General features: G+C 44.6%; 2 protein-coding genes and 1 pseudogene across 3 annotated transcripts; 2 read left to right on the top strand and 1 right to left on the bottom strand.

The window, feature by feature from the left end:
* The first annotated feature begins 12,565 nt into the window (after positions 1 to 12,565).
* CLSPN (claspin) lies at positions 12,566 to 41,131 on the top strand. Its single transcript, XM_079928811.1, has 25 exons — positions 12,566 to 12,679; positions 15,977 to 16,085; positions 16,610 to 17,058; positions 17,681 to 17,842; positions 18,690 to 18,767; positions 19,100 to 19,172; positions 19,740 to 19,848; positions 20,036 to 20,616; positions 24,790 to 24,981; positions 27,065 to 27,306; positions 28,252 to 28,430; positions 28,526 to 28,590; positions 29,498 to 29,697; positions 30,343 to 30,497; positions 31,856 to 32,082; positions 32,655 to 32,766; positions 34,076 to 34,151; positions 34,371 to 34,474; positions 36,975 to 37,139; positions 37,251 to 37,372; positions 37,622 to 37,749; positions 38,280 to 38,385; positions 38,960 to 39,042; positions 39,313 to 39,474; positions 39,784 to 41,131. The coding sequence occupies exons 1-25, from the start codon at positions 12,656 to 12,658 to the stop codon at positions 39,892 to 39,894; spliced, it is 4,014 nt and encodes a 1,337-aa protein (XP_079784937.1). The 5' UTR covers positions 12,566 to 12,655; the 3' UTR covers positions 39,895 to 41,131.
* Positions 41,132 to 53,396: 12,265 nt separating this feature from the next.
* Positions 53,397 to 54,152, top strand: LOC307175605 (UPF0500 protein C1orf216; the record flags this gene model as incomplete). The annotated part of the gene is made up of 1 exon (XM_079900875.1): positions 53,397 to 54,152. The coding sequence occupies exon 1, from the start codon at positions 53,463 to 53,465 to the stop codon at positions 54,150 to 54,152; it is 690 nt and encodes a 229-aa protein (XP_079757001.1). The 5' UTR covers positions 53,397 to 53,462.
* A 7,056-nt stretch (positions 54,153 to 61,208) lies between these two features.
* LOC307191956 (solute carrier family 28 member 3-like) lies at positions 61,209 to 63,702 on the bottom strand (annotated as a pseudogene). The gene is made up of 2 exons: positions 62,321 to 63,702; positions 61,209 to 62,193 (listed from the first exon to the last, which is right to left on the bottom strand). The product of its transcript is annotated as a solute carrier family 28 member 3-like (transcript).
* Positions 63,703 to 71,227: the final 7,525 nt, after the last annotated feature.

Here is a 71,227-nt window from a genome sequence, read left to right as displayed (position 1 = left end):
TAAGAAATGCTAAAAGAAGTTCTAGAAGCTGATAAAAATTCGAATCTGCAGGGAAAAATGAAGAGTACCAGAAATGGTAAATATATGGATAAATATAGAAGACCTTTTCAAAAATAATATCTAATTTTATTTATATATAATGTATATATATAAAATTTATATATATATATAATGTGTGTATAATATATTGTGGGATGTATAAATATACAACAGGGACTCAAAGGGCAGAGGTGGGTAAATGAAATTATACTATTGTAAGTTTTCTTACATTATTCATAAAAGAGTACAATATCATTTGAAGGTTAGATTGTGCTAAGTAAAAAATGCATGTTAAAAGAATTATAGCTAACAGTAGAGGAAATAAATGGGATAATAAATTAACCCAAGAGAAAGCAGGAAATGAGGAACAAGTGAGACCAAGAGAAAACAAATATCAAGATGAAAAACTCAAACCCAAGCACACTGACAATTATATTAAATGTAAACGGATCAACCACTCCAATTAAAAGATTTTCCATATTGGAAAAAGAAATAACAAGCAGGGAATTCCCTGGCGGTCCAGTGGTTAGGACTCTGTGCTCTCACTGCAGAGGGCCTGGATTCAATCCCTGGTTGGAACTAAGGTCCCATAAACCGCGTGGCAAGGCCAAACAAACAAAAAACCAAGCAAGGATTTTTAAATAAAGGAGCTTTAAGAAGGGTATTTGTATTTGTTCATCTTTTTTCTCTTAATTCAAACATGCAGCTGTCTTGTAAGGAATGGCAGAGGGGTTGTGATAGCCATACCTTGATCAATGGTCATAATGTACATCTCATTTCTTCCATGAGAAGAAAAAATTATAGCATTGCTGTGCCAGACATTTCATTTGGTGATTTAGTCAATTGTTACTAGTAGTATCTGGCCTTATTGATCAAACACATATCCTTATATTGAGAACTTATATCTAACAGCCTCCTAAAAACTTGGCATTTCTAACAGAGTTGATATCTGACTTTTAATAAGATATCGAGGTCATGCTTCTGTAAATACAGAAAAGAAACATCCTGGAGCCATGGAAAGAGCATTGGACTTGGAGTTAGAGGGACTAGATTCAAATCCTAGCTAGATTAAAATCCTAATCTACATGTTAATGAACTATGTGACCCTGGATAATAAACCCTCTTTCCTTCTCTGGATCTTAGTTTCTATCTATAAAAATAGGGATAATAGGGCTTCCCTGGTGGCGCAGTGGTTGAGAGTCCGCCTGCCGATGCAGGGGACACGGGTTCGTGCTCCAGTCCGGGAAGATCCCACATGCCGCGGAGCGGCTGAGCCTGTGAGCCATGGCCGCTGAGCCTGCGCATCCGGAGCCTGTGCTCCACAACGGGAGAGGCCACAACAGTAAGAGGCCCGCGTACTGCAAAAAAAAAAAAAAAAAAAAAAAAAAAAAAATAGGGATAATAATAATAATACAGGCCTTATAGGTTTGTTGTGTTGATTAAACAATATATAGGAAGGGTCTAGTCTAGTGCCTGGCACATCAGTTCCTTCTAAAAAATAATAGTTGAATCTAATGTCACAGAATTTGGAAAGCTAGTGGTAGCTCAAATGGGAGAAATTAAAGCATTAATAGAAAGAGAATATTAAGACTAGAAGTTCTTTCAAAGCAGATGTCTTTAGTTCTTTATCTTCTCTGTACTTTGAATAAGACTAAGTGCTCTGCTTATTTGAAAGGTTTGCTTGCTTGAAATGATCCTGTCAAGCAAGAAGAGCAAGAGAATTCTAGCAGGTTATAGCCGCCATTTTTTTTTTTTTTTTTGGCCACGCCATGCGCCGTGTGAATCTTAGTTCCCCAACCGGGGACTAAGTGCGCTACCCTCTGCAGTGAATGCCCGGAGTCCTAATCACTGGACCTCCAGGGAATTCCCAGCCCCAATTTTGCTTCTAATGTTTGGTGACAGGTAAGAGGTTAAGCCCTTGCTTCAGGCTTAGACTAGTCTTTCTGCAGCTGTTCCATCATTCCACTTTATGATTTAACGGTGGTGAAAGGAATTAGCATTTATTTAATGCCTGCCACGTACCAATCAGTGAGTTAGGGGTCTTAACATATACCATCCCATTTTAATGGATTTTGTTTGGGGAAAACTGAACCTGGGAAAAAAGTGACTTCCCCACAGTTACATGGCTGATAAGTGGCAGAGCCAGCCTGTGAACAAAGAAAGATCTCTCTGATGCCAGTGTCCGGGCTTTTTCCATGGCACCATGCTGCACCTCTGGCCCTTGCCTCACCTGGGCTATACAGCAACAATCTCTTCACTGGTGTTCCTGTATCCAGTGTTTCTCTTCCCAACCCATTCTCCGGATGGCAGCAAGCTGAACTTCCTAAAACACTGCATCGTCTTGACTCAACACTGGTTGGCTTCTCTTTGGTACTGTGGGTCCATATTGTTTGTTTGGCATTTAATGGTGTCAAGAATCAATTTGCTACGTGACCTTAGGCAAATCATCTTCTGTCACAAACTGACCCAAGCCAACTTGCTATATTATATTAATAAACATTTATTTACTAATTATTGAGTGGTGTTTTGTTGTTATTGCAGGGGTGAGAGGAAGATATCAGTAGCCTTCAACAGTGAGAGATGGGCTACACGTTCTTTCTGGAAACCTTACTACCAAGTGGTGTGTTACAATGAAAGCAAGTCTCAGACTGAAATCTACTACATGCTCAACATATTTATTAACAAGCAGGCAAAACCAGTCATACAACTTGTAAGCTCAGTGAAGTCCCAGATCTTGATCCTTTTAGACACTTTGCCAACTCCCTTGCCTGAAAAGTTAACTTTAAGTAAATAAGACAATATTCTATTTAGCAGGATTCATCTAGCCTGCTAGTCAGAATCAGGTGACAGGATCTTCCACTAATGGGGAGAAAAATACTGAATAGGTCCCAGCCCATAACATCATTCTAAAGAATCTCGTTGCTGGGCTCACTAGATTCTTATATGTTGGTCAAGCAAGGGTGGAGGTACCTATATAATACAATGCTTCTAGCTAAATCACATATCTTGACACCATTTATTTCACCCATGAAAAAACATATCTAACATCTAACCCTATTTAATAGTCTTCTAATGCTGATTGACAGTAAAGATAATTGAAGTTCTTGATGTAAACTGCTACTGGAATGTGAGATATTGATTAGAATTTCTCAGGTACTAACCACTCCTAGAGTGTTTATTTCTTATTAGGGTACTTCAGATGTTAACTAATAGCCTCCAAGCTTTACAGTAAAACTAGGTAACACGTATATAAAACTTTCTAGTCTGAAATATTTAAACATATATTAACATTATATATCATATATTTTATATGATATAATATTTAATATAAGTAAATTACAGACAACGTAACACCTTCACTGGGGTTCAGTTTGTTTATGTGAGGAAATAAGATGAGCTAACTTCTAAAGTTTCTTCCATGATTCTGTAAGTGGATTTTAGTGCAGTTAGAAGGATCTGGGTTAGAATCATGGAAAAACTTACTGACAGTTATCATCAAGCATGAAAACCTCTTTTCTAGAACACTTTCATATTTTCTTCAAAGGATTTATTTTTCTAAATAAATATCCTTAGCCCCAACCACACCTGTCATCCTCTAACCCTCTTTTTTATTTTTTAAAATTTTTTAAAAATATTTATTTATTTATTTACTTACTTACTTACTTAGGCTGCACAGGGTCTTAGTTGTGGCACGTGGGATCTTAGACGCAGTGAGAACTTTAGTTGCGGCATGCATGTGGGATCTAGTTCCCAGACCAGGGATCGAACCTGGGCCCCCTGCATTGGGGCACAGAGTCTCACCCACTGGGCCACTGGGGAAGTCCCTAACTCCCTTTTAAAAATAAACATTTTTTTAAATTATTGAGGTATAATTGACATATAACTTTATATTAGTATCAGGTGTACAACATAATGATTTGATATTTGTAAATATTGCAAAATGATCATCACAATGACTCTAGTTAACATTCATCACCACACAGTTACAATTTTTTTTCTTGTGATGAGAACTTTTAAGATCTACTCTCTTAGAAACTTTTGGATATGCAATACAATATTACTACCTATAGTTCCCATGCTGAACATTACATTCTCATGACTTATTTATTTTATAACTGGAATTTTGTACCTTTTGACCCCTTTCACCCATTTCGCCTGTCCCCCACTCCCTGCCTCTGGCAACCATCAATCTGTTCTCTGTATCTATGAATTCGGTTTATTTTTTAGATTCCACATATTGGTGAGATCATGTGGTATTTGTTTTTCTCTGTCTGACTTATTTCACTGGAATAATGCCCTCAAGGTCCATCTGTGTTGTCACAAATGCCAATACTTCATTCTTTTATATATATATATATATATATATATATATATATATATATATATATATATAACATTTTCTTTATCCATTCACCCTTCGATGGATTTTTAGATTGTTTCCATATTTTGGCTATTGTAAATAATGCTGCAATAAACATGGGGGTGCATATATCTTTTTAAGTTAGTGTTTTCATTTTCCTTGGTTAAATACCCAGAGGTGGAATTGATGGATCATATGGTAGTTCTATTTTTAATTTTTTGAGGAATCACCATATTGTTTTCCATAGTGGCTGCACCAATTTCCATTCCCACCAACAGTGTACAAGTGTTCCCTTTTCTCCACATCCTCGACAGCACTTGTTACCTCTTGTGGTTTTGTGTTTTTTGGTTGCTTTGGTTCTTCATTACTGCAGGCGGGCTTTCTCTAGTTGCGGTGAGTGGGACTACTCTTCATTGTGGTGTGCGGACTTCTCATTGCTGTGGCTTCTCTTGTTGTGGAGCACGGGCTGTAGGTATGCAGGCTTCAGTAGTTGCAGCACTAGGGCTCAGTAGTTGTGGTGCACAGGCTTAGTTGCTCTCGGCATGTGGGATCTTCCCAGATTAGAGATTGAACCGTGTTCCCTGCATTGGCAGGCAGACTCTCAACCACTGCGCCACCAGGGAAGTCCACGTCTTGTCTTTTTGATAACAGGTGTGAGGTGTTATCTCATTGTGGTTTGATTTGCATTTCCCTGATGATTAGGAATATTGAGCACCTTTTCATGTACTTGTGGGCCATCTGTATGTCTTCTTTGGAAAAATATTCAGATCCTCTGCTCATTATTTAAAAATCAAATTGTTTTTGTTTTTGCTGTTGAGTTATATGAGTTCTTTATATTTTGGATATTAACCTTTTCTCAGATATATGATCTGCAAATATTTTTTCTCATTCAGTAGATTGTCTTTTCATTTTGTTGGTAGTTTTCTTTGCTGTGCTGAAGCTTTTAGTTTGATGTAGTCTCACCTGTCTATTTTTACTTTTGTTGCCTTTGCTTTTGGTGTCAAACCCCCAAAAATTATCACCAAAATTGCTGTCAAGGAGCTTACCACCTTCGTTTTCTTCTAGGAGGTTTAAGGTTTCAGGTCTTATGCTCAAGTTGTTGATTCATTTTGAGTCAATTTTTATGTATGGTGTAAGATAGTGGGCCAGTTTTGTTCTTTTGCATGTGGCTGTCCAGTTTTCCCAACACCATTATTGAAGAGATGTCCTTTCCCCATTGTGTATTCATGACTCCTTTGTTGTAGATTAATTGACCATATATACATGGGTCTATTTCTGGGCTCTCTATTCTGTTCCATTGATCTATGTGTCTGCTTTTATGACAATATCATACTGTTTTGATTGTCATAGCTTTGTAATATAGTTTGAAATCAGAACGTGTGATGCCTTAAGCTTTTTCTTCTTTTTCAAGAGTGCTTTGGCTATTTGGGGTCCACCCTGTAATGTGTACGGCCCCGGGCGTCCCCGGGAGTCCCGACCAGCAGGACAAATCCTTGTGAGTCCGAGGAGGAACCTGTGGGGGTTGAAAAAAGGGGGAAGGGCAGGAGACGCGAAAGAATGGAGGCAAGACAGAATCCTGATCAAGCCTCAAACTTTTATTGCTGCGGTAGCTGTATTTATACACTGCAGAGAAAGGGGGGGCGGGATTCAGAATGAGGGAAGTACTTGGCTAATCATCATTGGTGCTGCGTGCGCGGGCTTTCATTTTAGGCGCGAACTTCTATCTCATAAATCAGGAAGAGAAGCAGGGTGTCGGCCATCTTCTAATGGCGAAAACTTCTTGGCTCCCAACACTGTAACTCCGTATTATTCTTTGTTTTTTCCAAAACCTTTATCACTATCTGATATTATATATTTATTTACTTATTTGTTATTGTCTATCTTCTGCTACAAGACTATAATCTCCCTAAGAGTAGAAACTTTGTTTCAAACTGTACTTTCTATGCTTGACCTGCATAGAAGTCAGGCACAGAGGATAGAAGTTTGTTTTGTCTTTTGCTGCATAGCAAACCATACTAAAATGTAGTGGCTTGTTTATTTAAAGCCCATGATTCTGTAATTTGGCTAGATTTAGTTGGTCAGTTCTTCTTTTCATCTGACCTTTGGTAACTCACGTGGTTGCATTCATCTGGAGGTTCAATGGGACTGGATGGTCCAAGATGGTAAAATCTAGTAGTTAACTGTTGGCTGAAGTGCCTTGATTCTCCTCTATGTGGCACATCCAACAATATACCTTGTGTTTCTTAAATGGTGGCAGTAGTGTTCTAAGATAATAGAAGTGAAAACTGCAAAGCTCTTTAAGGTTACCTATACAATGTTACTTTCACCAGATTCTGTTGATCAATGCAAGTAACAAGGACAGCCCAGATTCAAGAGATCAAAAATTAGATGAGGGCTTCCCTGGTGGCGCAGTGGTTGAGAGTCCGCCTGCCGAGGCAGGGGACACGGGTTCGTGCCCCGGTCCGGGAAGATCCCACATGCCGCGGAGCGGCTGCGCCCGTGAGCCATGGCCGCTGAGCCTGTGCATCCGGAGCCTGTGCTCCACAGCGGGAGAGGCCACAACAGTGAGAGGCCCGTGTCCCGTAAAAAAAAAAAAAAAATTAGATGAGAGGTGCAGCAAAATCACACTGAAATCACAAAGAGCTGTGATTATTCTAACAATCTATTACAAAGCTCAATAAAGGTTTGTGAAGTGAATGAATGTATTATTATATCATGTCTCAAGTTCCATGCTTCATATTCAAGGTCTGCTGTGATCCTGCTTCCAGAGCACAAATATCTTCCCCAAGCACTCATCAAATCTGCTCTATAACTTATTTATTTGTGTGTGTGTTTTATCCTCACAGAAAGGACATTATCTTGTTCTCTTGGTATATCCCATGTGTCTATCAGATATCCAGGCTCCAAAGAGACACTCTGTTGGTCTTTAATGAGTTTAATTTAACTTAACAACACTGACGTCTTATCCCCTACCTTCCATTCCATCATCATGAAGTCACTAGTTGAACAATTCCCTGAAAATCTTATCATTATTCCAGTCTCCATGTCTTTACTCATTCCATTTTCGCCACCTAAAATATTCTCCTTCTTCCTCTTTGCTTATTTCGGTGTTTCTCACTGACATTTAGCAACTTTGGCCCTACCCACTAAATTCCAGTAGAGGCAGGGTCATTATGACAACCATGATAAATCCCCTGGTTAAATATCACTAGTAGACTATCCTTTGGGCCTACAGTGGGAGCAATATTGTTTTGTCTGTCCAGTACCACCTCCTGTCTTAGGAAGTGTTCCTTCCCCACTCCAACTACATCGTTCTTGAAGAAGTTACTCTATTCCTGTAAGTCTGTGCCCTCCTAGGTACAGCTGAATTATCTGGCATGTCTGAAGAAGGTCAGGCACTAGCCTATCCAATTTGCTGAAATTTAATAGAAATTAGGAGTGGAGCAGACCCCTTTTTTCCTTCTGTAATGGAATCCCCTTCCTCCAAACATACATATATGGGTTGACCCCAAGCGCCGAGGATGCTAATATCTAAATAAACACTACTCACACCAAAAGCCATTAAGTTTCTATAAAGCTTAGGGTAGGGTTGGGTTGTGAAAAACACTTGGGTTTTTACAAAAACTGAAGCAAAAAGCCTGGGCAGAAAATTGAATAAAGCGGGGCAGAGGAATTTCACTTATGCATTTTTCCTGGGTAGGTAGCTAGAAAGGAAAAGGGAATTGAAGAGAAAATATATGCATGGAGTACTAAAAGCTGCTGAGTTAAGGTTTTGGATGCTGCACAGATGGAAGTTTGGAACTAGAAAGGAGATAAGGACCTGTGCCTGGGGAATACCTCTTCAGTCACCAGAAAAGCTAAGAGAGAGAGCTCCAACGTGGACAAGGGGCAGACAGGGGTGACCTGGGAAGGGGAAACCTTTTATTCTACATATTAACTTGTGCCAAGCTGAAGTGAGTCTGTACTTGAAATTAGTGACCTATATTCTCAATTTTGGTGACTGGCACCCTAATCTGTCACTCAAGCAATCTAGAAACCTAAGAGTCACTAGTTTTACATTGACTCTATTGTCCCTTGCCCCTCAAGGTTAATCATCAACAAGCCCTGTCAATTTTGCCTCTTTTTTTCCAATCCATCTCCTCCTCTCTATTGTTACTACCATTGACCTAGTTCAGGTCCCTATAATCTCCCACCTAGACAACTGGTCTTCCTGCCTGCAGTTTAATCCCCTTCCAATCCATCCTTCATACGCTGCCAGAATAATCTTTCTCAAGCACATATCTGACCATGTTGCCCTCCTTCTTAACAACACCCCCATCCACCAGCTGCCCAGTTCATACCGTCTAAAAACTAAACTCTAAGCGTAGCACTCCAGAATTCTTGTGGCCTGTTTAACTTTCAGCCTTCATTCTGGCCATCCGTCCCCCTCCCCCAAACACACACTTCTGTGCTCTAGACGCACTGACCTACTTTCAGTTCCCCAACACGACATGCTTTATCAAGCCCCTACGCATACCTGGAATACCTTCACCTCCTCATGCCAGCCTGGAGAATTCCAATCCATCTTTGAAATTCAGTTCAGGTGTCATGTCCCCCTGAATTGCCCCAGGCAAAATCAGTTTCCCCTCCTTCAGGGCCCCCACAGCTGCTTGTATACACTTCTTCCGTTACACATGCCTAGTTACTTGCCTGTCTTCAACCAGCAACGGGAAACTCTCTGAGAACAAGACTATATTTTATTTATCTTCATATTCTCTGTGTCTAGCGTAGGCTTAAATAGGGGCTCAAGGTTGTTGAAGGAATAGATGGATATTTGATACTTTTTGGTACTTTAGTTTACCAAAAGTTGCAGTAAAGGAGGTTCTGTGTACAAAATAGCTGATGGTGTGTGTGCTGTCATGCCTTGGAAAGAGGCCCTGGTATTTTTCGGTTTTGTTTTTTAGGTGTATTTTAATAATTCATTAGACAATGATTTATTAATCATCCACTATGTGTCAGGTCCTGTGCCATTTTTAAAGGTCAGTGGATACTGGACATCAAGCAAGTCAAACAGCCTTGGCCTTCAAGCAGGTACTCTCCAAGAGAAGCTTTACAGTTATATGGAATTACAGTACAAAATTATTTTTGAAAGCAGATTCTGGGAGATGTAGTTATTTCACCATTCTAAAGGAAAGTTTAAACAACTTGTTGAATAATTTTAAAATGAAGGAACAAAAAAAGGATAGAGTGACTACAGGCTACAGGTAATAGATGGAATGACATGACCAATCCTTGCCACATGGTGGCAGTGCTTCTCCAGGGATGAGGATTTAGTGGCCTAGGACTTCAGAAAAGCATGTTCTCACACTGTAACTCCAGAGGAGGAAGAGTACTAAAAGTTTAACATGGTAGACTCTCTCAATTTGCAGAAAAGATGAAGTAAAACATATAATTTAATCAACTTTCTCCCTCCAAACTTTCGTGGGCCTTTGGAATCTGCTTTTATTTGTTGGCCGGCAAGGAAATATAAATAGAACTTTGGACTGGGCTGAGCGTGTTAAATTACAAGGCTTAGTTTTTCATAATTGCTTTCTTATATTGATTTTTTGTGATATAATGATAGATTCTACTAGTGAAACAATTTCTCAAATTCTATGACCAAAATAAGTGTGTCAGTATTGTAAAGTATTTTCTGTAGAGTACCTAACTTCCAGGTGCTCTGCCAATCAAACCCATTTGAGAATCATGATCTAATCCAATGTTTTCTAATTACAAATAAAGAAAACAAGGCTCTGAGAAGCTAAATGACTTACTTAAGATCACAAAGCCATTTATGCGATAGGTTCAGGCTCATCCTTGCAAAGTGAACACTCCAGATCTTTCCCTCACTGCCATCTATCAACTTCATAAACAGAGTTTGTTGGATGATTAATCTTGAGAATCAAGAGACAGAGAGGAATCAACGTGACTTCCAGATTTCTGAATTGGTAACTTGAATTACGGTGCTATATTCTCACCAAAACTGAGAATATCGATTGCTAATTTCAAATACAGACTTGCTTCAGCTTGGCACAAGTTAATATATAGAATAAAAAGTTTCCCCTTCCTAGCTCACTCCTTCCACCCATTGTCCAAATCAGAGCTCTCTTAGTTTCTCAGGTGACTGAAGAAGTGCTCTCCAGAGAAAGGAAAATGCTAATCGTTCTGAAAATGTTAGTGTCAGGAGTGTCACCTCATTTGTTCACTTCCCAGAGGGAATTCAAGAAGAATAATATAGTTGTCAAGTGACTGAGTTAATTAGATTAACAAATATTGATTGATTTCTCTACCATGATCCAGGTATGTTCTAAGCCCTTGGTTCTCAAAGTGTGATCGCCATACCAGCTGCTTTAGGATCACCTGGGAACTTGTTAGAAATGCAAATTCTTGGCCCTCACATCAGACATACTGAATCAGGAATTCTGGCAATGGGGTCCAAAAATCTGTTCTTACAAACCCTTCAGGTTATTCTGATGCATCCTCAAGTTTGAGAATGACTATTCTAGATCAGGAGCATATGGTGTTAAAGAAAAAAAAAGTGCTTGTCATCTTGAAGCAACAATATACAAACATACAAAAATAAAACTTCAGGCAGAGGTAAGTGCTATCAGGGAAACCAGTACAGGGGATGGAGGGAGAATGTAGAGGGTGTGCAGGCAAGGTCCCGCTGAGGAGTATGAGCACTGGAGTCAGACTGAGCAGGGTGTGAATATCGGCTCCACCAGTTACTAGCCTTTGAAAGGTTTAGTTTCCTCATCTGCTAAAATGGAGATAGTAGTATTACCTTACAAAGTTACTCTAAAGATTAAATAAGATAATGCTTGCAAAATTCTTGTAACTGTTTCCTGTCTCAAGGTAAGCCCCCAATAAATGTTAGCCCTCCAAATACGAGGGAAGAGTGTGTAGATGTATATTTAGGAATCATCAATGTAAAAATTAATAGTAAAGTGCGTGAAAAGGTGGATAGATTGAGATGTGAGAGAAGAGGATGGAAGATGGGATCTTGCTGGTGGGAGCAGACATGGGTTGAAAGGAGGTGAAGAAATGAAGATGAGGAGAGAGAACTTTTATCTGAACTCAGCTAAACCTGGAAACTTGGAAGAGGAGGCCAGTGGATAGGGTGAATAACCATCCTGGTTTGCCTGGGACTGAGGACATTCCTGGGAGGTGGGACTTTCAATGCTAAAACTGGGCAAGTCCTGGGAAAACTGGAATGAGTTGGTCACCCTGTCAGTGGATAGGATCACGGCCGGTGAAGTGGGGGAGGTAAACATGACCTTTCTTTCTTGGTGCACTCATCTCTTCCTTATAGTAATCTTGTAAATATCTTCCAGTAGCTAGACTCAACAAGAATCTGGAGGGCAAGGGAGCTCGAATAATGCACTGGGGAGAAGTCAGCCTTGCCTGGACAGAGCAGGATAAGTAAGGAAAGAGAGAGAATGGACCTGAAGGGCCAAAAAGATAGTAACAAGGACAATGACAAGGGATTAGAACTGTCTGGGATTAGTCTGACTCCAGACCTTTTAATTTTTTTCCTGCCTTGTCCAAAGAGTATGGAAGTGGGATGAGTGTGTGTTTTCTGCATACTCGAATTAACCTTAAATAAAATAATAAAGGTTATCCAAGGATATTCTTTGGTACCTGAGCAGCCCACAAAACTTTTCTTTTTTGATGTCCAGTGGCGTGAGTGCCATGTACAAAAAGGAGCAGGTGGGACCCAGCTGCTCCAGGAAAGGAGGTCCTGGAGAAAATCCCCACGGGGATGACTTCAGGTGCCCAGGGATCTTCTCCTGGCTCACTTCCCGCCTGGAGGGCTTACTCCTCAAAAAGCGTTTGATGGGAGCTGCCGCGCTACGGTAAAGGTCAAAGGTCAAAGGTCACCGCTCGCACGTTAAAGTCTTGCAAGGCCAGAGGGTCTGGCCGCCAGGCAGCCAGGACACCTCCAGCCTCCCCCTGCCTCAGTTGACAAGAGGAACCGCGACCCGCCAACCTAACCCAGATTATATTCAACGGGCCGGCCGAAGGAGCTTCGATTGGTAGGACAGGATGGGGGCGCGGCCTCATGTAGAAAGCCTCCTCTGGATTGGTGCAAATCGTTGAGGGCGGAGCATCCACTCCGGCTGGGCGCGAAAGCTCGAACGCCGCTGCCTGGCCGGAGACTGCGGGAGCAGCTGCGTCCCGGGTGCGGGAAGCGGAGACCTGCTTCTTCCTGAGCGGCGCGCTGCGGAGGCCGGAGTCATGACGGGAGAAGTGGTTTCCGAGGTGAGTTTATGCACTTGCCTCTATCTGAAGCTGCGGAGGCCCGGCGCGGAGGGGTGGGGTGGGGCAGGGGTCGAGCTGGCCGAGTGGGTCGTGGAGGCTGGGAGGACTACAGCTCCCGGCGTGCACTGCGGCGGCTCGGCTTCGCGGCCCTGCGGAGATAAAACTACAGGCCCCGAGTGCTCGGGACCCCGCGGTCGATCCCGGCGCAGGGGTCCCCGCGCCTCGGTCCCCTCGGGGAGGTTGCTCCTGGTCTTTGCGGCGCGCGCAGTCCGCCGCCAGCCTCTGCTCAGCCCGCCCCTTTGGCGCGTTTCCTGCGGCGGGAGCTCTTCCTCCAACTGCGCCCCAACAAGGAGGAAGGACCAGGCCGAACCGGACCGCTAGGGTGAGGGGCAGCATTAACTGTAAATGGACGGCAGGAGTCTTAGAGACTTCGAAATTGGGTCTGGAAGAGGCCTCTGAGGTCATCACACAGGGTCCCAAGAGGTGAAGGTACCAGTCTCGGAGCCTTCCGGGAGGTGACTGGCTGGTCGCTGTCGGAATTGGCGTAGAAACGACATCTGTTTCCAGATCTGTGTTCTTTTCTGGGGCTGAGACTGGAGTGAGACACTCGTCTTGGGAGCAAAATTTAACGGGGCGCTTTAAGATAATTTTTAAAATTAATTTTTACTGAAGTATAGTTGAATTATAATGTGTTAATTACTGCTGTACGGCAAAGTGACTCAGTTACACATATATGTACATTCTTTTTCTTATTCTTTTCCGTTGTGTTTATCACAGGATATTGAATAGAGTTCCCTGTGCTATACAGTAGGACCTTGTGGTTCAAGATAATACTTAAATGCAGTATTTTTAAAAGTAAAAATTAATGCAAAAAATTCCATTATTTGATTTTGAACAAAATATCAAACTTTGAAACGAAGACAAGATCCGACCCTGTGTTTGCACTACTCTGTCTCACTCACCTCACACTCATCCTGGCCCTGGTTCAAAATAAACTTTATTTACAAAAGCAAGCAGCTGACCTCATGAGTCATAATTTGTCCGTTTGATTTTTTATTTTAATATTGCACTAAAATATCTTGATTACTGAGTGTTTTGAGACCTTCTAGCCTCACCCTGTTCCTGGCTCTACTGTCGCTGGTTCTGCCGCAGATTGCCTAGAATACAGTGATTAAGAGTATCACCATGGGGCTTCCCTGGTGGCGCAGTGGTTGGGAATCTGCCTGCCAATGCAGGGGATACGGGTTCGAGCCCTGGTCCGGGAGGATCCCACATGCTGCGGAGCAACTAAGCCCGTGTGCCACAACTACTTAGCCTGCGCTCTAGACACCACGAGCCACAACTACTGAGCCCATGCACCACAACTATTGAAGCCCGTGCGCCTGGAGCCTGTGCTTCTCAACAGGAGAGACCGCCGCAGTGAGAAGCCCGCACACCGCAACAAAGAGCAGCCCCTGCTCGCTGCAACTAGAGAAAGACCACGGGCAGCAACGAAGACCCAATGCAGCCAAAAATAAATAAATAAATCTATATTTAAAAAAAAAAAAAAAGAGTATCACCATGTATTGAGCTATGTGGTTACCTGAACTCAGTTTCCATGTCCACAAATAGTCTTACTGCTTTCCATTGTTGGGAGGATCATCAGCATATACATCATGATCCTCAGTGATATTCCTCTGTTTGTGTTATTTTTGGTTATAATTTTAATAATTGTACTAAACATTCAAATCAATTTAATAGTTGTTTGAGAAGCCATTAGGGTGAAGCCTTGTGACCTATTACATTACAGATGTATTTTCCCCCTTATTAATAAGTTGATTCAGAGTTCTATGAACCAAGCTTGGTCACTAACTAGTCAAGTCACCCAACATACCCCCGTCTCCTTAGATTTTTCACTTGTGACTTAAAAAAATTTGTGGGGGGGGGCTGAATTTCAGACATAAACATCGAAAGGCTGTTATAATGAACCCATCACCTAACTTCAGCAATTATCAAATCATGCCAGTCTTGTTTCATTTATACCCCCACCCACTTCCCCCCTTACTGAATTATTGGCAGCAAATTCCACACATATTTCATCCACAGATATTTCATCATGCATCTCTAAAAGGTAAGGGCTTTCCAAAAAAGATAACTACTATATTATTACCATACCTAAAAAATTTAGAATTATTTCTTGATATTAAATAGCTAATCAGTGTTTAGATTTCTTTGACTCATACATATACTTTCAGTTTGTTTGAATTAGGATCCGAACATGGCCCCTGCATATTGTAGTCGGTGATATGTGTGTGTGTAAATATCTTTACTCTCTTTATAAGTCCCCGCCCCTCTTTTTTCTTGCAATTTACTGTTAAAGAAACCACAGAGTTTGTCCTATAGAGTTTCCCACACCTGGATTGCCTCTCTGTGATGTTATTTATCATGTCATTTGGATACACTGAGAAACACTTTACACAGTAAAACGAAATAAGTGCTTGATTCTTTAAATTTATTTACTATAACTCAAAATAAAGAGTTGGTCCTATAATAGCCTTCAAAGGTGAACAATGAATTTTAGTTTGTTTTCTTGTCCAGTAATTCTTTTTTTTTTCTTTTATAAATTATTTTATTTATTTTTGGCCACATTGGGTCTTTGTTGCTGAGCGCAGGCTTTCTCTAGTTGCTGCGAGCGTTGCAGTGCGTGGGCTTCTCATTGTGGGGTCTTCCCTTTTTGTGGAGCACGAGCTCTAGGTGTGCGGCTTCAGTAGTTGCGGCACATGGGCTAAGTAGTTGTGGCTCTCGGGCTCTAGAGTGCAGGCTCAGTAGTTGTGGCTCACGGGCTTAGTTGCTCTGTGGCATGTGGGATCTTCCTGGACCAGGGATTGAACCCGTGTCCACTGCATTGGCAGGCGGATTCTTAACCACTGCGCCACCAGGGAAGTCCTGTCCAGTAATTCTTTTTTTTTTTTTGCGGTACGCGGGCCTCTCACTGTTGTGGCCTCTCCCGTTGTGGAGCAACAGGCTCCAGACGCACAGGCTCAGCGGCCATGGCTCACGGGCCCAGCCGCTCCGTGGCATGTGGGATCTTCCCGGACCGGGGCACAAACCCATGTCCCCTGCATCGGCAGGCAGACTCTCCACTGCGCCACCAGGGAAGCCCATGTCCAGTAATTCTTAATGTCATCCTTTTGTTAAACCGCTGTATTGGTTTTTCCTTATTTCAGCCTGATGATCCCATGATAATTTGTGTATCTTTATGTACTTAAAGCTTTCTGTCACCTGCTGGTTAATACAAATTATATTCTCATTTTCTAGGTTCACCTAGAAATCAATGATTCAAAACTCATTTCACAAGAAGAAGCAGATAGTCCTTCAGACAGTGGACAGGGCAGCTGTGAAATAGTTGGGCTCTTGAGTGAACAAGGTTTGTAACAGTCAGTACTTTTATTTTTAGGAATAGAATGTGGCAGCTTGGGTTGTAAGGGGACTGGATTAATTTCTTATTCTCTGATTTATTAAATTATTAATGCTTAACCTTGTTTGTTCTGTTTATTATAAAAGCAAAATAATAGTGCTTGTACCCTTTTGAAAATAACCATTTCTGTTATATTATTGAATGTATAAAGTGTCTAGAAGATACCATATTGCCTGGTTGAATGCATTCATCCTATAATAAAAGGACTTTTAACACCTGCCAGAAGGATCAGAACAGCTTTACACATTGTAAATATATATAATTACATTTCTTAGTAAGAGATATTTTTCCAGGGAAAGTGGTTTTCAAAATATATTTTTAGATTTGCTTTGCTACAATCAGTTCTTAGTGTTAGTTACATAATTTCACAAGGTGATATATCACTTGGCTAATTGGATATGTTTTTGAGGAGTACGGGGACTAGGAAGAAGGCCAATGACGGTAGACTCTAAAAAAAATTGTGTTTCCTCCAGATTCAGATGAAGAGATATTTGTGAGTAAGAAATTGAAAAGCAGGAAGGTGCTACAAGAGAGTGATTCTGAACAGGAGGGCACAAATGCCTCTCCAGAGAAAACTACCTATGACGATATAGAGGAGGAAGATAAGGAGAACTTGCATGCTGGAAAAAATGGAAAAGTCAGAAGGATTTACAGAACTCTGGTGAACAGTGATGAGAGTGACATCGAGGAGTCTTTGTGTCAGGAAAATCTTGAAACCCAAGTGACACCTTGCTTAGAGCTGAGTCTCCAACCTGAAAACTCTGTGGATTTTACAGTTGACAGAAAGATTTCCAAAAAACCCATACATGATAAAGAAGGAATTGGAGGAAAAGCAAAAGTAAAATCAAAGCGAAGACTCAAGAAAGAGGAGAGAAAGATGGAGAAAATTAAGCAGCTGAAAAAGAAGGAAACAAAAAATGAGGTACATTTAAAAGAATAATTTGCTGTTTCTAAGGCAGGTTAATGTTTTAGAAAAAGTTGCTTTTAGGAAAAACAGTTGCTTTTAGTTCTTGAGGTTGTTTCTGCACTCAGGATATACCTTCGAGTTGATTGTCTTGCAATGAGGTATGTGATTTCAAATCCGTTGGTCTCATTCTCCATTTTGGATATGAGAGGACACCTTCCAAATAAATGGGTTTCTGATTTTCTTTGTGAGCACGTGGAGTTATTCTTTGCTGTTTCTGATCTGATGAAAATTAACTTTCATAGGATTTTTCATGCCTCCATCAGTCAAAAGTCTTGTTTGCCCCCTGGAAAAACCATCCTCAAATTTTATAAGCTAGTTGCTTAATGAAGTATTTAATTGACTTTTCAAATACAAATGTACTATTTATTAAGTTAATTTTGGACAATTGTGTAAAATCACAGCATGGACTTCAAAGGATGACTATGGATTAGGAACCAGTGATAATGTTCTGGGATGCCATATACTTGTCTGTTGAGGAAGCATGAGCTTTTTCTGTCCTGATGCAAATTGCTATATGGTGTTGTAAAACATTGGATTTGAAAATGATTGGATCTTGCTTTTTCTTTGTGTTACCCAGGAAGATGATGTGAAACAGCTATTTAATGACAGTGGCTGTCTACTTGTGGATAAAGACCTGTTTGAAACTGGGTTGGAGGAGGAAAATAACTCTCCATTAGAAGATGAAGAGTCATTAGAATCAATAAGGGAAGCTGTGAAAAACAAAGTAAAAAAGCACAAGGCAAGTAAAAGATGACTGCAGTTAGAGCTAACCCACTGCTTCTAACCTTTGCTTTGTTTTCTGATTTACTGTTGGAACCTTAATTTTTTTTTTTTAACTGAAGAAAAAGCACGTGTCAATTGATTTCAGTTTTTCAGCCGTTAATTTTGGAATTATGCAGTACAAGTGATAGATGTGCTACGTTGTTTGGGAACTAGTATTTTCATTGCCCTAATAAGAATGTTGAGGAAAGTAAGATACTTTTATGTTTTGTAAGAAACAGGTAAAAAAGGGGTCAGAGATGTAAATTTTATAATCTGGTGGCCTCTAGGAAATGAACCTATAGGGTTTCAGGAAGGGTATCAAAGAGAAGCATCAGTCGAAGCATCGTTGTCTGGGCTTCCCTGGTGGCGCAGTGGTTGAGCGTCTGCCTGCCGATGCAGGGGACACGGGTTCGTGCCCCGGTCTGGGAAGATCCCATATGCCGCGGAGCGGCTGGGCCCGTGAGCCATGGCCGCTGAGCCTGCGCTAAAAAAAAAAAAAAAAAACCATCGTTGTCCTGAGTGTTTGGAAGCATAATCATTCTTCCTGAGATTAGCTTCCTGGAAGTCATTGTCCCTCCTTAGGGAAAGATGTAATAGAGAGGTGTAAGAAATGAGGGCCCAAGCTCCATTGGAGACAACTAATGTGTTTTCTAGGCATTAGAGGATGCTGTGTGTCTAACATTTTATATTTGATAATTATTGATTTAGCATTAATGTAGCGTGATGTGGTGTTGGAGTGCAAAAGCAGTCTTTGTGTAAGCAACATCCTCTTGTGTCAGTTTAATTTTTTTCCCTGTTAATCCATTTGCAATCTTCTCTTTTAGAGAAAGGAACCATCTTTGGAGAGTGAGGTCTATTCATTTGAAGAAGAAACTGAGTTATCAAAAGGCACCACGAGGAAGGTGACATAGAGCCCTCTATAGTTGTCATGTTGAGCTCTTTTCCCAGGCGATTGTGGGTTTTTCAGGAGTTTTATTGTGTCTATCGTATTACCCTGATTCCTAGGATATTGCTTTGTGCATAGTAGGGACACAAATATGAATTGGACTGAATTAATTCTATGAGACTTGCAAATAAGTGAGCTCCTGAAGTTTATATTGTTTTGATCTTATTAATGCTTACTGTTCCCTCTCCATCCTCTTTTCTTGGAGAGAGCAGACTTTTATGGGATGAATATCTATCAACCTTTCTGGATAATAGCATTAATGTAATCTCACTTTTTGTTTTCTTTAAGGAAAGAAAGGCAGCCAAGTTAAGTAAGGAAGCATTAAAAAAATTGCATAGTGAGACTCAGCGCCTTATTCGAGGTAAAGAAACCTGTATGGTAAACACTGAGGCAAATCACATTATTTCTTTGTAAGCTCAACTTGGATGTTGGGGACTTTCCTTTTTTTTTAACAATCTTAATATGAATGAGATTATAATAATCAAGTTTAGAATTGATCTTGATGAATGGCCATTGTTCTGAAGCCCCTGGAACATTAGTATAAACTGAGAAAATTTCTGGAACTGTAGTGGTGGTAATGAGGGAGTTTTTTAAAGGGTTGTCTATGGCCTAGCTGCATCAGGATCCCTTTTACAAACCTTTCAAATTTATAAATTCTTAGGCCCCACAGAAATTCTGATTCAGTAGGCTCGAAATGGGGTCCAAGAATCTCTATTTTTAAAAAACTTACTGGATCAATTTGATTTCACAGCTAATTTTAAAAGCCACTGGTCTTCAGGGAATTTTTTTGTAGTTGGAGCCTGCTTTTATTAAAGGCAGGTTTGTTTTCTATTTCTGAGGATGGCTTTGGTTGTTTAGTTAACTGATTGTAAAGTGACATTTCAGAATGTACAGTATATGTATTTGCTTGTTTTGTTCCATTTTCTAGAGGCTGCACTTAATCTTCCGTATCATATGCCTGAGAATAAAACTGTTCATGAATTCTTCAAACGTAAACCCCGGCCCACTTGCCAGGGAAATGCCATGGCACTACTGAAGTAAGAAGCTTCTTTCCTTGTGATTATAATTTTCATAAATATTCAGTTCTGAGGCAAACACCTGGTGTAAAGAGTTCAGATTCCTCACTTCCTTAAAATTGATTTAAACGATTCATTACGTGCTAAGGGATAAGAATGTTTCACGTTTAGGATAATTTTCAACTCCAGGTTATTTTCCCTTCTCTAGATCATCTAAGTATCAGGCAAGCCATCACAAAGAAATCACAGACACTGAAAATACAACTGAGATAAATAGTGACCACCATAGCAAAGATTCTGAGCAGACAACAGGTGCAGGATATGAAATGGAAATTAATGCACTCCCTGCAGTTTCAAAGGAACCCCAGATCACTACTGGATCAGATGAGTCTTGCAGTAAGAATTTGACAGGAAGTGAAGAGCTAGAAATTCCCGAGAAACAAGAGCAGAGTGATGCTAGACCTTCACCTGGGGACATCTCGGTGGCACAACAGGAATGCAGCTTCCTTGGGAATAAGGACAGTGAGGAGTATCAGGCTGGAGGGCTTGTGGCACCTGAACCTTGTGCCCTGGAGGAAGAAGAAGGCCTGAAAAAAACAGAAGAAGCAGATGAGAAGGTGGAAGAGCCCAGCCTTCAAACTAAATCAGCAGCAGTGGTGCCACCTGAAAAAGTGAGGAGGTTCACTGTGGATAGACTGAAGCAACTGGGAGTAGATGTTTTCATTCAGCCTCGGCTGGGTGCTGACAAAGATTCTTTTGTGATACTTGAAGAACCTGAAACCAACAGAGGTAATCCTTTGAATTGTGAGGAGCTTCTCTAGAGTGATTTGTTCTGGCAGCTTTCTAGTATTTGCCACTGTGGAGGACAGGGAATACAGGAGAAACAAATGATCACACATGGTCTTATTCTACAGATGTACCAGATACCAGATAGAAATCATTTAGATACATTTGGCAGGGTATTAGAATGTTCTAAACCTTGTTTAAATGGAAACCTGTTGACAGTCAATGTACAAAGCAGGGTACATTGCTGTTGTTTTATGGTATGACTTCGATAAAAGCATTATTCAGTTTTCCACAGTTAGAAATATCTTGGTTCAGCAAATTGTCTGCAAAACTGAATTTCTTTTCTTTCTTTTCATTCATTCAACAAGTATTAAACTATCCGCTACATGCAAGTTGCTGTAAGGCATACTTGAGAAATCTGACGTTTATCCTACACTTAAGGTACTTACGCTCTACCCGGGGAGATAAGCAGTAGGCAAATAACAGCAATACAAGGAAGTGACATTTTCTATCATGAACATGTGTCCCTGATAATTGGAAAAAGTTAAATAACATGGAGAAAAGGGAAGAGTATTCTTTGCTGAAAGAAACATTTAGAGTAAAGAATCATAGTAAAGAGGAGGGATAAGTTTCTTACAATAGATGATTAAAGAATAAGTGGATGTAATTACTTGTTCACTACCTTCCCCTTTATACTTTGAGTAGGGATCTTCTGGCTTGTTCCTTACTCTGTCCCCCGTGCTGCCACAGTGGATGACACATTTTAGGCAGCCATGTTTACTGAATGAATGAAAGAATGAATGAATGATCCTTCAAGAGAGAAATCAAGTATTACCCACATTGGGTAGACTTCCTGACTTGTCGGTAAAATTAGGTGTTCCCTCCTCTGCAATGTGATATGATAATTAAGAGCTGAGGCTCTATAGCGAGGTTGGGATCTGAATCTGGATTACACTATTCACTGTTTAAACTTGAGTCTGCTATTTGACCTCTCCAAGGCATTTTTTTTTTTTTTTTTTTTTGCGATACGCAGGCCTTTCACTGTTGTGGCCCCTCCTACCGCGGAGCACAGGTTCCGGATGCGCAGGCTCAGCGGCCATGGCCCATGGGCCCAGCCGCTCCGCGGCATGTGGGATCTTCCCAGACCAGGGCACGAACCCGTGTCGCCTGCATCGGCAGGCGGACTCCCAACCACTGCGCCACCAGGGAAGCCCCAAGGCATCTTTTTTAAAAAATGAAATAACGCTATCTGGTTCACAGGGCTTTAGTGAAGATTTGTTGAAATAATGCATACAAGTGGATAGCACAAAGAAACACTCAAATGGTGGCTGCTTTTTCTATTATCAGTGAAATTATTTACATCAAGACTCTCCTTCATTAACTAACATATGGTTGGCAGGTGCTAGGTCAGCCACAGTATCAGTCTTCGTTGATTGAATGGGTGGACTTCGTGGAAGTGGAGAGAAGGACGTTCTTAGAAGGGACAGAAAGAGCTCTGTGTGGTGCATATTGGGAGGACGTGTAAGTCAGTTTGACCAGAGCAGTTGCGGGGGTGGAAGGGTTTTGTAACAACTAGCATAGCTCTGTTAGCAAAGAAGTGTGGAAATAAGCTGTTGCCTAGAACAGGGAGAGAAAGTTTTGTTGTGTGGGACTAGAAGTTATCTAAATAGTCTCAGACTGAAAGGTGCAGTAGAACTTTTTGAGTATTTACTATCCTAATACTGTGGAATTTTGTTATATGGGACTAGAAGTTTTCTAAACAGTCTCAGACTGAGAAACAGAAAAGGGAAGAAACCTTTTTTTTTTTGCATACCTCCTATATTAGACACTGATAGGTCTTTTTATTAGTTATCTTTCTTAATTTTCGTAGCCCCAGATATTATTTTGCAAATGAAGAGCCTGAGGTTTGGAGAGGTTGGGTAATTTTTCCAACATTACACTTGGCTTTTACAGGGAACTAGCACAATGCCTGGCTCATAGTAGCCACTTATTTTTAACGCAGAATATGTTTTCCTTCAGAAATAGTATTTGACATGGATATTGGGTTTCCAGATCAGCCTGTTTCATAATATATGAAGTTAGGATCAACATTTATTCATTCATGCAATAAACTTTTATTTAGCATGATGTTGGGTGCTGTGTATGCAAGTAAGATGTAGTCCCTTCTCACGAGGAGATTAAAGCCTAGTAGGAGTAACAGGCAGAAAAGTTGGATGTTAAGTGCTGTGCATACTTTGAGCCTAGAGAAAGAGTTCCTCACAGGGAGCCAGGGAAGCTTCTGAAAGGAGCTCATACCTGAGCTGAGTCCTGAAAGCTGAGTAAGAGATACCAAGGCAGAGAGGTGAGGGAGGGCTTTCTTGGTGGAGGGGACAGAGCTACAAAAGACACAAAGACAAGAGAAAGCTCTAGTTAGCTGAAGTGAAGATTGCAAGGAGGTTGGTGACTAGAGGCCAGATCATGCAGGGCTTTTAGGTGGAGACATGAGCTAGAGCAGAGACTTTTCACTTACAGAGGAGATGAAAGGTGTTGGGAAAAGACGATGGAGGGAGAGGAGCTTGAACAGGGGTTCTATAGTGAGGAGGGTGGTGGTTGAGTCACGTAGTAAAGGGCAAGGAAAAGGGGTGCTCCAGTGGGTTGGTGGATGAAGAGTTTTGAGGGACCTGGCTTTCTCCAGAAGAATGAAGGCAACTCCTGCCTCACTCTTATTTAAGGTCTTGAGTAATCTTCCTCCCCTTCCACTTCTTTTATTCTCTTGGCACCAGTGATGAGCTGCCTATTTCTGTTCCCTTTCCACTGCCACTCCCTGTTGCTTCCAACTTACTGAAATAATATAAAATGGGATGCAGACTTACAGCTTCTCACCCTACTCTTTGGTTTGCAATGTAAACATGCCCTCCTTTGGGATTGGATTTTTTCTATTAATAAATAATGTTAGAGACTCAGAATAAAAAGGTTTCTTTTCAGTTCTTCTCTTTTTCTACTAAGACGCTCTAGGGAGGGAAAACCCACATCTACATGCTAAGCACAAAACTACTAAAGTATGATTTGAGCGCATTTTAGAAAAAGAGCCAAACTTGGAGTATCTTGGACATTTTATCATGGAAGAGAACGCATGGCATGTGAAAATAGCCAGCATCTCTCAACCCCAAAGGAGCTTTTCTTCCTCTCCTTTCCTTTCCGTCAGCTCTTTTACACCAGATCCCACTATGGTATGACTGACTTGTTAAACAGAGTGAGAGAGGTAACAGCTAGCTGAGGGAGGAAGGAAAGAAAGTTCTGAGCAATAGCAGTGGGGAAGAAGGGAAAGGCCCTGTTGCTATTAGACCACTGAACTCATACTACGTGTGTGTGTGTGTGTGTGTGTGTGTGTGGGTGTGTATTCATAGTCCCGTTTATATACAAGTAGGGCGTGTGGTACAGGGACCACTTCTAACTGGGATTTCCTTTCTGATTGTACTGATTATATCTTTAAAATTTTGATGAAGAAACTTTTCCAGTCCTGCCGCTGACTTACATCACTCATTGCATTGATTGTTATTTTCTTTTTCCATTTTTTAAATTGACCTTACTCGTATTTAGTGAGATTGCTAACAAGCAGTGAAATGTTCAAAGAAGGGAATTTTTTAAAAGGAGACTGAAACCCATGAGAAATTAAGCCCTTGAATAATTGAGGAGTATGGTATTTTTTCTACCAGCTTAATACTTTTTTAAAAAGAAGTGCACACTTATTTTTATTTTTTTAACATCTTTATTGGAGTGTACTTGCTCTACAATGGTGTGTTAGTTTCTGCTTTATAACAAAGTGAATCAGCTATACATATACATATATCCCCATATCTCCTCCCTCTTGTGTCTCCCTCCCACCCTCCGTATCCCACCCCTCTAGGTGGTCACAAAGCACCGAGCTGATCTCCCTGAGGAATTGCACATATTTAGAAACTTCATGGTAAATTTTTACCCTAAAATGAGTTTTGAAGTATATTGAGGAAGTTGCAGCAGTCTGTTAGTTTGGGTTGTTATATGAATTGGACACAGGTGTTGGTAGCAAAGGAGATTTTGGTATTTCTCTGTGTGTGTTTTTTTCCCTACAAGTTTGTTGAACTTAAAAAACTCAGCTTGTAATTCTTAACTGGAATCTTAAAGGCAAACTGACATACTGGTTGGCGTTTGGTTTAGAACTGGAAGCCTTGAAGCAGCGTTTCTGGAAGCATGCTAATCCAGCAGCCAAACCCAGGGCTGCTCAGCAGGTGAATGTGAACATCATAGTGAAGGATGTGGGCCCTGATGGAAAGGAAGAGCTCAAGGCAGATACGGTAGCTGTGACTTTGGCAGCTGAGAAGCTGGATGGAGCAAGCCACACAAAACCAGGTATTTGCGGTCATGGGGGTTTCTTTGTTTATTTTTTTGGCTGGGGGCGGGGATGGGTGCCTGGCTCTTTGTACTCTGGCAGGTTTTTATGGCTACTGAAGACCCTATAGTGAGACGTTATAGAATCTTTTTCATTGGAGACTTTAGAGATGGGACAGCAGTACCTCTAGCATGATTCATGTGTGTAGCATTACCTAGTTGTGTGGGGTGGGTAAGAGGAATTATTTCTTAAACTAGCCTTTGTCTTATTGTTTAAAAAAATATATCCATTGTAGAAAATACATGGAATAAACAAAAAGCTTCTACAGTTCTCTATCAGAGACATCTTCTGTAACCATGTTTTATATCCTTTAAAACTTTTTGCATGTATTTTTTAAACAGACAGTACATGTCTGCTTAAAAAATAAAACAGTAATGCAATCATACTGTGCATTCTGCTTTGTAATCTGTATTAGGGACAGGTCTGTTGTTTCCACTCCCACTTTGAAAATACGAGTAATATATCACATAGAAAAAAATTAAAACACTGAGGAAAAGGTATAAAATGAAAAATTAGTCTTCCCAAAGGCAACTTAACAATTTCTTGTGTGTTCTGGGAAAATTCATATGCATATGCCATTGTGTGTGTGTGTGTGTGTGTGTGTGTGTGTGTGTGTGTGTGAGTGAGTGAAAGAGAGAGAAAGAGAGAGAGACATTGTACACTTATACTCTCTGCCAGGCACTGCTCTAGGTGCTTTACAGCAAATAACATTAGTGTCCTTATTTTATATGTGAAGAAACTGATATAGAAAGCATTTAAACAACTTGCTCAAATTTATATAACTAGTAAGTAGTAGAACTAGCAGCCTAATCCAGACCACCTAACTCAAGAGTTCACATATCAGGATACACATATTGCTTTGGGGGGCTTTTTTTTTTTTTTAACAGCTGTGTGATATTCCATTGTGCAAGTATAACATGATTTGTTTAACCATACTCCTATTAATGGACATTGTGTTTGTTTCAGTTTTGGTATTTCATACAATATTGCGTCCTAGTATCAGATATATGTTAGTAAATTTTGATGCAAAATTCCTTACAGTGGAATCAGTGAGTCAAAAAAAAAAAAAAAAATATATATATAACATCCCAGTGTCCTTCAGAATAGTTGTACCGATTTACACTCTGAATCACAGTGTGTAAGAGTTCCTGTTAAAAAAAAAAAAGAGTTCCTGTTTCTTCCAGTTAATAACAGATATTATCAAGCCTTCAAATTTTTGCCAAATATATAAAAAATGGTATCTCATTATTTTGATTTGTATTTCTAATGAGAAGTGATGTTAAGCATTATTTTTTAAAATAATTTTTAATTTTATTTTTGGCTGCATTGGGTCTTTCTCTAGTTGTGGCGAGTGGGGGCTACTCTTCATTGCGGTGCATGGGCTTCTCATTGCGGTGGCTTCTCTTGTTGCAGAGCACAGGCTCTAGGTGCGCGGGCTTCAGTAGTCGTGGCCCGCGGGCTCAGTAGCTGTGGCCCATGGGCTTAGTTGCTCCACGGCATGTGGGATCTTCCTGGACCAGGGCTCGAACCTGTGTCCTCTGCATTGGCAGGTGGATTCTTAACCACTGTGCCACCAGGGAAGCCCTTAAGCATTATTTTTAATTTTATTTACAATACATGTTCATTTTTCTGTGAACTACCAGTTCATATCGTTTGCCCATTTTACTCTTGAGTTGTTTCTCTTTTTCTTTAATGTGGATAAATTTATCAATATTTTCCTTCATGGCTTCTGAACCATAGACTTTTGAAGGCCCACTCCCCCCCACCCATCTTTTTTTTTTTTACCCTTTTAAATAATAATTTTATAATCTCTGTAATATATTAGCCCAGGGTGTAGAGCATAATTATGGAAGTTATCTCCTACACTCAATTCATGATATTCTCCATTTGTTAAGATAACAAAAGCCTAGACTCCTAAGGTCTCTGATTTTCCTTTTGGGTCGTGTCTCGAACACCTCTGGAGTTGCCTAAAGTGGACACTTGTGTTGTTGTAGTGTGTAGTTGGTCATTACGTCTAAAGCATCTCTTCATATTTCTGTTCAGGGGAAAAGCTTCAGGTGCTGAAAGCTAAGCTGCAAGAAGCAATGAAACTCCGAAGGTCTGAGGAGCGCCAAAAGCGCCAAGCATTACTTAAGTTAGATAATGAAGATGGATTTGAAGAAGAGGAGGAGGAGGAGGAAGAAATGACGGATCAGTCCGAGGAAGACGGAGAAGAGGAGGGAGAGGAAGCTTTGGAGGAAGAAGAGGCAAAAGAGGAGGAAGAGGAGGAAGAAGGCAATCAGGAGGTTTCTGGCAATTATGTGATTTTGTTACTAGATCATGATGAATAAGGAAGAGAGAAAATCAGATTTGAGTAAGAATATAATGAGCATGTTCAATTGTATAAGAGATTTCAGGGGCAGAGATAAACGTAGCTCATATGTACTTAAATATTAGTGCTTTCAGTCCTTTCAGCACCAGGGAACACCTGCAGTTCACAGAGCCATAGCCTTGGCTTCTACCTGTTGGTTTACATATTGTACTATTATACTGATATCGAAATGGTTTTGTATTAATAGAAATTTTATCTTTGTTGTTCATTTAGGTTTCTCTGTTCAGAATAAAAAGCACTTTTAACCTTGGCCAGGTTGAGTTCTGGAATAAATTCTCAGACAGCCCGAGACCTTCCTGAGTTAATTTTATTCTTGTTGAGGAAGGTATTTGTAGAAGGGCCTCTTGCCCTTTTTCTATAGTATTGTTTTCCACCTAGAGAAGACAGATGATGATAGGACTTTGGGTATTAGAAAAAAGAAAATCGTCCTTGTTTGAACACTGGAGTCATTTAAAAGAACTGGTTAATGTTTAACCCTGGGTAAAGGAAGAGGAAAGCCATGGCTGAACTGGGCAGGATGTCATAGTTTGTGGTTGGTTGGAGGTCAGTAGTTGTCCTGCAATCTCAGGCTAATCATGTAACCTCTCATTGACTCAATAAAATGATAATCCGGTTCTTTCATGATCTTGTGGCAGTTTTGGGAGGGTAAAGGTAAAGTAACATAAGTATAAAAGAGCTTTAGAAGTGTCAGCGTAAATTGTGTTGATGATAATGGTTAGACCGAGCTTCCTTCAGGTTTACCTTTTCAGATTTAAGATGCGACTTGTAACTAAGCACCCATATTTCAGGCTGACAGTGTGTTTGCTTTTAAACTTTTTGACTTGTATTATTCTGTTTTGGGGTTGTGTGATTGGTAAAGATTGCAGAATTCCTTCTCGGTAGTGAAGAAATAGAAACCAAAGATGAGAAAGAAATGGATAAAGAAAACAATGATGGCAATGGTGAAATTGGCAAGTCAGTTGGCCTTCTCTCTGTCCCCAAGCCTCTCTTGTCAGATTCTACCTTCCTTCTATTTAAGGACAACTCTTCCAAGATGGGGTAAGTAATTCTCTCTAAGGAAAGATAAGATTCCCTGGTATTTGCCCCTCTAGTAAGAAGCAGATACTCAAACAATTTACCTTCTTATTTTGTAGTTACTCTGCTAGTGAAGAAAAATCAGAAATAGATGAAAACTCAGGCAAAAGACCTAGCAAACTAGGTAAGTAGTGACTCTTTCACAGAACGTGACTTTTCTCTGATCCTCCAGCTTTGACACTGAAGGACTACAATTCCTTAAGGTTCCATTTTTTGGAACCCTAGTGGACTTTTCCCAGTCTTACCTGTGGCAATGACAGGAATTTATGAATTAGAATATTTTTCTTGGTCCAGTTTTTGAAAACTTACCTGCAGTTTCCACGAGCATGTAATAGGTCCTTAGTGAGCATGTGTTGATTGAACGAAACATGAAACATTTCTATCATATGTAGATCAAAGGAAGATGTGTAAGTGATTGGATAATGGAAAGAGTAATCATAGGCATTAGGCAGAAAGACAGGAACTTTCAGGTGTCACTTAGCTCACAGTGATAAACCCTGATTATATGATGGTATCTTAGTACCATAATTGACCTTTTTTTACAAAAAATTTATTTATTTTATTTATTTATTTTTGGCTGCGTTGGGTCTTCGTTGCTGTGTGCAGGCTTTCTCTAGTTGTGGTGAACGGGGGCTACTCATCGTTACGGTGCACGAGCTTCTCATTATGGTGGCTTCTCTTGCGGAGCACAGGCTCTAGACACGCGGGCTTCCGTAGTTGTGGCATGCAGGCTCAGTAGTTGTGGCTCGTGGGCTCTAGAGCGCAGACTCAGTAGTTGTGGCAGACAGGCTTAGTTGCTCCGTGGCATGTGGGATCTTCCCGGACCAGGGCTCGAACCCGTGTCCCCTGCATTGGCAGGTGGATTATTAACCACTGCACCCCCGTAATTGACCTTTAATGTAACGTTTTGGAACATGTAACTTGAGAGGTTTGCCAATGGGTCTTACCTGACAGTTTCATTCTCAACTCTTTTTCCTAAACAAATCTAACTTATTTCTAGAATCATGCACTTAAAAGTTATTTTTCTTTAGATGAAGATGATTCGTGCTCATTACTGACAAAGGAGAGCAGCCACAATAGCAGCTTTGAGCTGATAGGCTCCACAATTCCATCCTATCAGCCTTGCAACAGACAAACAGGCCGTGGGACCAGTCTTTTCCCTACGGCAGGAGGATTCAGATCTCCTTCCCCTGGACTATTTCGAGCCAGTTTGGTCAGCTCAGCTTCTAAGGTAAGATGGCAGTGGTTTTCTAATCTCCTTCCGCTTTTGCTTCCCACATTGCTAAATAAAGTGTGTCCAAATCAACAACTCCCACCACATTGTGTATGTTTAGTTTAAAAAATCCACCCCTTTGTGTATTTTTATATATATATAAATTTATTTTATTTATTTATTTTTGGCTGCATTGGGTCTTTGTTGCTGCACGCGGGCTTTCTCTAGTTTCGGGGAATGGGGGCTACTCTTCGTTGTGTTGCACGGGCTTCTCGTTGCTGTGGCTTCTCTTGTTGTGGAGCATGGGCTCTAGGTGCGCGAGCTTCAGTAGTTGTGGCTCACGGGCTTAGTTGCTCCGCGGCATGTGGGATCTGCCCAGACCAGGGCTCGAACCCGTGTCCCCTGCATTGGCAGGCGGATTCTTAACCACTGCGCCACCAGGGAAGTCCCCCCGCTTTGTGTATTAAAAACAAGCCTCATCCAAGGTTCTTACGTTCTTGAAAATATTTTTCTTTATGCTCCTCTTGGCTATGCATTGTCCTCCTCAACTGCAATTGCCTGAGAGTAGATTAAATTTTACAAATAGCAGCTTCTGCTGTTGTCATGACAGTGAATGACATTTGTAAAATGTTTTGTTTTTGTTTGGTTTTGTTTTGGTGCCAGAGTTCAGGAAAGCTGTCTGAGCCTTCACTTCCCATAGAGGATTCCCAGGATCTGTATAACGCCTCCCCAGAGCCTAAGACACTTTTCCTAGGAGCAGGAGACTTCCAGTTCTGTTTAGAAGATGACACTCAGAGCCAACTGTTGGATGCAGATGGGTAGGTAGTTTTATGTTTCTGTGGGTGGATGGTGCTGGGTACGGCTTAATTTTGTTTAAAAATAAAGTGAGCTTCTGTCGCTCCATCTGTGCTTTCTCTTCTGAGAAAGAGAGGTGTACAGACCATTAGTATTACATTCCACACGTTTGAACAAAGTCTGTCTAGAAAATTAAAAGTAAATAGCCTTGGGCTTCCCTGGTGGCGCAATGGTTAAGAATCCGCCTGCCAATGCAGGAGACACGGGTTCAAGCCCTGGTCTGGGAAGATCCCACATGCCATGGAGCAACTAAGCCCATGCGCCACAACTACTGAGCCTGCGCTCTAGATCCCGTGAGCCACAACTACGGAGCCTGCAAGCCACAACTACTGAAGCCCGGGCGCCTAGAGCCCGTGCTCTGCAACAAGAGAAGCCACCACAATGAGAAGCCCGCGCACCACAATGAAGAGTAGCCCCTGCTCGCTGCAACCAGAGAAAGCCTGCACACAGCAATGAAGACCCAACGCAGCCAAAAATAAATAAATAAATAAATACATTTATTTTAAAAAAAAAGAAAAAGTAAATAGCCTTGCTGGCATTCTGATCCTTCAATTTCTGCATTTTATGAAATGCATAGCTCTTATACGGTCATCAGATTTCTCTGCATCCATCCTACTATGTTAGGATTGTTGGGTAGGATTGAGAATTGACACTTTTGTGGCACATTACATGCATAACACCAAGCTCTACTCTAGCACCATTTGAAGCCAAAAATTATCCTTTATCCTTCACCTTTTTTTTTTAGAATTGGCTTTTTTAAAAAAATTAATTTATTTATTTATCTTTTTAATTTTGGCTGCATTGGGTCTTTGTTGCTGTGCATGGGCTTTCTCTAGTTGTGGCAAGTGGGGGCTACTCTTCGTTGTGGTGGCTTCTCTTGTTGTGGAGCATGAGCTCTAGGTGTGCGGGCTTCAGTAGTTGTGCCACGTGGCCTCAGTAGTTGTGGCTTGCGGGCTCAGTAGTTGTGGCTTGTGGGCTCTAGAGCACAGGCTCAGTAGTTGTGGTGCACGGGCTTAGTTGCTCTGCAGCATGTGGGATCTTTCTGGACCAGGGCATGAACCTGTGTCCCCTGCATTGGCAAGCAGGTTCTTAACCACTGCACCACCAGGGAAGTCCCATGCCCTTTACCTTTCGAATAGGCTTTATTCTTCCATAAACTTCCCCCTCCCTCTTTAGATTGTCACAGCCTAAAGTGTGACACTCTTGTCTTCTGGTTCAGGATTCAGCTTCTAACTTCGGTATTGGAGATGAGTTCGGGCTTTTCACCCACCACTTTGTTTTTTTCCTGGAGAACTTCTTACACTCTTCATTGTGCTTGTAGGTTCTTAAATGTTAGAAACCACAGGAATCAGTACCAAGCTTTGAAGCCTCGATTGCCGTTGGCCAGTATGGATGAGAACGCCATGGACGCCAACATGGATGAGCTGTTGGATTTGTGTACGGGAAAGTTCACATCTCAGGCTGAAAAACCTCTGTCCAGGAAGAGCGACAAGAAAGAGAACATGGAGGAACTTCTGGATCTGTGTTCAGGAAAATTTACTTCTCAGGGTAATTATCCAACAGAGCATCAGGCTCACCACAGCCAAATATCTTAAGTCAGTGTCCTTGAAAAGAAGCCCCTTACTGTCAGGTGAGAAAACAGAGCTGTGGTGGATTCTTGAGCGTAGGTTGCATGCACTGCTTAGCTCCTGACATTCAGAGCTCTTACTTTCTTAGAGTGGTGAAGTATCAACTTAAAACTGCTTTAGCTTTGGCCATATGACTTGTCATTTATGGCTAATATATGTGCAAAGCTTAGAGCAGTGTCTGCTGCATAGAATATTTCATATAAATGCTAACTTATTACTTCCACCTGCACACCCCTTTCTCCCCCTCACACCTCTGCTAGAACGTAAGCTGTTTGGGAGCTGCGATCTTTGTTTTGTTTGCTGCTGTCTTCCTGGCGCCTGGCACATAGTAAGCACTAAATAAGGATTTGTTGAATGAATGAATGAATGGGGAGCTCTTTTTGGCAAGCTTACCTTAGAACTGTGTTGAGCCGGCATGTCTTCAGATGGCTGGGGAGAGAGGATAAAGCTGTCATTTCTTGGTGACAAATCTTTTTCTTCATCGTGACGTAGATGTCTCTACTCTGGCTCCATCAGAGTTAACTAAGCAGGAGAAGGAGAACAGTCTGGGTGATCCAATGGAAGAAGCACTTGCTCTTTGCTCAGGCTCTTTCCCAACAGACAGGTGAGTCTCAGTGATTGGAGGGAACTTGGCAAGTCCGGTGTTCTGATAAAATACTGGGGTAGGTTCTCTGGGCTCAGGAATAAATGGTCATCTTAGGGGCTTCATATCCTGTCTGAGAGTCTTGCAGTCTGTTTGAGTCTCATATTTGCATAGTAAGGAAATTAGAATGCTTTCATTTAGTTGGTGGGGAACAGGGTAAAAAAAGGCAAGAAAAAACACATGAAAGTTCTCAACATCACTAATAATTAAGGAAATGCAGGGGCTTCCCTGGTGGCACAGTGGTTGAGAATCCACCTGCCAATGCAGGGGACATGGGTTCAAGCCCAGGTCCGGGAAGATCCCTCATGCTGTGGAGCAACTAATCCCATGCACCACAACTACTGAGCCTGCGCTCTAGAGCCTGTGAACCACAACTACTGAGCTTGTGTGCTCTAACTACTGAAGCCCATGTGCCTAGAGCCCGTGCTCTGCAATGAGAAGCCACCGCAATGAGAAGCCCGCACACTGCCACGAAGAGTAGCCCCTGCTCGTCGCAACTAGAGAAAGCCCGTGCGCAGCAGCGAAGACCCAACACAGCCAAAAATAAAAATAAATAAATTTATTTTAAAAAGAAAAGAAAAGATAATGCAAATCAAAACCATAATAAGATACTACCTCACACCCAGCAGTTATTCCACTTTTGGCTATATACACAAAAGAAGTGAGAACAGCGTCTGTAATAGATATTTGTACACCCATGTTCATAGTATTATTCGTAATAGTCAAAAGGTGGAAGCATCCCAAGTGGATACATACACAGTGGAATAATATTCAGCATTTAAAAAGGAAGGAGATTCTGATACATGCTACAGCATGGATGAACTGTGGGGAGATTATGCTAAGTGAAGTAAGCTAGTACAAAAAGACAAATACTGTATGATTCCACTTACATGAGGTACTTAGAGTAGTCAAATTCGTAGACACAAAGTAGAAGGGTGGTTGCTAGGGATTGTGGGGAGGGAAGAATGGGGAGTTGCTATTGAAAGGGTATAGAGTTTTAGTTTTGTAAGATGAAGAGTTCTGGAAGTTGGTTGCATAACAATGTGAATGTACTTAACACTAATGAACTGTACACTTAAAATGATTAAGATAGTAAACTATGTTGTGTGTATTTTATCACAATTTAAAAAATTTTTTTAAAGGCAAGATATCTCATTTCCTGTTTCTTGAAGAGATTGTTGGTGCTATAAAATATTTTCAATTCCTAAGTTGGCTGACTGCTTGTAGTTTGCTTTCAACTCTTTTATTGATTTGTTGATTTGCATTTTAGGGAAGAAGAAGGTGAAGAGGAGGAATTTGGAGACTTTCAGCTTGTCCCAAATGATAATGAGTTTGATAGTGATGAGGTGAGTTTGAAGGGGACAGAGTAATCATAACCGAACTCCATGTATCGCTGCTGTGTTTGCTTGTTTTGTAGTTTGAGTTCTTGAGAATTCTGTTTGGCATGTTATCAGAAGCAATTTCCTAGAATCAAATGTTTGGGCAGAAGTTTATAAATTCCTGTCTTAGTTGAGGACACATTTTATTCTGTGTAACTTTGCATGTGATACTATATGATTTTGCAGGATGAACACAGTGACTCTGACAATGAAGACCCGGCACTAGAAGACCATGAAGATAATGATGAGGAAGACCTCCTGCAGCAATCCGAGAAGTTGAAAAGGCAAATGTAGGTGTTATGCCCCTTCCTTCAGTTGCAAGAAGGTTCTCCTGACAGTTGAGTTGTAGCTTGCTACATTTGCTGGTTCTATTTTTCCTTTTTGTGGTTAACACAGATTGAATAGAAGCCATTTACGTGATATCTGTTGAGTATTCAAAGATGGTCACGTCCTCCTCAAGTGATTCCTATACTAAACATCCCTATTTCTTCAACTGTTTCTCACGTGACATTGCTTCCAGACTCCTCACATGTATGGAAACTCTCTTTATCTTCAGGTGTGGTCTGACCACCGCTCTATGTAGTGGTACAACCACATCCCTTGTTCTGGTTGCATACTACTTTATGAAGTAACCAAAGAGCATAAGAGCTGAGTCACTGTAGATCCTGAGGATCTTGTAAATGACTAAAATTCCCCATGCCTTTTTTCCTGTGAATTACTGTCATTCCAGGTTTTCCTCATCCTAGTCTCAGGCAAATGACCCCCCTTTATTTTTTTAATATTTTGTTGTCATTTTGATCATGAAAGTAAGCCATTTATTTTGGAATATTTCAAAGAATACAGAAAGACATAAATAAAAAGTCATCCAGGAACTTCCCTGGTGATGCAGTGGTTAAGAATCCACCTGCCAATGCAGGGGACACAGGTTCGATCCCTGGTCCGGGACAATCCCACATGCCACGGAGCAACTAAGCCCGTGCGCCACAACTACTGAGCCTGTACTCTAGAGCCCGAGAGCCACAACTACTGAGCCCGAGTGCTGCAACTACTGAAGCCTGCATGCCTAGAGCCCGTGCTCTGCAACAAGAGAAGCCACTGCAAAGAGAAGCCCGAGCACCACAACAAAGAGTAGCCCCTGCTCACCGCAACTAGAGAAAGCCCGCGTGCAGCAACAAAGACCCAACGCAGCCAAAAAAAAGAAAGTCATCCATGTCCACCGTCCAGGATATTTTTGAAAGTGGTGGTGGTGGTTATTATTACCTCATAACTTTTTTTCAGGCATATATTTTTATGTGGTTGAGATCTGTACAATTTTTTTTATATGTACAATTTTGCATCTTGCTTTTTTTTCCTACTTACCATATCTGTAAGCCTTTTTCCTTGATATTGAAGGTTTTATAAAAACCATTTTAATAGGTATTCCACATTTTATTATTTGTAGATGACTTTTGGAATTCAAATATAGGATATCATATTGATCCTTATTAGATTTATTTTGTTGTTTTTAGCCCATCATTCCCTTCTGTTGAGATCAGTTTGGGCTTCTAATTTGTCACCTGTCAAATTAACTATTCATACAGCTTTGGGCCATCTATAGATTTTTTTTCTAAGGCAATGGTTCTTAAACCTTATTTAACTATAGAGTCCTTTGTTTAAATGAAATCTTATAAAGAATGGCAGCTAAAAATTGAACTGCTCAAAGAGGGTAGATGGGAAGATTGAGAAGCTTAGTGGCTATTGGCCCCTGAAGGAATTCTTCAGGAACCCTAGGAGTTAGAGGAGCTCAGCTTTAAAATAATAATGGAAGTCTTTCATAAAAAATCAGTCTTCGGGGCTTCCCTGGTGGTGCAGTGGTTGAGAGTCTGCCTGCCGATGCAGGGGACACGGGTTCGAGCCCTGGTCTGGGAGGATCCCACATGCCGCGGAGCAACTGGGCCCGTGAGCCACAACTACTGAGCCTGCGTGCCTGGAGCCGTGCTCCACAGCGAGAGGCCGCAACAGTGAGAGGCCCGCGCACCGCGATGAAGAGTGGCCCCCGCTTGCCGCAACTAGAGAAAGCCCTCGCACAGAAACGAAGACCCAACACAGCCAAAAATAAATAATAAATAAATTTATTTAAAAAAAAAAAATCAGCCTTCAGAAAGCCATCAAGCTTCTGCCACTCATGACCATAGGTGACAGCACTTTGAACTCAGATGACAGCAGATTTGTTCTCGATGTGAGCTGAAGTCAGAAAAACTAACTTGCAGTGGTTTTGATTACTACTAACTCTGAGCTTCAGTCATACCTCTAACTTGAGGGTCAAGATTTGGCAGGCTGTAAGAAGAGTACAGTCTATTACCTTTCCATACTATACTATCTCTAGTCTGTCTCCTGAAGCTGGTAAGCTTAAATACAAGACAAAATAGTTTGAACCTTCTAGCAGGTGTGTCCCAAATATATAGAGGAGATTGAGAGTTCTGGCTTTAGAGTCACCAACCTAGGTTGAATCCAGGCTCTGCTGCCTCCCAGCTAGTGTGACCATTGGTAAGTTGTTTACTCTCTGAGTCTCAGTTCCTTCAACTGAAAATTGAAAGGAATAATAATACTCCTCCCTGAGATAACGCAGCAATGCTCCAAAGCACAGTTATTGGCACACAGTATATATTAAATAATAGACTTTTAAGTATTATCAAAATGTATTATTATTATTAATTTAATCTTATTGTTATTAGAGATGGCTCTGTGTTCTGCTCTTCTCATTGCTGTGTGTATATTCATTGTTGTATTTTCTAATTTTCAATTTTCCAGGAGATTGAAGAAATACCTGGAGGATGAGGCAGAGGTGTCAGGGAGTGACGTGGGAAGTGAAGATGAGTATGATGGGGAAGAGCTTGATGAATATGAAGAGGATGTAATTGATGAATTACTTCCTTCTGATGAGGAACTGCAGAGTCAAATCAAGAAAATACACATGTCAGTATCCCAGCAAGCCCTTCTGAATAATGAATGGGGTGTGTCTTAAGGCAGGCCCTATAACCAGCCAGAGTGGTCCTGGTTTTGAACACCGTATTTCTCCTGTTGTAGGAAAACAATGTTGGATGATGATAAACGACAGTTACGTTTGTACCAAGAAAGGTACCTTGCTGATGGGGACCTGCACAGTGATGGTCCTGGACGAATGAGGAAATTCCGATGGAAGAACATAGGTATTTTGATTGTTGCCTTTAGAAGCAAATTGTACAAAGGTACATGTTTGTCCAGTTTAAGACAGCAAGAGGAAATCAAAACTATAGCAGGCAGCTGTGGAGGACCTTGCCTTGACCTTTATTTTCTGTTAATGGATAGGAAAAGCTTGTATCAGTGTATTGTAAATGAAAAGGGTTCACTTGTGTCTGTTGAGACACCCTCTCTTGTGGGGAGTGCAGAATGCTAATAGCCTTAACTCTTTGCTTTAGATGATGCTTCCCAGATGGACTTGTTCCACAGAGACTCTGATGATGATCAGACTGAAGAACAGCTTGATGAGACGGAAGCCAGATGGAGGAAGGAGCGAATTGAACGAGAGCAGTGGCTTCGGGACCAGGTAGGAAGCCTGCAAGAAATTCTCCTATTCCGACCCTACTTATGAGGTCACTCCGTCACCCGTCAAAATCTTGGGCAATATATTGCTGTCCCCGTTTTTTTTTTTTTTTTTTGGGTACGCAGGCCTCTCACCATTGTGGCCTCTCCCGCTGCGGAGCACAGGCTCCGGACGCGCAGGCCCAGCGGCCATGGCTCACAGGACCAGCCGCTCTGCGGCATGTGGGATCCTCCCGGACCGGGGCACAAACCCGTGTCCCCTGCATTGGCAGGCGGACTCTCAACCACTGCGCCACCAGGGGAACCCTGCTGTCCCTTTTAATCCTTGAATTTTCTTTTGTGCTTTGAGAAGGTTACCATGGGCAGTTCTAGTCATGTTTTTGTCCAAAATCCTTTTTTTTTTTTTGGTCTAAAGCAACAAAGAGTTGCAAAAAGGAAAACAAATGCTGTCCCAAGTACTCTAGTTTCCAGGCTATGCTAATTATTTGGGGGAGCTGTGGGCTTCTGTTAATGCTGTCTGATTTTTATTTTCAGGCACAGCAGGGGAAAATTGCAGCTGAAGAAGAAGAGGAGATTGGGGAAGACAGTCAGTTTATGATGCTGGCCAAGAAAGTTACAGCCAAAGCTCTGCAGAAGAACGGTGAGCTCTTAGTCCTCCTCAGGGTCTGGCCCCCGGGGTTGTTAGTGCTGGAGCCTTAGAGGTGACTCCAGCCTTCGGGGGCTGGTGCAGCCTACTCATGGGCCGGCGTCCCTCCGATGGGGAGAGACAGTATTCTTTCCATCTTAGACTGTTGGGCAGTCGACATTGTGATTGTGAGTATATGTAGCTGGTTTTGCTTTATGTTCTAAGGCAGCTCAGAGGATTGAATTCTGGCTTCTTTATTCAGTTGCCCAGGATTATATACTTAAGTGTTAGAGCTGGAATTTGAACCCAGATATGCCTAACCCCAGAGCTGATGCTCTTAAACACTCCTTAACACTCTTACCACTCTTGTATTTTCTTATTATTACTGTTAATTAGACAATAAGTTCAGCTGAGTTGTCTATCTTCTCTTAAGCCACTTAAGTGTACTTTCAAGTCATGATTATAAAATAATCTGAGTTCCTATGGCTTTAGTTTATTGGTTTAGTTAAAGGCTTGTTAGCTTGTTTAGATTTAAAAGTAATTCTACGCAGCTTTGTCCAGAACAAGCCTCTCTGTCTTTTCTTTTCAGTCAGTCGCACTGTGGTTATTCAAGAATCAGAGTCTTTATTCAGAAATCCTTTTGAAGCCACCAAACCAGGAAGTGACAACCAGGTTGGTTGGGGACCTTGTTAGCCTGATGTCATGATCTTCAGTGTTATAAAGGCCCAGGTCAAGTTAAGGGAATGCTCTTTCATTAGGGGAGGGAGGTGGCTGCAAGAAATGGAAGGAGATGTCAAAGGAGCCTACCATTTCTTTTCTACTTGAGCAGGGTAGGACTGTGTCCCCTCAATACCTGGTGGAGGCAGGGAGGCGCTGACTTCTCATTCTTCCCTTGGCACTTGGAATTTGATACCAGGAATTTGATGACTCTTCTTTCCTCAGCTGAAGACGGGCTCACTGCTAAACCAGCCCAAAGCTGTGCTTCAGAAACTGGCTGCCCTGTCTGACCTCAACCCTAGTGCTCCCCGAAATTCAAGAAACTTTGTCTTCCACACACTTTCTCCTGTCAAGGCTGAGGCAGCAAAGGAATCATCTAAGCCTCGGGTAGGGAATTTGAGAACTGATTTGGTGAATCTCCACAGCAGAGTGAATGAATGAATTGAATTGAATTGAATTGAAAAAATATATATATTTCTGGCTTAAAGGCTTAAATGCTGCAGTGTTAATCTTGCACTCCCAATAAGGTACAAGGGGATTGCTACCTGCAGTAAGTAATCAGCTTTGAAACTTGCCTGGAAAAGTTCTCTTTCTATTTTTCTAATGATCCGTGATTTAACTATGAGCTGCTTAAGGGCTAAGTGAAGCTAAGTACTTGTATGAAGGTCTTGAGTTGGCTCTTTCTCTGCTCTCTAGGTAAGGAGAAGGGGTCCGTCTTTAATGACATCCCCTTCACCTAAGCGCCTCAAAACAGATGATAGCGCTTCAGGATCGAAGCAAAGCATCTTCAGATACTTGGAAAGCTAACACCACAAGGGCACCGGCACCTGTGTTGAGACTTCGTTGAGAAGTTTCTGGCATTGAAGGTTGGAATCGATGCTCATGTGGATTATTCCCCCTTCCTTCATAATCAATGCATTAAGGTTGAGGACAGAGATTCCAGTTCTTTCCACTGCATGGCTCTGGACATCTCTTTCCTAGTATTACTTCCTGGGTTGGCCACTAACTTAATTCTTCAGTGTTTACAACATCAACTTATGGGATACCTGGGTGTCCTCCATTAAATATTTGACATTTTATCCTAGCAGCTTCCTGGGTTGATAACTTTTGGTGAAAGGGGTGATTGGAGGAAGAAAAAGTGTGGCATGACAGAAAATTACAGACAGCAGTGAACATCAAAACTGGCATGACTCCTTCACACCCCTATGATCTGCACCATGGTGACCAGGACTCAGTGAAAGAGAGACTTCTTAGAGGATCTAGGAATCGACACATGGGCTGTTTTATTAGTTTTGCCCCTTCCATTTTCTTTTATGCCTCTTCCCAGTGCAGTCTCAACTTTCCAATTAACCTGTGCTTCCTTTATAATAAGGACTCAAACTGGTACCCAAGTCAGAAAGAGCGACTTTTCTGGAGTATAAGGATGAAGATAAAAGGTTACATCCAGGGTCCGTAGACATTAGATATTCCGTGGGGCAGAGAGCTGTCTCTTAGGACTAAATTTTCGATTTGAAGCACTGTTGCTCAAGGACCTTCCTTCTCATTCTGACTGGAAGAGTTATATATAATCATTATTTATTGCATTAAACTGGGTTGAGTACATTGCCCTGAGCAGAGGACAATTTAATACTTCATTACTTATTTTGAGAAAAGATCATCTTGGAGTTTCATCAAAATATTGTTAGGATTGCCACCACTCCCGATTTTCCCTGAACTACCATGAGGCTGTCAGAGTTTTAGACAGATTTTTTTTCTTCCTCTCAGAACCAAGTGTCACTGCTGCTTTGGAAAAACATTTCATGTAAATACTGTGGTTTCACTGTCAGGAGCTGGACTTGGGAAGCTGGATGAACCGTGCCAGTTTTTCACTGGCAGATAAGGAATACCAATTTAACTGGTGGAATTAGGATATAGGTTTTCTACAGTTGTTTGTAATATGCAAGATGCTGACTTTGCTGGAATTTACATTTGTATATTTGTAATCTTGTAATGGTGAAAATGTATATAAAGATGTTTTAATATGTATGTAGTTTTTCAATAAATCCCAATGCCTTGAAGGCAGGATTTGCTGTCCAGATTGAATGCTCATTCTTAGGTCAGAGCCTGTCTGATGTTGAGCATTTTGTTTTCAGGGTATCTGTCTCTCAGGGGAGGCCTCTGGGACTGGAGTGAGAGGCTGCTGCCATTGTCCCCTCACTGTCTTCTCAACTCTGGTGAATTGATTGAATTAACTAACCAAGTGGTTTGGGTTCAGTGCAGGTGAGGAGAGTTTACATAAATGGTGCCTGTTGTTATAGCCCTTTGATTGGCAGACGTGGGTCCAAGGTGGGCATCATTGCCCCTTCCTTTGAGCTCTCTAAACAGTGGCCAAGGCTAGGCAGCCCTTGCTAAGCAATAGAGAACTAGGGAGGAGGGCTGGATATTTCTCCCCTTTTGCTTTCCCATATCCTTCTTTGGCAGGGAGAGATGGAGAAGAGTATTAGGATTGAACACTAAGGATAAGAAAATCAGTGCCTGAGAAATCTAGGGAGCAAAGGGTTTCTATTCTAGGCTCCAGAAAGAAAGCACTCTTTGGAGAAAGAAAAGTTGAGTCTTAAGCTCTGGGTCGCTTTTCCCCATGTCAGTGTAACTGTCAGAAGGCAAGCTAAGCCTTGGTAATAAGATTGAAGTGGAGAGTCGGGACCTGACCATATGACCTGTGCCCAGAGCACTGAGCCTCCAGCTTCAGCTCCATTCTAGGGAAACTGAAGCCCAGGGCCTGTGTGGTGGCTCCTGGTAGGACTCAGCTTCACTAGCTTGGAAATTATCTGCCTGGAGGGATGAGAGCACGTGAGTCTGGGCGATGAGGGTGCTCAGTGTCAGTCCTTTCACCTCCTCTGTGTTCCACACGCTGGGGTAGGGACACATGGTGTTTACTTCATTTAAACAATTCAGTCCACAGCTGCACAAACCATACTAGGGTCTCTTCCATAAAGCATCAGGTTATACTCACCAAAGCGCTGTAGAGACAAGGTACTCAGCTTCCTGTGCAAATTCTCAACTGCCTCTCTACAAACTTTACCCCACTTTGAGAATCTCTAATGGATCAATGTGAGTGTTTTCGGGGTTTTAGCTCCCAGAGATATATGTAATGTCTCTTGGGGCTTCCTGTCCCCCAAGTGGAGCTTGTACACCTCAGAATAGGGGAGAGTATTTCTGGGAGGAATATTGTCATGATACTCTCTGATTGTATCATCCCTGAGATGGCATTATATCTTCTACCTTTGTGTCCTACTCACTGCCTGGCACATGGTCTGGAATGTGGAATTGCCCAGTAAAGGGTGAATGAAAAATACCAAACCTTTCAGAGCCTCCATTTATATCTATAAAATGAGGATAGTCATTCATGCCTGTCTCAGAGTTGCTGTGAGGCTTGTTGGAAGATGTATGTGGATGCATTATGTCGAACACTACTCTGCAAGCATATGGATTTGCCAATATTACAACTGCATCATGTTTTGTGGACCACTCCTCCAAGGCCTGTTGTCTCATAAGCATCTCAAACTTGACATCTTTAAAAATGTGATGTTCCTTCTCTAAAAATGCTCTTCCTCCTGTGTTTCCCATTTCACTAAAAGGTACCTCCACATACCCAGTCACTCAGGCTGGAAACCCAAAAGACATTCTCGATCCCTCCTTCCTTACTCCCATAATCAAGCAGTCTCTAAATCTTGTTATTTCTACTTCCAGATTGCATCTTGAATCACCTCTATAGCCGATGCTCTAATCCAGGATTCCATAATTTCTTGCCAGGGTGTTGGCAGTAGCCTCCTGATCTCCCCACTCCCATTTTTGCTTCCTTTCCATCCAATCTGTGCACAGCAGCCAAAGGGCGATATTTGCATAATTAAATAGGAGGATGCCACTCCCTCATTCAAAACCTTTTCTGTCTTCCAGTGCACTCAGGATTAAGTTCAAACTACAAGACCCTCCATGACATAGTTGTGCCTCCCAACCTCCTATCACCCTCTGTTCTCCATTCACATTACACAAAGCTTCAGAGCCTTCCACCCCTTTTTTTCAAGTGGACTTCTTTCTTTTTTTTTTAAATTTTCTTTATTTTCCTTATTTTTTATTTATCTTTTGGCTGCGTTGGGTGTTAGTTGCGGCATATGGGATATTTTGTTGGGGCATGTGGGCTCTCTAGTTGTGGCACTCAGGCTTCTCTCTAGTTGTGGCGTATGGGATCTTTCATTGCAGCGCTTGGGCTCTTCACTGCAGCACGTGGGCTTCTCTAGTTGTGGTGCGAGGACTCTAGAGTGCACAGGCTTGGTTGCCTCACAGCATGTGGGATCTTAGTTCTCCAACCAGGGCTTGAACCCGCATCCCCTGCATTGGAAGGTGGATTCTTAACCACTGGACCACCAGGGAAGTCCTCCCTTCATTTTAGAAGGAACCACAGTCTGGTGTTCTTGATGGCTGGTGGGGTAGAGGTGGGGGTGAAGAGGCAGCTCTCAGCTCCAGGCTGGAGAATCACTGGGCCCAATCTAAGGGGTGGAAGGTGCAGGGTCAGGATTGGGAGTGAGTCCTGTAGGTTTTTCAGTCCCCATCTCTTTTTCTCAGAGGCTGAAGGAAGGAAAAAAGCTGACTGCCCACCCCTCTCTTTGTTTGTCTTGTGTAACTTATGTTATTTATCAAAAAGACAGGTTATTTGGAAAACCAGATGGACCCAGGCAAAAATCATCTGGGTTTTCCAAATGTGAAAAATTAGGTTCTGGGGGCCCAGGAGGAAAGGCATATGAGTGAGTGAGTGAGTGAGTGAGTGAGTGTGTGTGTGTGTGTGTGTGTGTGTGTGTGTGTGTGTGTGTGTGTGTGTGTGTGTGTGTGTGTGTGTGTGTGTGTGTGTGTTTATGGTTGGGAGGGGGTGAGGAGTATTGAAAGTATTTTATGTCTCTGTAGTCAGACCCGGAAATCCCTCCATAACATCCAGGCTTTCCCCCTCCCTCATTTTCCTTCAATTGGTGGCTGGGAGTGCTGAAAGGTTTAATTGGCCAAGAATGAGAACATGTCAGGGCTGTAGCAGAATGGCAGCCGACGGCTTTCTCTAGCTCTCCTGCCCTCGCCTCCTCCCACAGATCCACGGGCTTACTGAGAGTGTCAAGGTACAGAGAGGTTTCTAGAGCAGAGACCCGGTCCGTCTCTTGTCCCTTCAATGTTATCATCCCAGAATGATCACAGCAGTTATGGAAGTTAGACATTAGGGGAAGAACTTACCCTTTCATAACTTTGTGATGATATTATGGCCAAAGAACACTGGGGGTTAAGGGCTGTCTGTCCATTAAATATCCAGGGAAGGAGCTAGCTCTGTGGCTACAACCAGGAATTTTTAAAGCTTGTGGTTCTGTTACCTCTGGGCAGCAACATTATTAGGAAGGAACTAAAGCAGGAGGCTATGGAGGCATGACTCTTGGCTGCAATAGAGGAAATGTTCTGGCTGAAATCATAGAGAGAGCCCTCTCTCTACATACACACATGCACATTCACAGAACAGAGCCAAGACCCTTTCTGGCCTGAAGAATCTTTGGCAGCAGCAAGAGCACTTGTCCCATTTTGAGTGTCATTTGTCACTGAGCCCTGCCCGGCCCACTCACCCATTGTCACAGTGCCATCGGACTGTGATAGCCACTTAATAACTTGATCTCATCTGTATAATCTGAGTTAACTAGCTCCACAGTTGTGATTAAATTTGAGAAATTTGTAAAGTGTCTGCCTCCAGGTCCAGCACATAGTAAATCTCAGTGAGTGCTTGTTGAATGAATGAATCCGTGAATTGGAGCATTAAGGCTCCCTTGACCATTTCCAAAAGTCAGTGTGTAACAGCTTGAATAACAGGCTTGTGGGCTGTCCTGTGGAGCCTGGAGCCTGAGGCATGATCTAACCCTGCCATTCATTTAACATACGTTTAATGAGTATCTGTGGTATGTGGGGTAGACCCCGTGATGTACCACCCTATCCCCTTTAGTGAAGGCTTTGCTGGCCCCTCTGCAGACGGCCTTCAGTGAGGGGACGGCCTCAGCGGCAGAGAACCCCTTACCCAACGCTCACGCCCCATTCCAGCACAGCCCACATCCAGTGATGACAGGAGTGTAAAGGCCTGGCCACCTCAGCTCATTTTGGGACAATTCTAAAGGGCCCATTCTCATTTCAGAGCTCCCTGGGGGGTTGGCTGAGGCTGTCATGGACCTGTATTGGTAGTTAGCTCCTTTACCCTCACTTCCACAGACGTTGATCCCAAGGGTGGCGTCCTAAACTGTCTGAGTCTGCTTCCTGGGGAATCCAGCCTATGAGTGTGCTAGTCCTGGTGGCCAAGGCTTTAGGACAGGAAAGGACAGAGACTCCTTTGCAGTTTCCAGCATTTGTTTCCAGCGCTGGAGATGTCCATGCTGCCTTTTTATGTCCACCAGAGGGCAGCAGCAGCATAGCAACCCGTCCTCCTGAGGCTCAGTGGGGTGGGCTTGGAGGTCTTTCCCCCAGCCCCCTCCAATTTCCCACCCCTAGTACTGAGTATTAGGCAGGATCACCCTCCTAAGGGAAGAAAACTTTGGGAAACTGTCTAGGCCTTAGTTTTGTCAGTCTCAACACAGCCCCCTCCCACCCCAGTGCCAAGGCCAATCTGTCTTCCTAATGCGGACCCCACCCCCCTCCTCAGTGGGCAACCTCCTTGCCCAGGATCTCCCACCTCTCCACACTCACCATCCACAATAGATTTGTTTTCTGTGTGACAAGGTAATTATGAGCTTGGGGATAGGAGGCCCAGGGGCCAGTCTGAGGATGGTCCCTTCAATCTGGTTCTCCCTGTTCTGCTAACATTATTGATTTTTTAGTTTTATTTATTATGATGATTTTTCTGTGTGAACTGGCTCTGATGACATGAGGTATGGAGGTAAGAGGGCAAAAGCGAATTTATTCTTGTCACAATTTAGCTTCCTGAAACCACCCACCCGACATTTTTTTTTTTTTTTGGTCTACTGGTTTTAGCATCTTTGCTTACCTGCCTTCATTCTGTTCCCTACTCCCCAAATTTCTCCCGAAGATTCTTCCAGGAATTGGAGCCAGGTGTGGCTAGAGAATGCCATTAACTTATCAGCAAGCCTTTATTGCATTCCCATTACTAGTCAGTTATTTCTAGGCTAAGCTCCCCAACTTCCTGCTTCCTTCTCAGCCCTTCCCCTGGGGCAGTCCTGAGACAGGCCAAGCTATGTGCCTTTTTTTTTTTTTTCCTGCAGGAGTTTCTCTGGCTGTGAAATGGGTACGAGGAAAACCTGAAGAGGAAGCTTTCAGAGAGGGAGATTGAGATTGAGTGGAGCCTATTCAAAGAGCATGCCTGCCTGACCTTCGGGCTACTAAAGGCCTCCCATGGTGTACTCTACTTCCTTATGGAGAACGGGAGGGGCAGGGTGGGACGGGGCACGGTGATTGCCCGATTGCCGTGGGAATCAGCTGAGGCCGAGGGCGATTTGTGGAGCCACGTTCCCCCAGTCTGTTTTCTCTGTGTGTGCCAGAAGAATGAATAAATCATTGTTCAGGGGTGGGATGCAGCTGCCGGGCTCCTCCCCTCGGCACATGCCCCGACTCCAGCTCCTCCATTGAGGGCTGCTGGAGCAGAGCAGTTTATACACCCAGCTCCCCAAATCCTATTGAGGCCTCCCCCTCCGCACGAGCCACCGGCTTCAAGCCCATTCAGCCTGGCCCTTTGTGCTGGAGGTTAAGTGGTTACATGTGGGGGGCACCCAGAAAGGACCTGTCAGTCCCTGAAAGGCTGTGCTGATAGCGTGCCCTCCTACTGATGAATGGGTGGGTGGAGGAGAGGTGGGCGGCCCGAGGGTGGGGTGGAGGAGAGGGCAGGGGGATTATGGAGCCCACGGAGGCAGCTGCTAGGAAGGGGGTGGAACAGGCACTCCCTTCTCTCATTCTCCCTGCAGATCGGCTTCTCTACCTCACTCTGTTGTGGGCTCTGGGACCTTGGATTTGGCTTCTCTGGGCTCCTGGTGGAAGAGAGGCTATTTACCATTTGGGTGCATTGGGGAGAAAAAGTCTATGCTAACTTTCAGGCTTCCAGCATCTCCAAAACACACCTCAGTTTCTCCTTTTTCCCTTCAGCGTCAGGAGGGAGGATGCAGGGGGGCTTGGGAAGAGAAATTCATCTCCCAGGTTAATGTGGAGCAGTACATTTGGAACTGCCCCACTGAGCTTTAAAAGCTTCCTGGGGGGCTTCCCTGGTGGTGCAGTGGTTGGGAGTCCGCCTGCCAATGCAGGGGACGCAGGTTCATGCAGGTTCATGCCCCAGTCCGGGAGGATCCCACATGCCGCGGAGCGGCTGGGCCCGTGAGCCATGGCCGCTGGGCCTTCACGTCTGGAGCCTGTGCTCCGCAGCGGGAGAGGCCACAGCAGTGAGAGGCCCGCGTACCGCAAAAAAAAAAAAAAAAAAAAAAAAAGCTTCCTGGGAGGTCCCTCAGGAGCTGTTCAGGGTGGATGGTTCAGGTCAGGAGAGATCTCAAACTGGGTATATTACAAAGATTTTGTTGGAAAAGGATGATTCTAAGGCTTAAGACAAAAAAAGCTGTAAAACTTCAGGTTTGATGTACCAGCCCCTCATTTTACAGCTGAGAAAACAGCCATGTTGGGGGTGGAGAAGGGACACATCTTACCTAAGGTGATCACACATCAACTTCTGGATAGATGAGAGTGACACTTTACCTTTAAGGGGTGGTAGAGAAATGGATGAACAAAACAACTAGGTCACCAGCTTCCTAGGCCTTCCTTTGCTGAGCTGAGCTAATTCTGGAGAATGGTTTTTTTCTGCCTTAAGGGCTCTCAGGTACTTCAAAGGTCCTCCAGGGCTCTGCCTGGCCTTAGGAGCCCAAGTAACAGTGTTCACAATTTTAATGTTATTTAACAGTGTTCAAGGCATATTATCTTTATTTAACCTAAAAGAGTTAAAATGCTTTGATTTGTCCAAGTTCCCAAAGCTATGTGGGAAGTTGACAGGTGATATGAGCTCAGGAAAAGAGAAGAAAGCAGGTCACAATGGAGCTTGTCCCCCAGGATTAGATGCCTGTGCTTTGTTTTGATGTGGAATCTTTGGGGGCTTCCTCAGTTATTTCCCTGCCGTTCACAGGATGAAGCCCAAGCTCCTTGGAACGCAGGTCAAGGCCTTTCACAACTGGGCCAACTTTATCCTCCAGCCTCACCTCCCATCTCCATTTCCTCCCAAGCTCCAGACACACTGGCCTCCTCTGTGTTATCTGAACACGCACACAGCATACAGTTTCCGCTGCCTTCTGCTTTCTCTCGGTGAGCTTCTATTCATCCTTCAAAACCTGGCTCAAATATCACCTCTGTGAAGCCTTTTCCTTCCCGTCTTCTGGGCTCATTACTTTTGCCTTCTAGCTCTGTTGTAGGACCTATCACGTTGTACAGCCCACTCTTTTCTATTTCCCTTTCTAAACAGAGAGCTCTCCGAGCCCACCACCACTTCTGATTCTGCTCTTAATCCTCAGCACATTACCTGGCACAAAGTAGCCCTGTGTAACTGTGTCCTGAATATGAATAAATGAATGGGAAGGGGCAAGGTCCTTGAGATTAAAACACCTTGATCCTAGCCATCTCTTTTTTCCTGGGAGTACTGACATTGAGAAATTATCCACCTATAGAGGAACTCATGCCAGTCCTATTCCCTGAAGTAGAAATTCCTCTCAGCCTCCCTTGTCTCCTTGCCTCACATCCCAGGCCCCTAGGGCCTGGATCTGGCCACTCACTGCTAGCCAGTCTTGGCTCTGACATCTGTCTGCTCACCAAGATGGCGAATCACTTTCCACTGCTAGATCTTCATGATGGGCTGACCTTCTGCAGAGCCCTATTTGGGCTGATACTGTCCATCTCTGGTGATTTCTGTGTCCCTGCCAGTTAAGTCCCTGCAATCTATGTAGCTGGGTGGACACAGCTACAGACACCCCTTCACCTGGGGTGACTGATTCCCTGGCATCCTGACTGAAGAAGCCTCTGGTGACTGAATAACAGACATCTGTATATCTGCTTTTCTGTGGTCATGGATGGCCCTGCCTTCCTGGGGGTTTTTGTTCTCCAGGCTCCCAGCTCTCTTGAAAGTCATGGAGCTGCCAGGACCACTGTCTGAGCACTTACTGCATTAATTATACGTGCTAGAGTATCCCACCCAAGATTATCCTTGCCTAAGAAAAGAGAAGCTACATTCTGATGCCCTTGGAATTCAATTTACCTGTCAGGTATTATGTTATTTAGAGATAATCAGCTTTATAGAACAATGGAGTGACCAACTGATGACTCAGCTATGTCAGGTTATTGCACGCTGAGTAAAATATAGGCTTTAGATCAACAATCAATATATAATTCTTGTGTTTTTTGTAACCAGATTACATAGGAAGAGGTAGAGGTAGGTGTGGCATGTTATGTGATTGTACCTAATGACTTTCTCGGAGAGTTTGCTTCCTGTCTCTGATATTCGACATTCTGCGGTTCAGGAGGTTTTAGCATCTAGGGAGAAATGTTTCTAACCAGGGAATGCAGAGACGATTCCACTGCGTTTTGGGCTCCTCGTAATACTAGAGGAATAGAAGAAAGGAGGTCACACTTGTAGGCTGATAATGGCTATTAGGGGGAAACAGAGTTGCTACTACTTAATGAGCACTGAGAGGTGCCTCAGTGGGACCCAGGGGACCACCTTGTGCTCTTGTATTAATCAAGATTCTTTTGATTGCCAGTGAAAGAAATTCCACTCAAGTTAGGCTTGGCAAAATTAGGGTCTTGCTGCAAGGTATACCAAGGCCTCAGGAAACAGGGACAGGACCATCACCAGGACTTCTGTCTTTCTGTGTCTGTATGTCAGCACTATTTTCTCCTACTACAGACTGACTTCTATTTGGCAGGAAATGTGATTGTTACAGCCCTAGGCTCACATCTTCCCTGCTTTGTCTTCCTTTAATTTTATTTCAAAAAGTCCCAGAGAAGGACTCTGACACCTAGAGTGGGAGTCCTATTCCTAGATTCATCAGGCTTCCATATGACCCACCTAATTAGAGCTGGGAGAGACAGGAGAGGTATGAGGAGGAGCTATTCAGGGCCCACCAAACAATGAGATTTTGTCGTGACTTTATGACATAGGAAGACCTGTATCACTGCAGACCACCAAAGCTCAGAGACTTTACAAGTGAGGATTTGGGTCACCTCATAAGGAAAAAAGCTCCAGCTGAAGGTAAGGGGAACTTGCAGTGGCTAAGGGAAAATCGAGACTAGTTAGGCCTCAGAACCTGATGTAGAAATGGGGCTGAGGTCTCCACGTGTATATTTTTAGCTGGGGGAGTGTCCAAAGCTTGAGTTACTTCTGCCTTTTCCTTTTTATTTCCTTTTCCCTCTTAAAATAGGAGTTGTCGTAATCATGAAATGTTTTTTTTTTTCTCTTCCATTTCCCTTATTTTGTATATAGGATTTGTTGGTGTGATTTAATTTGCCATTTAATCTCTAGGTTGCAGAATGGTAAACCGGAATTAAGTTGGAAATGGAAGAGGATGCCTCATTATGGAGATCAGACTCAAATTTTTCTTTTAAAACAAAAAAAGCAAAAGAAAGGGACGCGGGAAAGACAAGGGTATTTTTTAACGTATTATGATTCAAAGATGAATCCATAGTTTTGTTTTGTTTGTTTTTAATTGGTGGCAGGGAGGGGGTAGCAGGAGGAAGGTATAGCCAATTGCTTGGTTTACTCAGTAAAGCTGGGGGGTGGGAAGGGACTTCCTGGAAGCTCATGTGCTCTAAAGGCTAAACTTGTCCCAGACTTCTTTCTGGGGCTGCCTCTCCCTAACAGCAGCCAGTGCTTTTGGTCTTATCATTAGAGTAAGCAGTTACTCTGTTCAGTAAGTGACTTTAATTAAATGAGCACAAAATGAACATATAACTTCAAATTGTGATAGATGCTATCAAGAAAAGGATCAAAATGCCCTGGGATAATATAAAAGGGGGAACTAATCCGGCCTAGGAGGTCAGAAAAGGTTTATCTGAAAAGAGATCTTAAATATGAGAGGGGGAAGAGAATTTTAGGCAGAGGGAACAGTGTGGCAGAAAGAAGCATGAGACCCAGTTCCAGAGACTGAAGGGCAAAGGCTGAAGCTGGAGAGAGAGAGCAGGATGCTCAGAGCCCTGCGGCTGCAGCCTTAGGATTTACCCTGCAATGCGAAAGCCATTGAAGGGTTTTAGGCAGGAGGGTGGTGACATGATCAGATTTTCATTCTGAAAATGTCACTGTATCTGCAGTGAGGAAAACCGATCGGAGCGACCCAGTAAATGCGGTTAGGGAATTAAACAGGACCTGCAAGGCTTCGGTCCAGGCTGCCGAAGGCGGGGGAGGCGATTCCGACGCTCCGGCAGGCGCGCGGCTCCGCGGAAAACCGAACCGGCACACGTGGGCCAGGGTGCCCCGCCCTGCCGCGCTGACGCCGCCTGACTCGGCAGTCCCGGCTTGCATTGGGCTCACGGCCCGGGATCCCACACCCCACGCGCCGGTCCGCGTGGACGCCCAAGCCGAGGGATTCCTCTACCCTCCCCTCCGCCCAGCCCCGAGGGACGAGTTCCCACCGCGAGCGCTCGGAACCAGAGCCAGCCGGGCGGGGCGGCGCCTCCAGGCCGTGAGTCGGGGCCCGGAGCGGGAGGGTTTGGACCCTAGCAGGGGGCGGGGGTCACAGCCTCTGCCCAGCTGCCTCTTTTGGAGAGATTAGGGATGGACGGTAAGTATCCTCTGTCTCCTGGGGGTAGTGTCCCTCTCCCGCAAGGCTAGGCAGGAAGGGAGGCCGCCTCCCCCCATCCTTACAGAGCGCTCTCCCACACACAAACTGTGGATTAGCTTAGAGAGAAGCCTGATCCTGGGGTGTCTCGGTTCCCATTTTACCGTCTCCGAGAACCCCTAGGTCCTTAGCAAGACCCCCACCTCATTCCAGCTGCCTTCACGGCCCCGCCCAAATTTAGAAAATAGAAAACATTTGGGCGGGGACATCTCCAGGCACCTTGCTTAAAGGGATGGAGTCTGTAGATTACGAAGGGACTGTCCCTACACCATTGCCCCCAGGACTTCTTCCCACCTGGATGTGGGGAGGGTCCCTGCCACCTCCACTTACGCTCTTCCTCACTCTTACTGATCCCCAGTTTTTCTAATCCTAGTAGTTTATGGTCAGTAGGAACTTCTTGTCAATTTAAACCCTAATTTTGGGAGAAGTCAGTTATTGGGGAGGAAAGAATAATGTGGTGTGTTCTCTCTCTAGGGCCTCAGGATGGAGCAAGCCAGAGGCAGGGACCCGGGATAGTACTATACATGGAGGGAAGGGGCAAGGTCAGAAGAGACGCTTGTCAGTGGGAGAAGGGCTTCCTCACTGGGCAGAGGAGGGAACCCAACCCAGCTCTTCCAGCCCTGGGCAGTCAGCAGTAGCCTCTGCTACTCTCGGCCCGTCTCCCTGAGCATAGATAGCCCACTGCAGTCCCCCTCCCCCATTCACTTACTCACTCAGCAAGGATGTGCTGATGCCTGCTTAGTGCCATGTTCTGTGCTGGCTCCTGAATATGATGGAGGGTATATAGAGGAATTCCATGTCTAGCTAGGGAGCCAGTAAGCTGCTATTACAAGATAGAAAACAAAAACAAAAAAAAGCTGAATAGACATTTATTGATCATAAACTATGTACCGGGGACAAGAAACAAACATGAATAAGACAGCATATACCCAGGGCAGTGGGGATCCTGAGGAAGGCATAGTTAACTGTGTGTGTTTGTGTATATCGGGGCAGTGGGGAGGATATCAGGATAGCTTCAGGGAAGTGGGCGTACTAGAGCTGCATTTTGAAGTATGAAAAGGAATTTGCTGGGTGCAGAAGGGAAGAGCTTAGAGGGAAGGGGAGAGGAAGGATATTATAGGCCCAGGGAGTTGTATGAGGAGAATAATGGTGTGTCTGGAGATCTCTGAGCAGTGTGGAGGCAGAGTGGCAAGAGGCAAGTCTGGAGCAGTGAGCGGGGGCCAGATGAAGCACGGCCTTGCAGGCCGGAAGAGGGTTAGCGGGAGGTTAGGGAGGGAGCCATGACAAACTTACATTTTTAACTAGAGGCAGAGAGATCAGAGGACAGCCTGCCTCAGGGCTGCGGGAAAACCCTGTGAGGAGACTGAATCAGCAGTCAGAGAGGGAAGAGGAAAACCACCAAGGGAGGTGTTACCAGAGCCAAGGGAAAGGAGCAGCCTTGTCCCTGCTGCTAGGCTGCCTCTGCTCCAGGCACCCCACCGTGTCCTGCTCTGACTCATTCTCTGTTTCCCTTTGACAGACCAGATGTTTGCCATCCAGCCAGGGGTAGCTGAAGGGGGGCAGTTCCCGGGGGACGCGCCTCCTGGAGTATGTCAGCCAGAGCTTCAACCAGACAGCAACTCCAACTTCATGGCACGTGCCAAAGATACCAATGAGAATTGGCATGGGATGCCAGGCCAAGTGGAACCCATACTGACGAGGAGCTTCTCTGAGTTGCCCTCTGACAACCAGGCCTTCCAGGATCCTGGACTCCCTGAGGGGGAGGTCCGCAGCCCACCAGAGGGGGCAGAGATCCCTGGAGCTGGGCCTGAGAAGATGGGTGGTGCCAGCACAGTCTGCTCCCCTCTGGAGGACAATGGCTATGCCAGCAGCTCCCTGAGCATTGACAGCCCTAGCCGCAGCCCTGAGCCTGCCTGTGGGACCCCTCCCGGCCCTGGCCCTCCAGCTCCCCTTCTGCCCTCGGTGGCCCAGGCCGTACAGCAGCTGCAGGCTCAAGAGCGCTATAAAGAGCAGGAGAAGGAGAAGCACCATGTGCACTTGGTGATGTACCGTCGCCTGGCCCTGCTCCAGTGGATCCGGGGCCTGCAGCACCAGTTGGTTGACCAGCAGGCCCGTCTGCAGGAGAGCTTTGACACCATTCTAGACAACCGGAAGGAGCTTATCCGCTGTCTCCAACAGAGGGCAGCCCCATCCACACCCCAGGACCAGGGCTAAGGGCGTCTCTGTACAGGGGTGCAAGGGTTTATGTATATATTTGCAGGAATGTGTGTGGTTGTGCACAAGCAAGTACAGATTATTTGCTGGTATGAGTGCAGGGAAGCATAAGTGAGTATGTCAGTGCTAGCATGTAGGCAGATGTGCACAGGCCACGTGAGAAGCAGCAGCCCTATGTGTGAGTATGTACATATGTGTATGTATAGTACGTATGTAGGAGGAAGTAAGTTTGTATATGCATGTGTGGATGGGTACCCCACGGTGTGTGTATGTGTGCATGAGTGAAGATATATATGCAAAAGATGTGTGTTTCTGTATGAGTGAGTTTGAGCGTGCAGATTTGTGGTGGGTGTTTGTGAGTGAGCCCTTGTGTGTGCAGGCCTATGTGTAGGGGTGCATGTGTGCAGGTGCGTGCATGGGATGTATACATTAGGAGCATGTATATTTGCAGGCTGACTCTGGAGCAAGTGTGTGCAAATATATGTTCAGTTGCACACGTGGGGCCTCCATGCATACCTTATGTTACCCGTGGTCTCCACTAGCCTTTTTTCTCCACAGGGTCCCACTGCTCCCTGGAGGGAAGGCTAGCCTGCTCTCAGTATCTGAAGGCTGTGGCTGATCCTTTCTCTTGGATTTCTCGGCTACCTCTCCTTATCCCTCCCCTTCACTCCTCCCAGATCTTGCTCTGCTAAGGCTGTTGTCCCTGCTGGTGGATTTGCTGTAGGAAGTTAGGTCGCTACTCTGGCCTATTATGGCTTTTTGGCTGCAATCTTGCCAAGGCAATTGGTAGAGAACTGGTATCAGGGAAGGGAGCTAGAATGGTGATTGACACCATGGCAGGCATGGAGGCGGGATCAGAGGAGAAGATAGGGGACTGTCCCACTTGAACTCAGCCATTGGGCACGTGGGAGATGGGGATGGGGGAGATGACGATGGCAGAACCCTGAGAAGACTAGGAGAATGGGAATTCTACAATACCAGTTCCAAACAAATCACACCTCTCCACTGCAAGGGAGCTGTTGCAAACCATATTGACTTAAGCTTCTGATGAAAAGGAATCTGTGTTAATATAATGTCATATGTCAACTACACCTCAATAAAAAAGAAAAAAGAAAAGGAATGTGTGCTTTCTAAGCTTGCAAGGAGTGGAGAGGTGTTCCAAGGCTGCTGGAGAAAAATCTTACTTCCCTCTCTGTGCTTCTACTTGCTGTGCCTCTCTGGCTGTAGCAACATTAGGTGTCAAATTAATTTGGTCAATTTCTCTGAAATCAGACTGTCTGGGCCAGGAGGAGCCACAGTTTGGCTCTCCAGAGTGGGCAGTGGGCAGTGTCAGTCCAGCCACTGGAAACTCTTAGGATGCTGGGCCATACCCTCTTCTGTGAGTGCATGGGCTTGACAGGCCCCAGCAGAGGAGAGGCTCCATGAGGTGGAGAGCGGGTGAGTTCTGGAGAGAACCAAGGACTAAAGTAGTTGAGCTCCCTGCTTTGCTTTTGGGAGCCAAGAGGATGCAAAATCCTGATAGGTGAGCAGTGACACAGAGGTCACTGATGCCTCTGGCCCTGTCTCCCTATCTGTAAAATGAGTGGGTGCATAGGTGAGAGGTATAGGGAGTGACGCTGAAGCAATGGCCCTGGGAACTCTGCGTCTCACTTTTGCATGTTGAGTGTGAACCTGGCCTCTGGACCAACGAAGATAAACTGGGGCAAAGAAATTCATTTCTTGGGTTTGTGTTTCTATTCTACCTGTTGTTAGGTGGCCTCTTTTCCTCACTGTCTGAGCTCCCCTTTTGAGCAGGGTTCTGGGCTGGGAGCTGGGGCGTGGGTGTTGGGAAAGACACTGGGGGGAGGAATTCAGTCTGCTCTGGCTGGCAGTCTCATGGGGGGATATGGGGAGGTGGATGTGGGGGGAATCTTTCTTCGGGCCTCTCAGTCTGACGGGGGAGACTTTGGCCTCTGCCCAAGAGCCCCATATGGGATTGTCCTTGTCCTAAGGCACCTTTGGGCCTGAAAGGGAGGGGCGTCAATTGTGAGGGACACATGTGCACCTCCGACACTCCTATATCACACTCATATACTCAACCTGCCCTGGAGCCACTGCTTCCCTGAAGGGGGGTCTGATTGTGAAAGACTGAGTCAGGGTCCTTAGATGGTTCTGACACAGATGTAGTTATACTACATGTACATGACTTCAGATATTTGTTGGCGCCAATCTAGATTAGATCTTCTATTTTACATTAGTTTGTATGATGATTCATAAATTAGTTTCTAAAAAATTCAATACTTTTATAAAGAAAGTATATTACAGTTGACCCTTGAACAACGCAGGAGTTAGGGGCACCAACCCACCATGCAGTAGAAAATCTGTGTGTAACGTATAGTCAGCCCTCCATATATGCAGTCCTTCCATATCCATGGTTCTACCTCCTTGGATTCAACCAACTGCGGTTGGTGTAGTACTGTAGTATTTACTATTGCATAACAAATTACCCTAAAACTTAGTGACTTAAAACAATCACAATTTCTGTAGGTCAGGACTCTCTCAGCAAGCTGCCATCAAGATGTCAGTCCAGGGGCTTCCCTGGTGGCACAGTGGTTAAGAATCTGCCTGCCAATGCAGGGGACACGGGTTCGAGCCTGGTCGGGGAAGATCCCACGTGCTGCGGAGCAACTAAGCCCGTGCGCCACAACTACTGAGCCTGCGCACCTAGAGCCCATGATCCACAACAAGAGAAGCCACTGCGATGAGAAGCTCCTGCACCGCAACAAAGAGTAGCCCCCGCTCCCCGCAACTAGAGAAAGCCTGCACACAGCAACAAAGACCCAACGCAGCCATAAATGAATGAATGAATTAATTAATTAAAATTAAAAAAGAAAAACACCGCATACTGACCTTTAAAAAAGAAAAAAAAAAAAGATGTCAGTCCAAGGTCCCTGGTCTCCTTTGTTGGGAGCATTCAGTTCCCGGAGGGCTGTAGGCTGGAGATCACTTTTAGTTCCTTCCATGTGGGCAGCTTGCTTCATCAAATCATGCAAGCCAAGAAAGTTATAGAGTATTAACAAGACAGAAGTCACAGTTTCCTGCCACCTAATCACAGAAGTGACATTCCTCAGTGTCGCCATATTTTATTGGTTAAAAATAAGTTGCGGGCTTCCCTGGTGGCGCAGTGCTTGAGGGTACGCCTGCCGATGCAGGGGACGCGGGTTCGTGCCCCGGTCCGGTCCTGGAAGATCCCACATGCCGCGGTGGGGCTGGACCCGTGAGCCATGGCCGCTGAGCCTGCGCGTCCGGAGCCTGTGCTCTGCGATGGGAGAGGCCACAGCGGTGAGAGGCCCGCGTACCGCCAAAAAAAAAAAAAAAGGTTGCTTAAAGGGAGAATATTACACAAGGCTCTGAGTACATGGTGGGGAGGGTTCATCAGGGGCCATCTTAGAGGCTTCGTGCTACAGGAGGCATATTTTGATTGATCAGATAAAGGCATATTTTATTGATTGTTTTAAATTATACAAATAAAAATTAATTCTACTTATAAAAATGGAAACATTTCAGAGAAATCTAATATTTCCTTTTATCCCTCCCCAACAAGGTATATATATTTTAAACCTCACAAAGTATACTTCTTGCTGAAACAGTGACCCAGGACATTAATAATTCTTGTTATCTCGACATTTGACATCTAAACAGAAACGATACTGGACCAGTTTTGTTTTTTTTTTAAGGTGTGTCTCATTATTTCTTTTTCTTTTTTTTTTAAATAAATTTATTTATTTTATTTATTTATTTTTGGCTGCATTGGGTCTTCGTTGCTGCACGCGGGCTTTTTCTAGTTGTGGACAGCGGGGGCTACTCTTCGTGGCAGTGTGCGGGCTTCTCATTGCGGTGGCTTCTCTTTGTTGCGGAGCACGGGCTCTAGGTGTACAGGCTTCAGTAGTTGTGGCGCACGGGCTTAGTTGCTCCACAGCATGCGGGATCCTCCCGGATCAGGGCTCAAACCCATGTCTCCTGCATTGGCGAGCAGACTCTTTTTTTAAAAAAAAATTTATTTATTTTATATTTATTTTTGGCTGCGTTGGGTCCTTGTTGCTGCGCACGGGCTTTCTCTAGTTGTGGCGAGAGGAGGCTACTCTTTGTTGCAGTGCGTGGACTTCTCATTGTGGTGGCTTCTCTTGTTGCGGAGCACTGGCTCTAGGTGCGCGGGCTTCAGTAGTTGCAGCACACGGGCTCAGTAGTTGTGGCTCGCGGACTTTAGAACGCAGGCTCAGTAGTTGTGGTGCACGGGCTTAGTTGCTCCACGGCATGTGGGATCTTCCCGGGCCAGGGCTCTAACCCGTGTCCCCTGCATTGGCAGGCGGATTCTTAACCACTGCACCACCAGGGAAGTCCTGATACTGGACCAGTTTTAATAAGTTCCATTTATTAAGAGACGTTGTTCTAGCAAATGGCTGTAACTAGATTTGAATAACTTTAACTGTGAGGATTTCTAACAAGACAACATCAGGCCCTCAGAGCACAAGAGGGTGAATTTTCAGAAAAGGCCCCTTTCCTGAATGCATGAAGGCTTTTCTGAGTAAAACCGGTGGTTAAGAGCACAGACTCAGAAGCCAGACCCCTGGATTTGGATGTTGGCGCCATTTCTTTCTGTCTCTGTGACCTTGGACAAATCAATTAACTTCTCTGTTCTCCTGTTTCCTCATCTTAAAATGAAGACAATAGTAGTAACTACCTTATAGGATTGTTGCAAGGGTTAAATGGATATATACTATGCAAAATACTGTACCTGGCACATAGTAAACTATGTTAATGAGAATTATTATTATAGATAGTGCTTTTGTGATGCACACTTAACTTTTTCACAGAAAAACAACCAAATTTTTCCTTAAGGAGTCTGAATCTAAAATTTAAAAGACATCATTTTAAAAAGGCTTTTAAAAAATAAAGCTGCCAATATTCCTCTCCATAAGAGAGCTTTCTGAGCTGAGAAAAAGGTGAAAGCCAGACCAAGGAACAAGTGTGGTGAATTGCACGTTGACAGGAGCCCTGCCAATCCTGGGTTTAGGGACAGACCCAGACCCTGGTGTGGTGGTGGGTTAGGGAAGGAGCTTGACAAGAGCAGGAAGTCAGGGCTGGAGCCAGGCCAGCAGAGTTTGGGGCCGGGATGTTGAGGCAGGACCCCAGTGGATGAGCTGACCCAGCCAAGAATTGCTGTTTCCAATCAGGCACGCTGGCCATCAGGCCTGATAGTGGGAAGCTCTGAGGCTACTGCTGTACCTGGGTGGAGAAGACCTGGTCCAGTGACTGTCTAGACTGCCCCTGTTTCTTTGCCTGTGACAACTGTACAGACTGAACGAGGAAATGGGTCTGAAGATGCTTTGTATGCATTAAAACAATCAAGGCCCCCCTGCACAAAGCCCTACAGTGCCAGCCCTGCCCTTGAGCAAGTCTTGCCTGCGCAGGTAGATAAGACTTGCATCCAAAAGACTAAGCATTAGCCGCTCAGTCAAGGAGAGGGGGAGCTGCAGCTGCCCTCTGTGAAGGTCTCTACCGGAGACTTCTATACTTGGGAGGTTGTTTTAAAGTCACTGAGTGGGGATTTCTTAGTCCCTGGGCCAGTGAGAAGAGTGGGGAAGTTCCATACACTAGGGAGGGGTTTAGCCAGTGAGCCACCTTCCCCTTCCTGCCAGAGTGAAACCCCAGGACCAGGAGCAGGGAAGTCTAACTCAGGTTTCTGGTCCTACCTGAGGAGACTTGCTTAATAGGAGGAATGAGGGATGAGGTTGGGGCTGAGACCCAGAGACCCACAGGTCAAGGCACACAGCAGAGGCCTGAGCAGGCCCGAGGGACAGGAGGAAGCATGGAAGGGGTTGGCTTGGCAGGGAGGTAGTGCAGGGCTGGGTCCTCTGGGGAGAAGAAAGGTCTGGGTCCATGGAAACCTTCTCTCCAGGGACCCCAAATAGGTCTGCACCATCAAGTGTTGTCAGAGGGGATGGGATTAAAACCTGGGGTGCAGGGAGGCAGGGAGTGAAGTGGGAATGAGGAGTGAAGGAGTTACGGGGATAAGGAGACTGCAGAAGGTAGGTGGGCTCCCAAGCCCTAGTAGATGTGGCATATCATATCGGAGCTCTGTGTACAGATGGTGCCCGACTTATGATGATTCGATTTATGATTTTTTTAAAAGATTTATTTATTATTTATTTATTTTATTTTATCATTTTTGGCTGCGTGGGATCTTCATTGAGGCATATGCGGGATCTTTCCTTGTGGCGCACAGGCTTCTCTCTAGTTGTGGTGTGCAGGCTCCAGAGCGGGTGGGCTCTGTAGTTTGCAGCACGCGGGCTCTCTAGTTGAGGCGCGCAAGCTCAGTAGTTGTGGAGCACGGGCTTAGTTGCCCCGTGGCATGTGGGATCTTAGTTCCCTGACCAGGGATTGAACCCGCGTCTCCTGCATTATAAGGTGGATTCTTTACCACTGGACCACCAGGGAAGTCCCCGATTTATGATTTTTTTTAAAAAAGTAACTAGAAATATCCTAGTATATTGTACTTCGGAGATAAAGAGTCCTTTGTGCATTTAGATCCCTACTTCATCATCAACACCATCACCACACACACACACACACACACACACACACACACACACAAACACAAATCAACTATTTACACATGGATTAAAAAAAATTACTCTTGTGCATGAACAAAAATGAAAACACAAATAAATTAAGGTATTCCAAAACCTTTTTCACATTCTTTCTTTTGTATGAATCCCCCTTTATTCCAGTCATTAGTGTTTGTGTTTTCTCATAAAACCTAGTCTTTATGCTATTAAGAGCATTGGTGATGAGCACTTCATTAAGAAGCATCTCAGCATTGTCTCTAGAATTTCCTTCTGAGACAGAAAACATTTCTAGGACTGGAGACTGAAGTGTTCATCCTGTTTTCCTTCTTTCCAATTAAAGCTGATTCCATGACAGAAGTATCAATCTGTGGAAATAGCATTTTTTTTCCTCCCCAAAGCAGAAAATTCAGCACCTGTACTTAGAGTTCTGTTGGAGAAGCGGCTGAACTCAAAATGTATTAGGAACCCAACTGCAGTTTAGTGTTGGTGGATTCAACAAATTGCAGCAGTCCTTCAAATACAGGCTATGGTTTCCTTCTGGGATGACCTCACCAGGACCCTTGGCAACAGTACTGCTCAGTAGACTCTGGCAACAAGATACTACATTGGTTGTGTTTCTAACTGAGCTGGAGTTGAAGGCATTCTCCAAAACATGATGGTAGTTGATGTCTACAGAAGTGCTGGTAAGTGCTGTGGATGTGAGTCCGCCCGCCTCTCACTATGCCTAGGGAACCGAAATTGGCAAAGCCACAGAGAGCATGAGTGGCAATTGTCTCAGCACGAATCGACATATATTGCTGCACACCATCCACAAATTGGGTCCACCCTCTTGCCTTAAATGGATCAATTTTGAGAGTTTCTGATAAGCCACAAATTTATTGAAGAATGTCTTTTATAATCTATGAGTTTGGCAACCATAAAGCTGTCTTGCCAGTCCACTCCCATCATGAAGGAAAAGGGCATGAAGATGTAGGAGCATATTACTTCGAAACTCAGTTGTGGGTAGTCAAACATGTTTCCAAACCAGGAAAGGGCTGAATTCACAAAAGACAACAGGGCCAGAAAGGCAATCAAATTCACAGCGATGTTCGCCACCAGGGAAATCGATGAGGGTGCTCCCTGAGGGTTATTTTAGGTGTTTCTGTCTCAGGTCAAGAAAGTTTAGAAATAGCCAATGCTGCAGGTGTGGACATAACTGAAGCAGTTAACAGGTGAGAGGATGAAACCCCAAAAGAAATAAATGCACCTAAGACACTTCCAGCAATGGTAGAGAACCCAGTGGTCATGATTGTGTGGAGTTCGGACTTGGTGACGTATGGTAAATGTGGTTGGACCAGCAGTGGAGACTCTCTGTCCAACAAATCTATTGCCAGAAGGAACTACAGATTCAACAGGAGATGTTCCCATAGTCACTAGCATTACCCATCCATCCTCTCAAACAAACATGGTTGATGGTCCCAATTTGTAGTGGTCCTTCCCACCAGACACTGTGGTGCCCTCCTCAGAATGGGGACTTCCTGTTGCATCCTCTCTCCTTCCTTCCTGCTTCGATGTGGACACGGGAATGCTTTTTAATGATCCACTGCATCAGTCCGAGGTAGTGCAACATGGACATCACAGTGCTGAAGAAACCCACGATGGGCGGGACCTTAAATGCAAAAAAGTGGTCTTTATAGTTCTCACCAAAGACAAATGTGGAGCCAGCATCAGTGTACTCCAGGAACGTCAGAACTTGTCTCCGTAACCAGTCAAAAGCCATAAATCCAGTTTCCGTCCTTAGTATCAAAAGCCCAAAAAGAAACTGTAACCCAATACCCCAGAAGACAGGCCTCCAGTAAACTTTGGTTGGGTGCTTGGAAAATAGAAATGTCAGGATAAGGTACATTAGGAGTCCACCGAAGGACAACAGCTGCTGTTGGCCCAAGCTGGTGGTGTCAAAGACCAGCCAGAAAAGAACTCCCAGGATCAGGCAGGCCCAAATCACCCACTTCAGCCAGAACCAATGGCTGTCCAGAAGCCTTTAGCCAGGAGACGGGAACTGAGCGATTTGAGACTCATATCTGGCCATGAAGTGATCCCAGATCACACAGAAGATGGCAACCACCGTGATCACGAAAAGAGGAAGGGCTCTGCGAAAGTTCAGCACACAGGCCGCAATCACCAGAGCCAGGTAACTTGCTATTAAAATGCCCCAGATGATATACTTAAGGGTTGTTTTGTGTTCCCTACAAAACTCATAAACTGTACCATACTTCCTCTCCAGGCACATTTTGACGTGTCTCTCGATCGAGAATCCTGCTCAGTAGTGACTTGCTCTTCCCCCTGTTTGCCCTTTTCTTGTTCTCTTTTGCACAACTCTACTCCTTAGTGAGTTGTCATTTCCTGATGTGTTCTGGTTTTCAAAGCAGTCTTCACCACTCTGAAAGCCGGTGTCGCTGCAGCCCTCGGCTGTGAGGGCTACCATCCTCTGCAGCTCCACAGAATTTTTGCTGCTCGCTGAATTCTCTTCAAATGTCTGGGCTGGAGATCCCCTGTACCTCACTAATCCTTCTCATTATCCTCATTCCTTCTGGCCCATTTTTACTCTGGGAGGAAGACTCCTGTGCATGGGAACCGCAGATGGTCTCTGGTGCCTCTTCCCTGGAATGTCGGATGGAGGGCCAGACGCCAGGTTCACTCCCCAGTTCACCTAGGAGAATCTGATTTATGACTTTTTGACTTTTTTTTTTTTTTTCCAGTACGCAGGCCTCTCACTGCTGCGGCCTCTCCTGCTGTGGAGCACAGGCTCCAGACGCGCAGGCTCAGTGGCCATGGCTCACGGGCCCAGCCGCTCCGTGGCATGTGGGATCTTCCCGGACCGGGTCACGAACCCGTGTCCCCTGCATCGGCAGGCGGACTCTCAACCACTGCGCCACCAGGGAAGCCCTGACTTTATTTTTTGATGGTGCAAAACTGATAAGCATTCAGTAGAAACCTTCTTTGAATTCTGAATTTTAATCTTTCCCCAGGCTGGTGATATGCAGTATGATAGTCAGTCTCTCAATACCCTCAGGATGCTGGGCAGAGGCAACTCCCAGTTGGCTATACAATCATCAGGGTAAACAACCGATACACTTACAACCATTCTGTACCCACACAACCATTCTGTTTTTCACTTTCAGTACAGTATTCAATAAATCACACGAGATATTCAACACTTTACTATGAAACAGGCTTTATGTTAGATGATTTTGCCCAACCGTAGGCTAATGTGAGTGTTTTGAGCATGTTTAATGTAGGTTAGGCTAAGCTATGATGTTCAGTAGGTCAGGTGTATTAAATGCATTTTTTACTCACAATGCTGTCAATTTACAATGGGTTTATCGGGATGGAACCCCATTATAAGTGGAGAAAGGTCTGTAGTGGCTATCTCTAAGGAGATTGAATGGCCCCTGATGGCAGCCTGTGACATGTTTGCCAGCCTCTGTTTCCTACAGGCCACACCCCAAACCCAGTGTTAGTGTTTCACACTAATCACAGCATGAACAGGTAACAAGAACAGGAAAGCAATGAGATCTCTGAACACCTGATCAAGGAAAACTTCCTGGAGGAAGAAGAGCCTAGAGAATGAGTAGAAGTTGAGGCAACAAAGGATAGTGATTCCTAGTGCAGACTGGACCCAGGTGTCTCGGATCTTCCACTTACTAGCTGTGCCTCACTTTTTTCAACTGTGAAATGGGGCAGTTAGTGTTTCCCTCATAGCATTTTGCGAGAGTTCAATAAGTTTATACATGTAAAGGGCTTAGAGCTGAGCCTGGCACATAAGAAGGAGTCCATAAATGTCAGCTGTTACTATCTGACTAGGAGAGGATGGGGAGGTCATCAGAGCTAGGAGATGCAGCCGGGCAGTTGTGCTGTATATTAAAAATAATTGCTAAAGGGTCTTGACTCCCAGACCTATGAGTTTAATGGGGATGCTGGTGGTGAGGAGCATGAGATGGGGGTGTTCCAAATCAGACCTCAAATCCACGCTCATATACATGCCCACACCCACCAGGCACCCACAGACACAGGGGCACTAGACCCCATGCCTATGCACTGCGCCCGTGCACAGACACACACACACACACCCACACACACTCCTGGACACAGACCCACACGCGTGCTTCCTCCTCCTTCCCCAACCCCTCTCAGAAATAAAAGTGCTCCCAGCCCGGGGTGGGGGGTGGTTTGCACACCGCCGCAGACCCCCGAGCCTCTCCCAGCCCCAGCGCCGGACAGCTAGAAATGTGTCTGCTCTGCCGTCTCCAGGCCTGAAGGCTTCTAGCCACACCTTAACCTTCCCAGCTCCTCTTCCCAAACCCCTAGGCTCAGGGGCGGTCGATCTTCTACTTGCTCCATTTTTTTTTATCTCCAGTAGATTTGAGAAGAGATTCGGCTGGTTGTGGGACTGGCCGGCGGGAGGAGGGAGGTGGCTCAGGGAAAAGGGGAATCATCATACTGAGGTCAGGGCCGGGGGAGGGGCCAGGTCCCCCAAGGACCTGTATGTACACCCTCCCACCCCCCCACCCCCTACCGGGGATGAAAGAGGGCTCGGGCCGTGGGATGGTAGCAGTCCGAGGGGCTCGGTACTTGGGGGGCCGTGAGCTTGCCCCATAATGGGGCGCAAGGTGGAGCCCTAGTGCTCCGTGCTGGGGAGGAAGGAGAGGGCAGGAGGCCGGCGTTCAGCTGGTGTCCAGCGGTCCCCGGGCGGGGCTCGTCCCCCGAAAGGCACGGACAAAGGGGCGGCCTCCCCGGACCCCTGCGCCGCCTGGAGCCGAGGGCTCAGCACAAAGCTGGGGGCGGGTGGAGCCGAGCCCGCCCCACGCGCCGGCGCTCACGGGACTGTTGATCCGCACGATTGCGAGCGACGTTTCCTGCGCCTAATCCCAACAAGCATGAAAACGGCTCCAGCGGGCCCGCCAGCAGGCCCTTTGTCCCGGCCCCTCGCGGGACAGCTGCAGCCGGGATCCCGCCCCCCTTTTGTGTCTCCACCCCCGCGCCCCTCTCCGCCCTCCCCAACTCAGCTGCCCGGATGGCCGCAAGCCTCCCAGGTCTCTCGCCTCGGGCACTTGGGCCGCACAAAGAGGGGCAGTACCCCTAATCTGGGGGCGGGGGAAGATTAACCCCAGGGTCTGCAGGGAGAGGTGGGACTGTGGAGGGAAGAGAGAGAGAGAGAGGGCTGAGGGGTGCGCCTTCTGCGAATGTAGGGCTGTGCGAGTGATGTGGGCCTGCAAGTGAGAGCATAGATGTGGGACTGGAACCGTAGGTCGACACGTGTGAGCGGGTGCAAGTTAGCGGACTGGAGGGGACCCGAGTTGATTACTCAAGCTTCTTGGACTCCTCTGGCCAGCCCCCAACATTCAGTATTCAGACAGCTCTCAGGGCAAGAAACTCGCTAGACCTTGATGCTCCCTGGGCTCCCTGGGACCTCCTGTCTCTACTCCTCCTGGGATCTCCTCCACCCGTCCTCTGGACTCCAGCAGGGTCTCTGCCTCCAACTGCCCAATGGACAGCTCCCCTCGGATGACCCACAGCACCTCAAACCTCCCATGTCCCAAACTGAGCTCATCTCGTCACCCACAAATCTGCTCACCCCACTCAGTCACCTGGGGTGTAAGCCTTGGTCCTCCTAGTCACTCCTCACACCCGTCACCAGGTCCTATCCCTTCTGCCTCCGAACGCTTCTCTAGCCCATGCCTTCCTGTCCACTCCAGCTTCCCCGTCTTGGTTCAGGCCACTGTCATCTCTCACCCAGAAAACTGGAAGGGCTCCTAGCCTGGCTCCCTCCCTTCCATTCACCACACTGCTCTGGAGTGGGCTTCCGTAAGACTCCTCCAACTTCAGACCTTTCCAAGGCTCTCCAATTGCTTCGCTTGGTTCGCAAGGCCTTCTCTGCCTGCTTGCTACATCCTCACTGGCCTGATCTTTCCCCAGGGTCTGTTGTTCTCAAGTTACTGTCTAGTCCACAAAGACCTTTCTCAAGAGCCTTCATGGAGATTTTTTCTCATGAAATCTCTGAGTAGCCTTGTTCCTCACAGAACCATCCTTCAGAACCCCAAGGTCCAGGGAACTACAGGGCAGTGGGAAGCCAGATCCTCCAGAGACAGTGCATGCTGGCTCAGCCTTGCCCACACTATGCCTGCCACACGCAGGACAGCAGGGCTCCTCCCCAGCTGATGTGGTCCTGCCCTTCCTTGGGCTTCCTCAGGCCACCGTGGCTACAGAGGCCACTCCAGGTGCGTGAATCCTCAGGGCTGCTGGACACGCTTGTCTCTGTCCCAGATCTCTCGGGATGGACCACATCCCCAGGGGCCTCAGAACCCCACAGTCTGCAAACATGTCTGTGTCACACTGTTCCTGTCACCATTGTCACCAGACACCTCCTCCCAGGAACCTGCTTCCAAGATGCTCTCAAGCCCCCATCTTAGTCAGAGAGGAAATTCCTATATTCAACAAATATTTATTACTGTCTACCATGTTCCAGCCCCTCTGGTAGGCAGTGGTGATTCAGATGAATCAGACACAGTCCCAGCCCACTGGAACTTCACAGTCAATCCCTGGAGACCCAGACACGGGTAATAAGAGTACAGTGTGATAAGTGCTGATACAAATCTGTCCATGGTGCTGTGGAAGCACTTTCTAAAACATGTTCTAATAGGTGGGAAGTAAAAGATTTCCAAGTTCAAAGGAAATGATCAGGAAAGCGGTCACAGGGAATTCTCTGGCAGGCCAGTGATTAGGTCTCTGCGCTTTCACTGTTGAAGGCACAGGTTCAATCCCTGTTCGGGGAACTAAGATATTAAGATCTGGCAAGCCACTCGGGGGAGGCCAAAAGAAAATAAAGGAAAAGAAAAAAAAAGGAAAGTGTTCACAGAGGAGCTGATGTGGAGGATGTGACCTGGAGGATGAGTAAAAGTAGGTAACCAACCTCCTAGGAAAAGTGAAGAGGACTTACCCTGGGGACCCAGGAACCAGGAGCCTCCAAGAGTTCAGAAGCAGGGCACTGTCCAAGAGACAGAGGAGTCTCTGAGTCAGCAACTGCAATGAGGAGCGAGGCTTTACCTGTACAACTGTTATGAATGCTTGCTCTCGTGAGGTTGGCCTGAGACATCACATCACTTCCTGGGATGCTGGGCAGTATAATAAACTCAGTAAAGTATCCCACTTGTCTGTGAGTCACACAAGCCTCTGTCTTCAGGTACATTCAGAACCAGTCCTCTGAAGAAAGGGCTTCTGCACCAGGCCACTGGGCTTCATTATGGGAACCAACAATACTCCCACAAAAGACCCTCCCTGCTTAATATCAACTAAACTTGGTTCTGCAGGACCCCAACAACATAGGCTCAGTCCAGAACATGCAGGTGTACACAGATGTACATGTCTGTGTCCAAACTCCTGTGAAGAAGTTCAAAGCTTCTTTTATCTGGTGGGTCTGGTGGGTTTCAATGCCATACTCCCCATCCCCCTCCCCCAATTTTATTCCTACTTGCATCTGTGTGTTATTCCTATCCCTGTGGCCAGCTCATCCTCTCCCCATTCTCAATACCATCTTTCCCAACTCACTTCTCTATTTCAGCCCAAAGCATCGTCCTAACAACAACAGCAATAAGAGAAAGAAGAAGAAGGAAGAGGAGAAGGCAGAGGGGAGTAGGAGAAGAGTATTTTCTTAGAGTGCTAACTCTGTGTCAGGACAGGCACTGTTCTTGGTGCTTTACCTGTGTTAACTCATCTAATCCCTAGGAGAAAGATACTATTATCATCTGCATTTTGCAGATGAAGAAATTGAGGACCAGGGGTGTTGAGCAACTTGCTTAAATTCACATAGCTGGTAGGAGGCAGAGCCAGGATTCAAACCCAGGCAATCTGGCTGCAGAATCAGTGCTCTCACCACCTCAACTCTACGTTGCCCCACAACCACTCCCTACTTGCCTTTATAACCATCTTCATATTCTCCTACCCTATCGCCATCCCAATCTCATTCCCTTTAGCATCCTGTCCTACACATATTATCCCATCCCACTTAATCCATGCCCAGTCTCATACCCATTCCTCACCCCCCCCACCCAACCTTTGACTCTTCCCCATTCCTATTCCCTTCCTCTTCCTTGTACCCCTTAGAAAACTGGCTTTGGAGTCTGTTTTCAAGTTCACTAGGCTTTGAACAAGAGACACATTCACTTAAATTTTTGGAGCCTTCGTTTTTTCACCTGTTTGAAAGGGGTAGGAAAGCAAATACCATCTACTTCACAGGATTGCTGTGAGTATTAAATAATGCTCTTGAAATTGCTTTGTAAATTGCAAAATATTTTACAGCCCAATGTGTTGTTGTTGTTTTGTTAATTTGCCTTGATATTATTTTTTACCCCGTCTAGAAGCAAGTGTTTTAATTTCAGTAATTGACCATTTGTTTTCTAAACAGTGAAATTGTTATGCTGTTTTGAAACTAATTTTAATGGAGGCTACTGAAATGGTAATCTTTATTGTTTGTGATTATTAATAATTTAAGAAAAGGAAAAGTAAATGTTGCTTGTATTAACAAGGTTGGGATTACTTTCCACGGGAGGTCCTAAAAATGGAACGGTTGTGAATGAGGGTGCTCTAGGACAGAATGGGAAAGAGCTGAGATGGGAATGGGGAATGGAAAAGAGGATGGAAAATTGGAAGGGAACAAGGTAGAGATAAAGAGCAGTGAAGGGATACAGGTGAGAAAAGAATGACCAAGCTGTATCAAGCCTTCCTATGTGCCATGTCACCCTATTTTATTATCCTATTTTATAGGTGAGTAAACCAAAGTTTCTTTAGGTAGGTTCCGTTTCTGGCAGGACAGACACAGTACTCTCTCTTCTCACATTTCCCCTCAAATGCCTACTAGAAAGAAACAAGGTTTCAGACTCCTTGCCTGAGAAACAGGCTCATCTGTACCCAGAAAGGGTTCTCTAAGATAGGGAGCATCTCCACGACTCACCTGGGACCAGTTCAATGGAACTGAGCAAGAGATGGGAAGTTGCCATTGGGGTGGAAAGGGGAGGGAGACATGGTAGCAGGCGTCTGCTTCATGCTACAGCTTTACAGCTAATGCTCCAGATGCCTGTTTCCTCCTTCTTTGGGAAAATGGAGGGAAGGGAAGGTGCTATCTCTTCCGCTTCCTGTGCCTAGAGTACCTGAAATCCTCATACGGCTTCCCCGGACTTACAACACCCCTCACCCCTGAATTCCTTCCTACCCCCAAAACTCACCCAGATAGGAGCAGAATCTTCTAGGTTGATTTCCTGACCTCTCTTCCCCTAACTTGTCTCAGGTACAATCACCACCTTGATCTCCATAATGAAACTCCTTTTATATGAGACACTCAGATACTCCCCTAATTATTACTGAGATCTTCTAGTTTGTGTGTGTGCATTTGTGCATGCCCGTGTGCATTTTGGGAATGGGGAGTCTGAATGGCTACATCACGCCTAATGAACTTCACCCAGAGAAGGTTAATTACCCTCAGAAGTCCGTTACTAAATTAGCAGCCTATGGCTCTGCTCCGCATTGTGATAATATCCCATTATATGTGATCAGAGTTTTATAGTTGATAGAACCTTTCCCTCTATTTCCCCATTGCTTTCTCATGACTACACTGGGAGGTAAGCAATGGTGTGCCTTTTTATAGAAGAGGAAACAGGCAGTCACAGATGCTAAGTGTCTTGCACAAAGTTGAACAGCTTGCAATGGAGCAAGGACTCTACTCCTTCAACTAAACACTCAACTGCCCAGGTCTCACCCAGGTCTGCCTTGAATCCCACGGCAACAATGTGGCAGGACGTAAAGGAAAGGGTTGCTCAGGTGTGCAGGGAGAATTACTGGCTCAGTGGGAGTGCCTTGGCATTTGGATAATTCTTTCAGTGGGACTGTCCTAGGCAGGGTCCCAGTTTAGCACCCCTGTCCCCTAGACATGAGATACCAATAGGACTGCCTACACACTTGAGACGAACAAAACACCTCCCTCATATTTTTAAAGCCCCCTATAGGGGTGGTATCCCTCCCACTTCTCTCTCCTAATCACTTAGAACCACAGGGCTACGGTCTCAGCTTTGGACACTGGCCCCCTTTCTATTGTCCACCCCCTACCATCCTTCTTCTCTCCCAGGGCAGTTCAGCTCCCTCTTGAACTCTATCAGCTAGAAAACGTCAAGAGTTATTGAGGCTTGAGCCCTACGGCTCTGAGGCTTAAGGAGGCTGTTCCTTTAAGGAGGCTGGTTCCCAGGACTAACGGGGGTAAGGGGGTGGGGGTGGGAGGGACAGTGACGGGCGGGGCGGGGCGGTTGATAGAGAGAGTAGGGAAAGGACCCCACCCCCGCCCCCTGGAGGCCTCACCTAATTGCCACACTCTGCTTTATTGCCCGCCTATCGCTGCGTACTTTTAAATAAAATATGCAAAGATTTCCCTCTCAAATTATCTCC

The sequence above is a fragment of the Stenella coeruleoalba genome, assembly GCF_951394435.1.
Source record: "Stenella coeruleoalba genome assembly, chromosome: 1".
Taxonomy (NCBI): domain Eukaryota; kingdom Metazoa; phylum Chordata; class Mammalia; order Artiodactyla; family Delphinidae; genus Stenella; species Stenella coeruleoalba.
This window is presented reverse-complemented; position numbering and strand designations above follow the sequence as displayed.

Coding starts and splice junctions, on each gene's coding strand:
- CLSPN (XM_079928811.1), top strand. CDS start 12,656: ATGACGGGAGAAGTGGTTTCCGAG. Junction 18,768..19,099: donor CAAAAGGCACCACGAGGAAG/GTGACATAGAGC, acceptor GTTTTCTTTAAG/GAAAGAAAGGCAGCCAAGTT. Junction 39,475..39,783: donor AGGAATCATCTAAGCCTCGG/GTAGGGAATTTG, acceptor TCTGCTCTCTAG/GTAAGGAGAAGGGGTCCGTC.